Source organism: Pezoporus flaviventris, unplaced genomic scaffold (assembly GCF_033815535.1).
Source record: "Pezoporus flaviventris isolate CSIRO_AGI_PZ_B2104156 unplaced genomic scaffold, CSIRO_AGI_Pfla_v1 ptg000006l, whole genome shotgun sequence".
Taxonomy (NCBI): Eukaryota; Metazoa; Chordata; class Aves; order Psittaciformes; family Psittacidae; genus Pezoporus; species Pezoporus flaviventris.
The window spans coordinates 13,396,333-13,468,421 of NW_026892554.1; the positions used below are offsets into that span (position 1 = coordinate 13,396,333).

The following is a 72,089-nucleotide window of genomic DNA, read 5'->3' on the forward strand; positions in this document are numbered from 1 at the left end:
TTTTATTTGTATGTATACATAGAAATTCTAGAACAGAGGTGCTACAACAGTACATGGGGCAACGCCCTATAGCAGGAACCTCAGTCCAATGGTGCTCTCTGTTCCCAGTGATAAATGTTTTGCAAAACACCAGCCCAGAGAAGAAAGCAAGTTCTCCTGCACTTGCAAAACTCTTTCTACCTACATTGATGGCTCCAAACCAAAGGCTTAAGCATGAAATCATAATGCAGTATATCTTCCCCAAACTGGCCATTTGCTCACACATAAAGAAGAAACCCGTGTAATAGTGACACCTGGTGACACCCATTGTTTTGCTCACACACACATATGCCTCTTTTTCCAGACGTAGTAAGTTTTACTGAGCACTCCCAACCTGTGCTCAGTGATTAGGGGTAGAACTATAAAACTGAACACCCAAGTATAAAGAGTTTGGATTGGTGCCTTACTCTTTGTCTTTCTTTTTGACACTGCTGACCTTCATCAGATGGTTTACATGCTCCACTGTCGTGTTCAAGGAGATGTACCAGAGATCACGTGGTCTCCATGGAAAAGAAATTTGTAGCAAGAAGCTAACAGAAAATGAAAAATTAATTGTGCTGACATCAATTAGTTCCTTTTCCTGTAGCCCACACTGCCTGAGCTAAGGGCTTTATGTTCTTTGGAAGGGATTCTGTAGGCTTAATGGTTAGACGATAGAATGGTTAAAAACCCCAAGCACCTAAGCCTCCAACATTTCTTGTAAAGTTTCTTTGCCAATACATTCTCAAAGTGACCTCATTTTTGTATCAAATAAGATCAAAACCAGCTGGATGTGTCAGGAGGATACTAATAGCCACCAATACTATTAGGCATTGATCCCCACTTTCTCAAAGTGTTTGCTGGGAAGTGTAGGGATTATAATCACATACTCTGATGTTCTGGTTCTGTAAGTTGTCATTTGTGCCCATTATTAAATTAGCTCACCACTGTGGTGGAAATCACTACTTCTATTCTTTGGTAACTACAACATGTGTCATTTAGGCCATGGATTGTGTAAAGTCCTATTGGAAAATCCTGTAAAAATTAGGTCGTGAAGAATACATCTTTCTGACTCAAAGGTGAGTATGGTGGAAGGGGAATTAGTTTATACCTTTCATTTAGGTATGTTCAAAAAAGGGAATGGGAAGGCAAGCAAAATGTCAGTGCAGATACAACAGTATAAACCACATTTCCAAGCTTTGATCACTTAACTGTTTCCCAAGGGATGTTTGTACAGGTATTTTGTTGAACTCTCAGTCATTATGCTTCCTGTTATGAACTGGTTAAAAAGAAGATTATAATGCTGTTATGGGAAAGGAGAAAGTAAAGTAGTGAAGTGCATTGCAGCAGGAAGGAAAAGGAGAGAATCCAGGCGCAAAAAGATCTCTTTCCTTTCTTAATTACACCAACCATTTTTGAGTAATTCCCTTATTTCCTTGCTCCTGCACCAACCTCAGATCATTTCAGGAATTTGAAGAACAACGAATGTGTCATGTTGTCCATGCTTCAGTCTCTAAGCAAAACATTTGTGCCCTCTACTCAGTGAATGACTCTGCATAGCCTACCTCAGCTGGAGAAGTTCCAGCTTGTGAGCAGGGAAGAATGCTCAGGTAACAAAACTTGTCCTCTCAGAGCATGGGGACACCATAAAGATGTTCTGGACATGAGCTTCTTCTTGAAGAATAATGGAGAGGTCACTCTGAATGCCTATTGCCAAGAAGGGCTGAGCCAGGGTCATTAATGATAATTAATCACTAATTAAACCAGGCATGATACACTAGAAATAGTACGTTAACTACTCCATTCTCTGGGAAGTCTCCTCCTTTAAGTCAAACTGGCTCACACAGCGGCTGTGCTTCCCGTGTGAAACACATGTCACTTACATATGATCCTGAGCTGCTCAGTGAAGTTGTGGAAGCAACAATCTTTTTGCTGATTGAATTTTCACTTAATTTAATTTCATTGGAAATCACAGATGGTGTCACCCAGCAGCTAGAGGCTAAAAAGGGGCACTTTACAAACTAAATAAAAAACTTATTAAGTTATAATAAGCACCAAAAGCAAATGGAGGTGGAAACTTTACTGCAAACAACATGTTTACTTTACACTCAGTGGTATTAAAACCTTAATTATGCTTTTGGTAAAACAAATAGCTCTGTAATATGATGCAAAACCCTGGTTTCTTATGAATGAGACAGGAAATGGATAAAAAGAGCACAGTAATGCTAAAATACATATGGGTGAGAATAGTTCAAATGTAAAAAGTTTACTTACCTAATTTTTTTTACAAATGAGAAAAAAATAAAAAGAATAAAATACCCTTGCCCAGTGCAGGCCACTAAAGTTTCTTTCTTAAATGAGCACAAATAGTGTGGTCAGTGTAATAGATTGCTTTCAAGGCAGACAACTGCAGTGTGTGAACTTGCACTTATATTTCTCACCAACCTTGTCCCAGTCTCTTGGGGAAGCGCGTGCAAGAGCTGTACCACACTGCACGGTGTGGCAAGTGTTCCCCAAATCAAACCAGCCCACTCAGAGAGTACTAACTGGTCTGTCAGGTATGTGAATGGTACAGGTCATTTTGTCAGCGTGCAACCCAAGGAATGTGCAACTCTTCAGTGTTTCCAGTATCAAGTTACCACTCCTTGAAATGACATAAAAATTACTCAGGGGCACTACATGCTAATAGCTATTAATATCAGCTGGGATACAGCATGTCTGTGAGGGAAACTTTGAAGGGACAGAAAATGATGCTTACTTTTCCATCTGTGTAAAACGGGAAATGAACATCTGCTGTTATTGAAAATGAAGAATATCCTTCTGTGATTGAATGAAACACTGTTGTCTCTCCTCTGATTTTCTATATGATCGTTTTTTGAGAGAGAAATAATAAATTTTAAGATAATCCCTGCTCACAGATGTGTTATTTATTTGCCCAGTTAACAGCCATTTCCTGTAATCAGTATAAACTGATCAATCTGCCATAATGAGAATGGAGCCAGCAGCTTCCTGGCCAGGGATGAGTCTGTGTCTCTTCTAATCTGCAGACATAACATATTGGAAGAGAAGACCACTGAATTCCCACATGCTAAGCGGTGAGAACATGGTAGCTCTACCCTCTGCAGGTAGATGGCTAAAGTAAGATGTATGAAGACGATAGTTCTCAGGTCACTTGTAACATTACTGACAAAGACTGTTTTCTAACATATGCTCAAATTATTTATTAATTAATTCTGACACTAAAAGAAGTATTTTTTAGTTTCCGCTGTAATATACCTGCTACGACTAATGGATGATGTTCAAAAGCAGATCCACAAATGTATTAAGAGCAATGGTTTTTGACCCTTTGTAGAAAAATGCTTTTATTAGTGCTGTAAAAGCCTCTGCTGAACACATGGATGGGGTTAAACTTCTGAGCAAATGAGATTTAGTGGAAAAAAAGCAGGGATCAAATAGTGCTTTGTTCCTATAAAAGAGTAAACCAGTACATAAAGCAACAAAAAATCCTACTCCTTGATTCCAGGTGGCCCCATGGGCTGCCCTCCTGTAGTGGTACGTTTTTTGGTGGGCAAGGAAAACATGTTCTTTTTATGACTATTATGTGATTCAAAGTAAACCAAGAAGTGGCTGAAATATGTCCCGAGAAGACAATACTGCCATCAAAATATTTTGAAATCTGTCATTTTGACATTTTTAATGTGGATTTTGGTTTACAGGATACAGCAAATAAAAGTCAATAAACACCCAGATTTTTTTTTGGACCACTGCATCAGCATCTCTGGTTTTGTTTATGAAATAAGCCTAGATTTCTGTCTTCTTTTTTGGGTCACTATCTGGGCTCTGAAGAATAGGGCATATTTAGAGGGTTCCTACAGTCAAAATATTATTTTCGTATTTAACATTGATTGCACATCTATAGTAAGTCTTTCTCCCCCCAACAACTTCACAAGGTTTTACATTACCGTTGCTTAGCTGCTAAGATTTTACTCTTTATAAAGTGGTTTCTTGTCTGTTACCAAGAGACATCATTCTACAAAATGAAAAGAATCTCCATCCAAACAGTGTTTCAGTGCCCACATTCAACCAAATAAGTTGTGAATGTTATTTGATTCCTCTTTAATGTTAAGAGTTTGATCCCATGAAATGTCTGCAGGCATTTATACTTAATGTTGTGACTAGTCAGTGGTCTTTGGTGGCTAAGTTACGTGATGTATATTGTATGCATTTGCCAAAGCAAATTTTTGGGAAAGCAGATGGTAGTGCTAAGTGCTTAAAACTCAATACCACCAGTTTCTTTTTCACTCAGACTTTAAAATAAACAAGAGAACTAAATGCCTGTAACACCAGTCCAATGCAGTGTTAATACAATTGCACAATAAACCATCAAATGTGAGAAGTGAAAACCTGTGAGGATCCCAGTTACTGCAGCCATACCAGTGTGTGCAATGCTCCTGTATCTTTGACTAAAGAGCAGTACAACATATGCTGCAGCTTAGTTCTACCTGTGCCCTATGAAAAAGGGAGAATACACTATCTAGCTGAATTACCTTTTGCATTGAAATCTTTACTTTTATTATTAGCTTTTTCTTTTTGTGATATCAGTACATCCCTAACACTGTAACAACACAGTTAACTGCGAGTTTTGCATGTGCCTAATGTAACAATTAAGCTTTTTAAGATCTCCTAATTGCAAGTTTCATCTGGTCTGATTAATGTATACAGATTTATTTACCCCTTAAAGCTACAGCAGCACAATCCAGTGCTGCAAGACAGACCACGATGTATATTAGAATTGTGCCAGAAATTATTTTACTGAAAAATAGAGAGCATACGGTGCCATAAATACTGCGTTGGATGCAGTGCTTACAACATGGAATTGATGTGTGTTGCAGAATCTTTGAATGACCAGGCTATTTATGGGTCTCTGTACACACGCAATTGATACTCCAGATCAGATCGAAACTTCCCTATGTCTACATTCCTATCTACAGTTGTACACCCCCAAATTAAGAGCAAAATCCTGTAACTAAGTGCTAAAAAAAAAAAAACAGATCCTGAATGCAGCGCTTTGGGACCAAAACAGAAGGGGCAATCTCTTATTATATGAACTGCCAGGATTCTCTGTCACCAGAGACTATTTCCTGGTTACTAAGAATCAAGAGTCCTCATTAGACACCTGAAAATTGAGAACTACCAAGAACTGGAGGATTGAAGACAGCCCCACCACTGAGGAGGCACTGAGAGTTGAGAGTGCTTTACCCTTCTATGACGAAGAAGCGTAGCAGGATGCTGCCTCTCACTGGATCATTCCCCTCCAAGGGATGTGAGCTGTGGCTTCACCTTGCTAAATAGTAGCTGCCCTCTGATGAACAAACACTATCTTACATGACTGCCCTGTTAGCTTGCCATCACATACATTTCTATGCATAGCGGTGCACTGAGTTTCTAGGTTGAAAAGTGCAATGAGAATGCAAAGAATTATCAATATTGAAATTGTGAGTCTAATAATTTATATCCTGCTTTCTCATCAGTATCCCACAAAATGTCCCCAGCAGCAAATGTTAGAAGTCATGACATTAAATGTTCTTTAGAGTGCACTACTTTTTTTAAACAAATAAGACTTCCCCTTCCAAAAAGTCACTGTCAAAACCTCCAGCATGCTTGAAAGGGGCAGGATCTGCCTGTTAGCTTTTGAGAATATGCAGTTCATTTCAGCTGTGCTAGCCTTGGTGAAACCTCGTGTGATAAATCATACAACTCAGATGTTTTTCACTTGTTTGCCAATGAATTTGAAAAAGGGCTTATAGCAGTTGGGAGTGTAAATACAATTAGATTTTAAAGTTATTCAAGAATCATTTTAAAGTCCCCCTGAGGTTTCCATGTTAACTCAAATGGATTTTGCTTTCCGCCAGGATTCAGCTGCTTCTAGGAAGGCTTTGGTGAGAAGGCGAGTAATATGACACTAGTCCTGTGTGAGAATTTGTGGACAGGTCTAAATTACAATACCACTGTAAACATTTAGTAATGTGCTTTTAAGATAATGAAAAGTGTATTCATCTTAGTTTTTTACATCTCAAACACAACCACATTTACAAGTTCACTTTAGCTCATTATAAATATTCTTTGCCTTTACACCAACAGCCCTGGTCTAATTCTTCACGCCTGCATCAAATGCCTACTCTGTGGCTCTTCCCCACGCTTTGGATCCCCCGTTGTGTCAAGACTTTCTGGTGTTGCTATGGGAAGAGGTCAAGGACTAATTCTTTTGCTGATTCCATGTAGCTGTTGTGTCCTCAAGACTAGGTTAGACTAAAGTTAGAAGCCTGCAGGAAGGTAAAAAAAAGACTTCCCACCTCTAACCAGTACACCTTCTCATTGTCCTGGGATGAGTGTGTCCAAAATGAAGTCAACATTGCAACATAACTGGCTTCACTCGTGTGTGGGAAAAGATGAACTGGGGATGGGAATGTTTGAAAAGACACACAAACTCCTGCAGAGGCCCAGTCCCTCCTCATCCACTCCCGACTGGGTCTGCCCAAAAGCCTATTGCGAGAAATGGTGTCACCTCCCTATTTCTCCTGCCTCATACTTCATATTCATCAATATAAATGTGTCAGAAAATGTACAAAGAAACTATTTTCCGTAGATTAGCAGGGCACACATATTTCATAAGGATTTCTTTTTTTTTGTTGGCTAATTATGTTTGGAGACATTTCCCCACAGAGAACTACTATTTCCTAGTAATGAATAAGCTCAGCACTTGTGAGTTCAAGCTGGCAAATTGCCACATTATCTCTGGACTGCTGCATGAAGAGTCCAATTATACAGCTAAATCAGGGAAAAGGAAAAACAGAAAATCAAGAAGGAAACATGGGCACCAAGTTTTGATTTTAACTGGGGCTTTTGGCTCTTCCTGGGTTTTAAGATCAAGTTCTCAAGCTACACAGGCTGGTCCCGTTAACTGTCCATTAACAACCATGCTATAGCAGTGCTCCCTCTCACTTTGGTGGTGGACATCCCTGCTGGCTACGCCATCCCTTTTCTGACATGCCCTGCAGAGCCCCAAGGGAGAAAAGCTGGAACCTGGCAGTGCAAAGTGCTGGTCACTCTACTAGCATCAAACACCTTCAGTTTCCCTCAGTTCTGCAGAGGACTCATTCTGCAGTGACCAGAAACATCAGCAAACCCCCTGAGGAATTAGTGATTAAAAAAACCATCACCTTTCCCAAGCAAGAGCAAAAGCTGGTTTTGATGGAGCTCTCCTCACATTTTTGCCCCCTACAAATATGAAATTGCTCATCCCAAATTTTGATCTAAATAAAGATGGAAAGGAGCACCTGCTTTCTGCAATATTATTTTAAATCTGCAATTCAAATGGATTCTAGTTTGGCTCCCATTTCTGAAGAAAAGCACATATAATACAACCCTTTACCATAATCCATGACGAAAAATCTGTGCAATGGTAATTTGTTCACAAACTATTGATGCAGGAGTCATCTTTTGCTCTGTTTTGGGCAGCACCTGTCAGTAGAGAGTCCTGAGGCCTCCAGATAGTATGGATGAGAACTAGCCAGATTCCCACAGCAGCTTTTCAGTACATAAAGAGAATAGGAAAAGGCTTCTGGGAAACTAACTGCTAGAGAATTGTTCTTGAGAAGATAGCAGATATCAACTGACAAATATTTACCACAGAAGTTCCAAGAGTTAAAAGCTCATTCCTCTTAAATAGGTGGACATGATATTTCTTCTGATTTTTTCTCATATGATATCTCTTCACTTCCATATAAGATATCATGGGAATTTTACCAGCCTTAACCTCTTGTCTCCTCACAGCTCTGCCCCAGGTAGGAGTTGACCTTTGCTAAGTGTTCGAGCTGCCTTTAATGAGGGAGGATATGTGTTGTATATAGATCTTCCTGAAAATCCATGAAAAAAGGCTGTTGCCCAGTAACAAAAGGTCCAGTTTGGCTTCATTTTCTCCTGATGAGCAACATCAGCCCTTTTGGATGGTTCTGCTGCTTCCTTTCTCTGAGTAAATAAACATGGCATTATGTGGATAAAGGTATAAGGCAGGGTAAGAGGCTCTGTGGATGGTTCCTTCAAGGGAGACAGACCTCAGAGCTCTCCAGCAGAGCTGGATTACTGAGTAGCTGGTTTTCCTGAGACTTTCCTGCAGTCATCTCTGCTGTACAGTGACATATGAGGTAGACACTTGACCTGTACCTGCTATTTAATTAAATGCACTTCTCCACCTTTTTATTTGCATCTGTGTCATGATCCATGTAAGGAGAGACAAAATACGATGTTGTTAATAGGCAAAACTTACGAAGCTTAAATGGAAGATTTGGCTGGTTGTCTTTAATTAAATGGGCATTAATACCATGCAATGTCCTAACTCTGAATGTGGAGGCATTAAAATAATTAACTGGTCTAATATAGGTTTAGGAGGCTTGAAAAATAGGTTGAAAATAGGTGCCACTGTGACAGTATATCCTTGCGAAGGTGACCTTAATACTAGACATTGAAGAAGCATGTAAGTATCCTGACACATACAGTGGATATATGAGTACGTACTGTCTTTTCACTCTTAGAGCTGCACATGGCATCACACCTCTGCTTGGTTTCTCAGACTTGAGCAAGGCAATAGGAAACAGCCTAGAAACAATTAATGTCACACAGTCAGAATGTATTCTGAAATGTCTTCTGGTCCCTACAAGAATAGTACTATAAAATCACACAACACCAGGTTGGAAGGGACTTCAACGATCATCTGGTCCAGCCTTTCTTGACAAAAGTACGGTCTAGACAAGATGTCCCAGCATCCTGTTCAGCAGAATCTTAAAGGTGTCCAATACTGGGGGTTTTATTCCAGGGGCCAGTTGTTCTCATTGTGAAAAATTTTCCAATCAGAATCTCCCCAGGAGTAAGTTGTGCCCATTATTCCTCCTCTTTTCCACGCAACTCCATAAAAAAAAGTCTTCATCTTCTTTGTAGCTATCCTTTAAATACTGGAACATGGTGACAAGGTCTTCCCTGAGCTTTCTTTTCTCAAGGCTGAACAAACCCAGCTCTCTCAGCCTTTTCTCATAGGGCAGGCTTCCCAGTCCTTTGATCATCTTTGTGACCCTTCTCTGGACTATCTCCAGACTTTCCACATCTTTTTTTTTCTTTTTTTTATTGAAAACCAAAGGCAGCCACAGGACCCAGAGCAGCATTTATAGTCTTGTAAACATCCTAAAGAGAGGGGTGAATATCCAGCTGCCCCCTTGACTGAAGCTTTCTGTCCTCACAGAGAGAAGAGTGAGGCAGAGTGTCTAAGCTTATGAATAGCAAGAAAGAAGGAAGGAATGGACCTTTTTTGTTCTTAAGATGTGTTGAGGCCTGCAGAGCACTGAAACGCTTTACCACTAATGGCAGCAGAAAGCATGTGTGTTTTCTAGCAGGGGAGAGATCTCATGGAGGTGAAATAGAGATTTCCAGTTCAGCAGTGCCATGTGGCAACAGTGGGAAGCAAGTACAGCATCTCATTCATTAGTGTTTAACTTTGCCTCAGAAGTGCACTATAGGACTAAAGCTATTAAGAACACAAGAAAAGGTCTCAGCCTGGCATGGATTCTGGGAGGGTTCCGTTGGGAGTGTTTGAACTTACAGGTCAGAGTGAACCAAGCCCTCTAAAATTATATATATAATATATATGTGTATGGTTTTAAATTGTTCTTACAGAGATGATTCAGGATCAGAAAAGATACTGAAAAATGATTACAGCTCTCCATTTCCTAAGTAACTTTATTCAGGCCATCATGTAAATGGGACAAATGCCTAGCTCTCCCTGCAGGATGATGCATGCCTTTCCCTGCGCAGGGAGGCTTACCACGATCAGATGCCTTGGGGGGTGCATGAAGCCCCATGAATGTCCCTAGCACACAGGCTCAGTAAAGGCTGTGACAGTGGGACAGTGAGCACTGAGACAGAAGAAAGTGGCAGCTGTTTAATCATATACTTGATTAATCTAACGAGCAAATACGGTAAAAATTATTAAGATCACTAGAATACTGTTCATTTATCAGAGGAGCAGCTTAAGGCTGTGATTACAGATTTAGGACCCTCTTTAGGTTATGTTTAGCCATAAACGTAGGAAGACATATTGTCAAAATGATATTTTGTTGTGACCATGTAAATAAGACAAAAATGCTGACAAGCGACTGTCTTTACATGCTGACAATTATGGGATGTGGCTGAGGGCTCCAAGAAGTTCATATCCCTGTCACTTAGGAAACAACCATTGTTTTTAATGTGTGTTGGCTCCTGACACCAAAACCCAATTCCATACAGAAAACAAAGAATCCAGCTGTAAATAGCGACTTGCCAGGGAAGCACCAAGCTCAGGAGAAATGACTTATGCTTGGTTTGGGGAAGTTGTCATCTATTGATACTCCTATTGGAACAAAGGTTTTGCTGAGATTAACACGTATGCTGTGTGTGAAAAGCAGAGCCGCTATAAAACCGTGGTATGGAAAATGGTAATTAAAGGCAAATGAACCCATTATTTTGCCAATTTGTTCAAGAAACCTTAGGATCTACCAACATTAACAAGTACTGCAGTGTAACAGAAATGGATCTGAAGAATGAAACAAAAAAGAAAAGCTCTGGACACCAGTCTCGAGAAATATGTATGATTCCACCAAATTAGCAACTTCTACTAGAGACAGGTAAACTGCTATTGCCAGACTTCAGTATTAGCACCCACTGGGCATATGCATTTTAGACCTTCTGGACAAAACTTTATCAGTCTAAGTAGGGTAACAAGAAGAACAAACATGGCCATTTGATTTTACCTCCCTCCCTGAAGATGACTGTCAGTGTCCTGCACCAGTTCAGGTTGGAAAGTCATGAGTGAACAGTCAGATCTAGTAATGTTTTTTAAACAGGAGCTTAAATTCTGAGTAAATTAAACCGTGCCCATGCAAACCACATTGCTGCTAAACAGCCAATCCTAAATTATAGTACGTAACAACAGTCATTAATGCCTGGAAGCTCTGATCACTGTGTTAACAGTGGGATGGAAAAAATCCAAACCACTATAGCTAAAGTAGAAAGGGGAGGGAAATACACCTCCAAACCATGTTGTGATCTCAACTGGCCAGAGTACAGTGGCAATCTGTGGTATTTTTGTCTTTATTTATCAGACTGCATAATCTAATTATCTCTCATTAGTCCAAAGCTGATTATTTCATTTATCTTTGTATATGTGACAACAAAAGGCTCTCTTTAATTAAGCAGATCAGCAATTAGCTGTTGTTTTATAGGCAGTTTTAAACATCCCTGTACAAATAGCATGCAGCATGATTGTAATCAGATGCTCAGGGAAGAATTGTAGATGAGGACATTTTGATTTACAGCCCCATTTAGTTTAAAGCTGCACTGGCAAGTCTGACTGCAAAAGCAAAAGCTTATGAGATATGGCCAAGTTGCCAAGTACCTTCGATGGAATGAAGCTTGATGGAAGATCTGAGACAAGATCTGCCAGTGAAATTTAGTTAGATCTGCAGAACAGATCTGACTAAATGTGGGCTGACCCTGAAGAATATGGGGAAACTCTGCTTACATCAAACAGGAATGCTCTACTGTTTCTAGTGAAGGAGATTCACATTCAAACTCCTAACCCAAAATCTAACCCAAACTCCATGGTGAAAGAGCAACACACAGGTTTAAATGTACAGAGCTCTGTTCAGCTTGAGCAATCAGGAGTGTCTTCTGTTAATTAAACCAAGAGAATTACTTGCTGTTTGTGGTGGTGCTGTTGACAGCAGTAGATACTGCAAGAAACATAAGAACAACTTAATTTGGCTTGTGAGTTATCCAAAAACCGGAGCAGCAAAAGCACTAGAGCCTGGGTATCCTTCCAAGAATCTTTGGATGAATTCCCATTCCCAGAGATTCCTTCATCTCCTCTTAAAATGACCTCTCCCACTTTGGGAGTAGTTCCTGGAGGAGGAGTTGTCACTACTCCCTCCTTTCCAGTCCTGTACTGCAGATGTCATAACTGAGCCAAAATGTCAAAGCAATTTTTTGTTTAACCTTCCCAGTGTCTGCATTGGTTTCATCAACAAAAAAATTCTTGCATCCAGCCACATGTACGTGGCAGTTTGGCTTGGGGCTTGAGAGAAAAAATATGCAGAAAAGAAAGAAAAGCAGTAAAAAAAGAAAAAGTATAATTCCTTACAGTAATTTATGAACCTCCAGTAAGTTTTAATTTAAGATGTAAGTGCTGAGATAAGCATGAAGAAATGAAGTTGGATGTCTCTGGTAGCATAGAGAGAAAGAGCAATGAACTAGAATGCAAATCTTGCACAAACTCATATTTGTAAGCACTGGTATTGTCCATTACTTGGAAGTGGCTCAATTTAAATAATCAATTTGCAAGAGAAAACTGCTGGTGCATTTAATATACTGAACTTCCCCCACTGGACTGTGCTTGTGGACCTGCTCTGCTTAAAACATGGAGAAATGGGATTAAAGAACCAGAACAAAACATGTGATCCTTTTACTACTTTGATTTGCACATGCAATTCCTTATTTTTCAAATATTACCTGGAAAATTATGTTTGCTTGTGTTGATACAATTTTCAAAACACATTTGTTTTATTTTGTGAAAGACAATTCTTTCAAATACTTTTTGCTTTACTGCTGAATAACATTAGGAGTTTTTTGACAGGAACAACCGGTGATACTCCAGCTAAACATATGAAGAACTTTCAAACCTACAAGGAGATACTGGAAGAAATGGGGAGGTGCTTCAATGCCCTTTAGCTCTCTTTCTGCAGAGATTTCTCTGCACAGGACTCCCTTGCACAGTGTAATAAGCTTGGAGCAATGCACTGTTATGAGGCTGTTTACCTGCTGGTAATTGCCAATTAAGCCTAGTATAAAAGGCTAATGGCAATTCTCTTCTGCTTGGAGAGTAAGAGGTAAAAATGTTGCTTGAACAACCTGAAGACATCTGTGAAAGTCCCTGAAGAGAGTCGCGAAAAGGACATAACCTCTGAAGTATCTGCCATGAATTTTAAGGGCAGAGTCCCTAAAATGACATAGATGAAAACCTTGAAAAACCTAGAGCATCTTCTCATGCTGAGGGAATTAATGTTGATTTGAATGAACTGGATTGTAGCAGTCTTCATCTAATATGCGGAAACAGGTAAGCCGGACAATCAGTTCCCAGAGTCCTAATGCAATCCCAGCACTGGCTGTGAACATCACTGAGAGACTTAGATGACATTTCTGCACAAGGATTTTATTTAGAAGAAACAAAAACCAGCCAGTAGCACTGATCTCAACACTAATAACGGGGACAGAAAAGGCTAACAAAGACTGGCAAAACCAGTGCTAGAAGTAATTACCAAGTGGCTATTAAATAAGTGTGGATAAGACCTTTAGAGGATAATTTTTTTCCTTCATATTCTGACCAAAACACATCAGAGGAGACAGTAGTTGAGCTAAATCTATTATTTGTCTTATCAAATACAGTCTTAAAAGGAGAAAAAGTGTTCTTCCTCTGGGCATATTCTGAGAATATCTAGTAGGTACATTGAGAAGCAGGAAAATAAGATTAGAAAGCGAATATCATAGATGGCTGATGCGATATTCTCCATGAGGTGCTAGTGGAGCATAAGGCAGGCTGGACAGTCTGCAGCTGCAGACTACCAGGAATGGTGATACCATGCAGGACCACTGCTGTGTCACCTCAGAGGCACAGACCCCACAGTTACTGCTTCATTAAAACTCAGGTCAAAACAACAGTCCTGTCTCAGAGAGTTTGTGACCTAACTAACTGCCATTAGACACTTTTCTAGAGAGAGCAAATCAGACATGACCTGAACTCTAGACCCCTGCATCAAAAGGTACAAGAGACCATTGGATGTTAGTGCTGTTACCCCCTTTAAGAGTCTTTTCCCTTTTTTCCACTATAAAATATTGGTCAATATTCACACAAAATGAAAAAAAATCCCTGACTGAAATATGAAGTCAATATAAACTTGAACTCATCAACCACAATTACAGCTTTAAATTATAGCAGAAGGAGAAACAGTAGGTTGAGCCAAGGATTATAACAGCCAAACTCCATGATGTACAGCAAGAACAACAAAGATAGCATCTACTTCCATTGCAAAAAAACAGTGAAAGAGTTTTGAATGGTGTCAGACCTCAGTGGACACCTCGGAATGGAAATCAGGGGCCTATCATTCCTTTGGCATACCCTTTCACTCCACTGGCTTTGGTTTCCAAGTCAAGAAAGTGGAAACAAACCCAGGAGTCAATGTAGCAATTGAGGATTACTGAGCCTCTGCCTTGCCTGAAGTTGCTCCTCAGCTGATCCAGAGGCCAGCACCCGATCCATACTCGGCCACTCCACAGACCTATGACTCCCGCACGTTGCTAGTGAAAAACACTGGAAAGAGTTTTCAGCACAGGGTACTGCCTTAGAATATTCATCTGAATGGAGACGGTCTAGCTATGGATTTCTTGAGGTAAATTATTTTATTTATTGAATGGCATCACCAGTTAACTAAGTTTTCTGAAGCCTGGGTACCCCTCACTTTTAAGTTCTGACCATTTGCTGGCTTTTATCCCTTTGATGCATTTCCCTCTCATAAATTGCAAATGAGGAATCTTTTTGAAGTATGTGAATTTCCCTTAATGTTATTCCAGTCCACTGGGAATGTGAACATGATCCAAAGTTTGTTGGGAGTGAGAGGTTTGCCACAGCTCACTACAGCCACATGTTTTGTCCTGCTTCATTTACATATTCTAATTGGTACAGGGCCTCAGCAATAAGTAAACAAAAGGCTCATATGCCTGAGATAATTTAATGTTCTTTTCTTTCTTTTCCCTGAAAATTCAAAGTTTTAAGTAAATTGGCTTATTTCTGATAAATGCATTTTGCAGCACATACTTTTTAGGCCCTGAAAAATCTCTTTCAACATACAAGAACAGTTTGAGGGCTAAGGCTTACATTTATACTTTCTCTCAATATCACACACAACTCCTCTGCTTCCTACTTTTCAGATGAAGAAACAGAGCAAGTAATTTTATGACTGTCTTTAGGTTGCAGTAAAATATTTATCTTCAGGTTGCAGAATGGGAAAAGAAAGCAGATTTCTTTCTGTGTTCATCTCCTTCCTTCAACCTTCAGGCCCCAATTTTATCATAAATATAAAATACCTTACAGAAACCACACATAGACAGGACTGGCATGTTTTGGCCTTTCCTCTGCCACATGAATCCATTCAGAGCCATCCACCTGGAGCCATGGCTTGGTGTGGGAGCATGGCCAGGTCCAATCCTTCTGCTCTTCTGACAAACCAGGATCAAGCTAACAGAGACTTTTGGGGATTTAATGTTTGATACTAACCAATGGGCCTGGGCAGATGAGGCAGTTGCAGATTGTGGTAACTGGTCAGAAGCTCACTTTTTTCCTCATCATTTTGCCTAAATTTATGTCACCAACTTTTAACAGTTCTGCTTTACTGGAAAATACCTATTTCACCCAACACTACATCCATATTGAACCCTGGATTTCATGTAAGCTTTGTTTGCAATTTAAGGGTATTTGAAAAGAAGATCGTTTCCACAAAGCTATTTTTAGGTAGCATATGGGACTTCAGGTAAGAATTACACTGTCTCCTTTTTTTTCCCTTGTGCTGTTCATGCCCTCCTTACTCCAAAATTACAAACATCCGTGCATGAAAAACTCAAACCTGTTACAAATCTACTTCTTCAGAGAAAAACCTGTCAGTTTAACATGTAGGAAGAGAAAAAATCTCTGTTGTGAAGTGGAAAAAACCTGTGGCTATCAGCCAGTTGTCCTTCAAAAGCATTAGCAGTTTTTGGAACAAGCCCCACAAGCACACAGGGAACAGCTTCTGAACTATTATTCAGGATTTTCTGAGGCTTTCCTAACTTCATTTTTCATTTGGGTTAATCACTATATGTAGTGACAAATTTTTCTCATGGCTATTTTGTGAAACTGTAGAAGGGAAGAAAACAGGAAAGTGCAACATATTGTAGAAATCTACTTCCACAGAAAGCAGAGGTGAATCTTTAAAGTTCTGTATTTCTTTTTTGAAAGCTAAAGATTTTCTTTTCTAGAAGTAAGATGAGCTCAGAGTTGCAACTGACACTCCCTGTCATGATTTCTAGTTCTCATACGTGTAAGCTGAGCAACATGTCTTGCTCTGTGATCGCTCCCGCTGCCAAGAAACACACACCGAACAGGCTGTCTCTCCAGTTAATACTATTCATATCATCAAACAGCAGACCAAGAGTAAAATGCCTGCATAATTATGATGTAGCCCATAAGACCTTAAATATTGTTTTATTTGTTGGTATAAAGACAGTATTATTAAAAGTTAACTGCCAAAAAGAGCTCCGATTTCCATACTTCAAATGTCCTACAGGTGTAGTAGAATATTTTCTTTTTCAACAGGGCAGAGGCTTCTGACAATATCTCAGTGAAGACAGAAAAACATCTGAAGAGAGACCTGGTATATAGCAGAGTAGAAAAATCCCCTGAAATAAAACCTATTAGCTAATTAGCAAACAGATAAAATACTTTATTCCTCTGCAAAACTAATATGTAAACAACATTTAGTTTCATTATTGATGCGTACCCTGTTGAACTGGAGCTTTGAAGAGCACCATAGTTACTGAAAAACCATATCCTGCTTACAAAGGACCTGAGCTTCCGAGTCACACAGGCCTGGGTTTTCCACTGTACTTAAATATCTGGAGAAAGGAGTAACAATAAAAATTCCTGAAGGCACCTGAACAATTTCCCTGTACTTCACCTTAAGCAGATTCTCAAAAGTGCTTTTCACTGAAAATGTTAAGGGAGAGCTAGCACCGATCTCTTTCCTGGATGTTATTTCCCTAACATACAGGCCTACTGAACAAATCAGCAATGCTCTTTTTGTGTTTTTTTCAATGCCCTGCAGTGATCATTGCATGGGAAAGCAAAGATTCAAATGTTTCCTACCACCATTACCTATGCCAAGCTTATTTGTCTGGCTTGAGCAATACAAAAGCCCAGAAGCTGTTTTGTTTTTTTTTTTGTCCAAGGGGAAACGACAGAAGTTAAGTGCTTTTGAAAGGGATGGGACTTGCCAGCATGTTAATATGATGACCCTCAAGTAGCTGAATATGTTGGCCAGATATCATACAGATTAATTCTGATCCTTCCAGCTCCGTTTTGTAAGCTCAGAGCTAGAAAAGACACCCTTCTCTGTGGTGAGAAGGTAATTAAAGCTCCCCTCCTTCAACCTTGCTGTCTCTTGAAAGCTAAGGAAACAAAGAGCAGGGAGTGGCTGCGTGATACCAACTCGCACTAAATCTGAGTTACAGCAAACGCCTACAAATTAACGTAAATAGTATCTTGCAGGTTTCACATATAATTACACAACACAGACAGGTGGGGTGCTCTAAGGAAAGAAAATATGAACTCATTTGCATTTAACATTAGTAAACACAGGAAAATGTCCTTTCCTCCAGACACTAAAACTGTATGTAAAATCTAAACTTAAAAATCGGCTTAGGTCTTAGGAGGCAACATTATAGCATCTTAGGTACACATGTACCTTCTTTTTGTTTCATTAGTAAACTCTAGATTTATTGAATTGAAATAGTTTTAGATTAATTCCCTCTAGACTGCAAACCATGTGCTTTGTCTAACAGCAATCAGAGCCTGGGAGTTCTAAGCCTATAAACCTAAAATTCAGAGATTTCATTATGGGAAGTGCTATATAGCAGTACTGAAAAATTCAACCATCTTAATTGTATGAGCTATTACCTTAACTTACAAAGCATTTCGTATAGTCTGTCTGTTCTTGTATTTTATCTCCCCAAAGACTGCTGTAAGTATACAGGGCTGGATGCATTCACTTGAACGGTGCATTTTTCAGCCATGTATTTCTTCAGAAATGGTATATTTTGTATTATTGTGCGGTGCATCCTGCATAGCAACTCTGTAGTTTATTGATTCAATTGAATTGTGCAAGACTGAAATTCTAAACCGTGCCTTTTGCATTGATCCTTAAATCGTATCATTAAAATAAAACTCAATGATGTTTTGAATACACTGATCCTAATAATTTTGCTGCTTGTGAAGTTCCATTGCAGCACCAATGACTAATGGCTCCTGGAGAATAAAATAAAAATCTTCCTGAAACACAATAGTGTCCAAACCATTTGAAAGCTGCAGAAACCAATTACGGTAAAATTCTGTGTTCTCAATCAGGCTCCGTAAAAAACACTCCAGCGCTAAGAGATGCTGGGTTATTTATTGTGGGAAGTTACTGAATGCTTAACTATGCAGATGAAATTCTCCTCATTCTTTTCTACAAGGCAGCAAAATAAATAACAGCTCGCAGTTCCCAAGGTAGACTTGTTAATCAGACCAATATTGTTCTAATTCTCCTCATAGCTAACTGAATTGGAGCATGTAACTGGATAAAATGTGTCTGTAGATACCATGTACTTATTCCGATTACTATTTGGTTGATTGATGACTTTCTGATTTTTTGAAACAATGCCAGCACAGTGGCCTCTTGGTAGCTGAACACATGACTGCTGTTTGTTGTTCTTTGGGGGGACTGCAATGCGAGGTCTGGCTCAGTCATTTTTAAAATCAATACTTGCTCTCTGAGCACGGGATAATTTAGAGAACATAATTCAGAATTCTACCTTTCAGCATGTATCCTCCATCAAAGGGGGATTTTTGTCCAGAGTCAGCACAAAGGCTGCATGACCCAAGAATGCACAGATAAGGTTAAAAAAGAGAGGGAAAGCACATATTTTTTTCAAACCAAAGCATCACTAGCCACACGTGTAGATAAAGGTGTCTTTTATGTATGTGCACATATAGCACGTGTGCTCCTCCATTATTATCAGCTGGAACTGGATGCTTTGAATAAACTCCAAGTTTTGCTTCCTTTCGTGCCTTGTGGCCATTTGTGTATTATCTCACAGTTTCTGAAGCAAGGTCCTACTTCACTGTGAAGACTGAAATGTCTGAAAATGGAACCTGAAAAGCCTCTGATGGGCTGGTATTCAGCCTTCCTGATGCTGCAATTCTGAAAAAGCGGAAGAATTTCCTACACCTGCATTAGTAATGTTCCACTCTCAGCGGCAGAGATTTGAATCAAATTCCTGCATTAAGTCAGCGCAGTTTTGCATGTGTAAATGGAGAATAGCAGAGATACTAATCAGACCCACTGTTTTTTGGGTACTGACTGAACTCCAGTGTTATGCATTTTAATCTTTTTGGATTAATCTTCTCATTTAAACAGTCTTGCTCTACATTATGCCTCTATTTCATCTTCCATATCCCTTCCATTAAAAACTTTATTTCCCAAGCTTCTTTGGACCTCAGTGACCCTCTGAACCCTCTCCCTACCCTTAAAAAATCAAGTTCTCTTTACACTTTCTCTTCCAACCTTCTTCACCCTGCTTCTAAGCTGCACACCCCCAGAGCTTCCTATTTCCCACATCAGATACATTCCTGCCTGATTTCCCTCTTACCTCCCACATCAGAAACTTTTTGTATGTTTTGACAGGGGTGCTGGGGTCAATAGCGCCTTCTTCATATTTAAAATGTTCTTTATCTGCTTTTAAATGTTGAATGTATTCTAACTTCTCAATATAGAAAAGCTCAGACACAATCCTTCTGCACAGATTCCCCCCAGCTTGGAGGACAGTGAGCCTCTCTGCAAGCTCCCATTTTCATTCAATTTGCTTCTGTTTTCATTCTGTTTGCTTCTACCTCCTTCAAAAGGGGAAACTTCCAGGTGTATCCGAACAAAATTTGCAGCTTCTCTGTTTTGTCACAGCATACCAAGAAAGCAAAGAGGGATCTGGCACAAAAAGCAAAAACCCATCTGACTTTTGGACACTTTCTCATGTCAGTAACATAAAAAGTGGCATTTAAAATTTCTGGAGGTCTGGGGAAAAAAGTGTTTAAAGTCTTATGCCTCACTTAAAGCCTATTAATTATTTTTAAACATCTCATCCCCATCCAGATTTCTTACAAGGAAAATATTTGTTTTGATTCTTTGCAACACTTGTTTGACTTCCACTTGAAAAGCCATAGATGGCAGCAAATTATCTTTAGCAACCTGAGTTTTCAGATCATTCTCCTTTTTTTGTATGCTTCTTTTGATAGAAATAGAATTAAATACGACACAAAGCAATGGATAAGAGTGACAACAACAGAGAAATTATTTCAACTATATAAAGAATAATGAAAAACTGTAATTTCTCTTGTTTACTATTCCCAGTCATTTAATGAGCCCTCAGCCAGTTATTCAGTGCGAACCAAACAAATGAAATCCACTCGGGACAGAAAAGTTTCAATTCCTGCATCCATTCTAAATTATTTATAAGCATTATCAGGGCTGTTTCATCCTATACACTTTACTGGATGCCTATAGCAGCAGCTGCAGCACTGGAGCTGTGCAAAGTGGTTTCCCTTTTAATTTTTTCCACAGCTTCCTGAAAAGGTCACCCTTTTGGGCTGAAATTTCTAGTTCCTGTAAGTAAATTTTAAATAGGAGATTTAAACCTTATACTTTGAGTTAAAATCTATTTGTTCTGGTTTTAAAGAAAATCCTTATTATTCTTGTCTAAGGAAGGGCATAATACAAACATCCAGGTCCTTCCTAAAAATGTGCATTTTCTGAATCATCATATTCAAGTTTTGTATCCTAGCATAGACATCTTCCCATGCTTGCCTGATGTTTTCTGCAACAAGATAGATGAAAATTTCTACCCAGTCAAGGCTCAAAATAAAACATGGTTAAATACAGGAGTAGAAGGAAGGTACCCAACTAAACCCAGAGAAAAGAGTTTAAAGAACCAGTTTCCATGTCACTGAGGCTTCTTTCTCATTCACACTCTGCAGCCTGAATGCCCTTGGTTATCACTTCTCAAGTGGTTTGCTGTTCACTGCAGAAGAAAAGGTGAGTATTGCACACAGCTTGGGGTTTGCAAGGTTTGGGAACTTTCATGAAAGCAGGGGAGGGGGTTGGAATTCCCTGGCTTTTCTACAGATGCCATTGGAACACATACATTTTAAAGTCAAGCTGTCACGTTTTGCTCCACTTCATCTGACTTAGAGAAATGCAACAGCAACAAGGAAGCCTTCCACCTCATTATCACTTGTCTCTGGTACAGTATGATACAAAAACTACATTTAAATTACAACAGCTTGAAAAAATTACTGAATGCTTTCCTCGGTTCATACATACATTGATAAAACAAACAAAGAAACCACAAGAAGGAAAAGTGGAGGATCAGGAAGAAGGCCAAGTTCTCAGCTTTGCACCTGAGGACACCCGAGCTGTTATGGGACAGAATAGAGGCAGATAGATATTCTGTGGCTGTCTCGATTGGAAGGGAAATGGGAGCATGCACTGGAAATCTCTGATTGATAGTGCTTACCAGTATTTAGCAGAAAGAAATAGGGAAAAAATTGCACGTAGACATGCTACAACCTTTACAGTAATTTTTCTCCAAGTGAAAATAAAACATAACCTGGAACAATTACTTAAAAAATTAACAATAAGGATAAAAATCACATGACATGAAAGATTTTATTAGTACTATTTGATTACAGCTTTTATAGCATATTATTTGAAATGGATAAAAGGGATAGTGGCTTTTCTTACTGTATGTGCCTTGGATTTTCTGTTCTTTCTTGTACATTTACAGGTACTAATCTAGACACCTTCACACCCAACTACTCAGCAAAGGAGAAAATATTCAGACGTGCACCTGCAGAGCAATTTTCTGTCTTTAAGCTGGAAGTATAAATTATATGACAGAAAGATGGGGAGGTTGCAGGTTTTTGACAAGATTTTATTTAGAATATATACAATCATGCACATATTCTGAGCTGGAAATTATCTCACTTGTGAGAAATAACACCTCTGGCTTCACTGAATGTAAAGCAAAGGGTTTGTCATGGTGGCTTCACAAAAGGCACCTTTAGGAAACAGTATCTTTAAGAGCAGGGTACTGAAAATTTGGTAATACTTAATACTAAGATATTGTTTAAAACCTTCACAATTATAATATCCATATCATAATTTTATAAGCCTTACACAACTACTTTTGTACTGTTTCTTTTGGCAAAGCTATTATTATGAGAACAAAGACTGTAAAACTGACATTTCTTCATCCTCCTTTACATTATTTATTTTCTCCGTCTTTAACCCATTCCATTTACTTGCTGTGGCATGGGCAGCTGGATGCCTATTCAGCTTATTTGAAGAGCCTGGACCAAATGCTTATTTATGCTTATTCAATGAGCATGGAACCAAACCTCCCTTTGCCAAACTGTTCTTACCTCCTCTCCATTGAAACCTTTCCCTTTGCTGATTCATCCCGCCAAATTTTAGATGCCTGAGTGCCAACTTCGGGACCCCAGATGTCCTAAGATGTGTCTATAATCAGGTCTTAGCTACCCTGAATCCAGCCCCCTGTGATGGCAGCTGAAGAGCTATTGAAATGCCATATGCCTGCGGGTTCAAACAGAGACCACAGCTTGGGCTGGTTGTTTTTTTATCCCTTGTAGCAAGGTCAGAGAAATTGTCATCTTGTGAACTTGTGTTTCTATTTTACACAACTGTTCTAGAACCTAAAGGACAAAACCTCCTTGGACTATCTCCCTTTTCCCTACTTCTTGTTTGTGTGTATGTGTGTGCCACAGAGCTGTTCTCACAATCCTGCTGCTTGTGTCCAGCAGGACGTGGGAGCAGAGTGTGTGCTGTGACTATCTTGACAGTAGGGCTAATATTTTCTGGAACAACCAGTAGTAACAGGTATGTTGGTGTCTTTTCTATCTTGGGATAATGCAGCCCAATTACTAACAGGCACCCTGGAATTAGGGACAGGACACTGAAGTTTTCACCTTCAGAGTACATTTATGAACCTGGTTCTGGCAACACGAAAGAGATCTTGTAGCTGTCCAGTGGCCCGCAGCACATGAAACAAGTAGCAGTGATATAGCCCAGAACTAATGCAGTCAGCTTGGTATTTTCTGCAACATTTCTGGAACAGCAAAGTCCCAGGTCAACATAAAATACTGTGTCAAAATTTAGTTTTGGTCTGGGTCCCAGATTAGAGATATTTTGTCAGAATTAACTCCCCTTGCATGTCCAGGACAGGATTTTGCAGATCTCTCAGCAAGTGCACGTGACATTGAAACTGGGTACGAGTCATTCCTCTCTCTGCTGTGAGAATAAGAGTAGGTAGTGTCTTAAGAAAGAGAAGAGCAGACTGTTAATGTGTAAATGGATATTATTCCAAGAGCATCTTTGGACTTGCTGTGCTCCAGATTTTGGGTCTGGAACAGAGACAGTCCTCAAGAGAGTATTGGTATCTGCACATCCATGAAATTGGAGAATCCAGTCCTAGCTTTTAAAAGAGCGAGTAATAATATGGCCCTGACATCCTTGAATTTATTTTCAAAGTCAGGAAATAGAAGGGGATTCACATTTTGTTTATGTGATCTTTCTTTGGTGCAGTGGGTTAAATTAAACCAGCCTCTGGACCAAAGCACTCAATCTGGTGTCTTTGAACCTGTCTTAAGAGCAGATTCACAATCTAAACATACAAGTTATTTATGAAAGGGATGCATACATTAGAGTGTTTTTTTCAGCTTTTCCTAGTCAGATCAAATACTGTTCAATAACATTTGTTTCCCTACCAGATATTCTGTCAGAATTCCTTCACAAAAATAAAATCTGCAGGAATTATAATACTTTTATAGAAGTCATGTCCCCTTTAACAAATTGATTTCTGTAACCCTCTATATTTCATTAGAATTGTTTTCCTTTAAGTAATTTCATAATTCTCTGTTAATGAGCAAGTGAAGAGTGTTTTGGACTAGATAGCATATGATGTCTAAACCACCAATCACTTCCCTACACCTCCTATCTCTCAAACCACCTGCTAATCATAACAATTGCTAATTTGAGTCCCTTTAGCCATTTCTGGTGTCAGTGACAACGTGGCGTAGCCTGCAATGGCCATTTGGCCACTCTCCCACCCACCTCAGCGCCTGCCGCTGCTGCTGCCCATTTTGGGCTCTATTGTTCTCTGCCTCTGCTGACCACAAGCAATTCCTTCTCGCCTAATCTCGGGGGAATCTCTGCCTTCACAATGGGGGCAGGGCCATTCGCTTTGTGTGCAAGATAATCTTTTATAGAATTGTTCTCAAACAGAGACACACACACACTATCCTGTTCACGCTCTTTCTGCTTCTGAAAGGCTGATGAGCAGCAGTGGGAAGGTCTAAAAAGCAGATAGGAAGTGTTAACTATCTCTGGTTACCGGTCCCCTTGTTGATATGCACTAAAAAATACATATGGATGTGGCTAAATGTGGAAATAACTGGTTTAAGTAATGGTTGTTATTTTCACACTCTCCCTAAGATTAAACCCAGCAGCACTTAGAATATACCTTGTGGCTACAAAATGATAACAGATAAACAAACAGTTCACTGGATTTGGATTTTATAAATACCTATGTGCAAAAACCATACCAAGATGGAGCGAGTGCTTCCCACAGTATTTCAAAAGAGAATGGAAAATCTAAGGTGATCTGTTAAAGGAAGCAGAACTGACAGCCCCTGTGCTCAGCATGGTATCTTCCTGCTTTATGAATGCTCTTCTTCCCCAGCTCACTCTGAACAGAAAACAAAATTTACTCGATTTCCCTGTCTGAACTGCTGAAATATGACTTTGTACTGGGCTTTACCTCTAGTCCTCCACTCTGAAGGATTTAAAGCCAGTCATTATATTACAAAGCAGGTTGCAGGAGAAAAAAAAACAAAAAAAAGGTAGAGTGTGCTGACTGCCTGCTCTAATCAGGGTAGAAAAACATATAAATATTATTGTTCTTTACACTGCAATGAATAAAGACATAGAAAGAATGTATTCCTGCTGCCTATGACAGTGACAATTTTAGATATTTCTTTCAGCTTTTAAAATTGCTTCTGTGATTTATTCCAATCCTCTGCTTGGGCGGAGTACAGAATTATCTGCGATAACAGCATCAAGCAGACGTTTCTTCTTGAAAATATTCACACTTGACTTTACTAAAGGAGCGAAGAAAACGCTCAGAAAAATCTCAGCTCTGTCATTATGCTTCGCCCTGCTGAAAGCTCTCCTCCTCCACCTCCTCGGAGTGCAGCCCGCGTAGATGGCTCCCTCTAGGCTTTGATACCCAACACAGCAGGAGGAAACGCCGGCGGATCAATAATCCAACCCTACATCTGCCCATGTCCAAATCACAAAGCAACAACAAACCCCCGACAAGATCCATCCAGCTCAAGGGAAACGGCTGCTTCTTTGCCCGAATTGCAAAGCCAAGCAAAGACCACAGGCTCACCAGTGCATGAAACAGGGATGTTACAAAGATTTTGGAATATCTTCTGACAAAAGTGCTAAATATAGAGGACGTCAAAAACAAATCTAACAGTCTGTCTGTCCCCTGGGACCGAGTCTGCTTGCCCTGGTAGGCGCTGGATTCATGCTCTGCAGCCAGGGCTGTAGTCACTCCATGCTTTGTTGTACTGCTGCCTTTCATTACTCTCTGCTTTAGCCAGGTGGTGAGGGCCACGCTCTGAAAAGCTCCCTGGGGTCCATGTTGTCTAATAAGTATGGATGTTGCCTGAGGCAGTTGGCTAGGTCCCTGTTTCTAAGGCCCAACAAACTCAGCTTATAATGATTGGCAGATTTGGGGTTGAAGCGTGGCTTCTGACATGACATCGTAATTCATTCCACAGCGCTCTTTAACGTGTAAATTACCTGAGATATTAGGGAGTATTTTACTTTTAACCCTCGTGTGCTTGCATGTAATTTTGTTTTACAGCCGTGCCAGTGGACTATGGCAAGGTTTTACAGATGCAGGGCAAACAGAAAGGCAGCCCTAGGTAGCATGTTTTGTTACACCCTTTCTCTGTAAAACACAGTGCAGTAAAGAACTTCAACAGTTTAAATCAAGCTCAACAAAATGTTACAGATGTCACATGAATGTCAGACCTCAAACCTGGTATTTAATCACTTGGTTCAAAAGGAGCAATTTTGCAGTTGTTTCTATAGAGGAACAAGCTGCAAGCACCTCACAGTCACAAAACCATCCTTTTCAGCACAGCATCAATCTAGTCTGCACCTTTGCATGGCTTCCTCTACTGAGCTCAGTTCTGAGAAGAAGCTGTAGATACTGCTGTGTACATAAACATAACTACACACACAGACCAGGACTCATCATGCTACTCTCTGCTCACCGCTACAGCTTTCATGTGGAACAATCAGTAAAGCAAAATTAAGACTATCCAGTGTTAGCTGATGTAGAGTAAGATATGATTATTTTAAGGCTGGGAAAACAGACAACGTATTTTGTATCAGTACTTGAGTTTTATCAGAGAGTGGTATATTTTACACAAATTGTTGCCCCAAAACCCCTCCAAGTTTTGCCATGACTAGGTTTCAAAGCTTGTCTTTAAAAAAAGCATCTGGTTTTGAAAATTAGCTTTAAAACGGTGTTTGTAATAATGATTTCAAGGATGCTGTCTGTGCTGCTTTGACCAGAGCAGCCTAATTTTAGCAAGTATACACGCATAGGTGGGAAGAGAAGGGGCTGTAGTATATATGTGAGGCAGGCTCCTGACTTTCCTCCCCGGTGCCTCTGCTCACAGCACGGGTCTCTGCTGAATACGTGGAAAAGCCCCTTGCTTTCAATAATTACTGCAAAATAGTTGATATTTATAACTTGTAGCTGCAGAGATTTTTCAAGTTACCCAGCATTAAGCCAGCCTGGCAACCATTTCATTCAGTGCTGAGTGCTTTGAAAAAATATACCCTGAGAGTGCTGGACTGTCCTTGAGTTTCTCCAATGCCAACAGAATCTGGAAGGATTTAGAATCCTGTAGAGGGTGGCTAGTGAACTGAAGGGCTGGCTCACAAGCTGAAATAAGATAACTGGGCCTGTTTTGAGGCATTTCAGAAATCGGCATTGCTACAGACATTTTTTGGACACCCTCATTCACAATGGCATAAGATCACTTCCAATTTACAGAAATTCCTTTATCTTGGACTTCAGCAGGAAGCTTTTGGCCTGGATATTACTGAGTTAGCTTTAATTTTTTCCCTTATCCCCAACACCATCAGTGCTCTCATCCTTTGCTCACGTGTCGCTAATCCCAGATCCACTTTCCTCACTTCTTGGTCCTTGTGAAAGTTTGCCATTTGTAATGGAAGCCAAAATAAATGCAAACTGTATTCAGACTTTGTTACAAAACCTTTACATGGTCCCAGCTGAAAACAACAGTCACAGAGTAAAATACCAACTCCTCCCTCCCTTAAAGCAGTGAACATCTTTGCTCTATAGTGAACAGATGCTTTTGGGATTGCCTTTGTTCATCACAAACCGTCCTTTGCAATAGTTTCAGCACTGGGCAGCTCCAGGAATTCCAAGAATAATAGTGCTCTTGAAGATCCCATTTAATTGGGATACAGTGAATCTTCCACAAGTATCCCATGCATTTCACTGTAATGTGTCAATACAGTATAAAGGAAGTGAAAACTTGCCCTGAAAACCAGGTATTGTTTGTATGTGTCTGGCACCAACAGAGCCTTCAGTCAATATTAAATACCGCACCAAATTAATTTATTTTTGATTCACATTACACCTAAACCTATTTCAGCAGCAATTCTTCTGGCCATGGCTTAAAAATAACACACCCTGTCTCTTCTTACTACACTTTGCTGCAAATCAAGGTAAAGAGCTTCCCATAATCACACTCAGGTAAGTACACAAGATATCCCTTCTGTCCATTTTGAGTGGAAAACCAGCTTTATGGCTGTTTATGAGATGACAAGACAGTTGCTGAGCTCTCTCCTTTGACCGTGCCCGGCCCTGCAGATGTTCAGTGGGGGCAGGAATGGCTCCCAGCATTACCCTGTCAGGAGGCTGAGGGGAGATTTTCCCCTGCCCACATCTGAAATTCCACAACACTTCATTTTTTTCTTTGTCCATGTTTTCTTGCATAGAAAACAAATCATTTTTTAGTCACTCAAAGCAAGGTTTTTCATTTTAACAAGACACATTCTATATTGCTGTGAGGCTGAGGAAGACACTGGAGCTGCAATGGCTCAATACTTGGTGGTAAGAAGCAGAGAGAGTTAATCAGTGCTGAGCCAATATTTCAATATAATGTTAGTGGGCTTGGTGCTATTTTTAGCCCCTCTGCCAGCTGTACTCATTGTAGCTCCTGTGGCTATTTTTGACAGAGGGAGAACATTATCTCTAGCTACCTGGCCAAATTCTTATCCTGGCAATTTTATCCTCCCTGCTGAAAAAGCTTGCATAATGCAAATAAACACGTTCCTCCTGTTCCTTCTTCAGTAGCACACAGCAATATTACGCTTCAGGAGAAGCTGATGTACCTTTCTTCCACAGGTGAGAGCTGCCTGGGTTATGGGTGATGTCACTTGACATTCTGACAGTGGGACCTATGGAGGTGGGGATATTGCTGTGCATCGCAGCATCGCTGTACTCCAGAAACCCTGACAGCCCATAATGTTATTGAGGGCAGATTCCAAGTAGTGTCTTGCCTGGTCCCTTCTGCCTATTCTAATTATGAACGACGTGGGAAAGCAAGCACATCTTCTCATGCACCAGGTCCACCACAGCATGCATTGCCAGCACTTGAGATAGGACAACATTTTTTTCAGCTCTTTGCTTTTGTTGAGCCCACTGCCTAAACACAACACAACAATTCTTTCCTGTGTTTACAAGGCCTTTTGTTTCATCCAACACATACCTCAGCCATTGAAGTTACACATATCCCTGATATTTAACTATTAGATTAGAAAGTGGAAACTTCCCAGGTAATGTGAACATCCTATGGCATTTCAAGATAAAATTTTGAGCTATCTTAGACATTGTTGCTTTAATAAGCTGTACAGCATTACAGTAAAATAGAGTATAGATTTGAGCATCCCCTTGTCACGAATATAGTCTTGCTACCAAATGATTTTAAGCTCAAAGGCCTTCAGATTTTGCTTTCAAGTCAGACTATCCCCCCAAACCAAAGAAAAACCACCTGACTAGAGCACTGCTCTTTCCCTTGCTTTCTCCATTTTCCTTTCATGACACAATACAGGCATACTACAACAAATGCTGTACACCCTCTGCCTCCTTCCCTTTTAGTGGGAGAACCACTTCTTTTCTGAAAGATCAGCCACCTAAGGCTCATTTTCAGCATGAGTATGTGTGGTTCTCTCCTTGCTTTGAAAGATGCCAGGGAATGCTGTATTCACAGGTACACTGAGCACAAAGTTATCTGAGGGAAAAATGATCTGTAAGTCTGTCAGCCATCTAAAAAAAAGGAAAGCATTTAATTATAATCTAACTGCAGAGGCATTCCATGTGTTTTAACTGCAACAATAAAGAGGAAAACTTTCATTACCAGGTTCTGGGATTCAGCTGTGCATCTTTCCTTAACACTAATAGGACACTCTGCTGTTTCTGCCCACCTAACACTGAAAAATTACTCAACAAAAATTACTTGTCTAGTGCAATTACACCCTCATCTTTCAATTAGCATTCTCTCTAGTATTTAGGGAGGGCTTTAGAAGCCCAGCAAAGAGAGATTTCCTGGCTGAACAAAGTCATCTTCTTACCAAGTAGATTGCTTAGCTTCAGCCTTTCAGTGAGCACAGGATCCCGAAAGCATTTCATCCTCATTACTGAATCACAGCACTGCTGGTGAAGTGTGAATGTGGATGCTTTGGTCTTCTGGGAAAGGGGAGCTTAATATTGAATAAACAACTATCCGGGGAGAAGCAAAAGACTAAAAGGAGCTTCTAGGGCAGAAGAAGGCTAAAGCCAAATATTTTTATTGGTATCATTTTTCTTTTAAAAGGGAATGAGCCACTTAAGTGTTTCCTTTGATTTGTATTTGGCTGAATGAATTATTGTCAGAGAGAGGGAAATGCCTGTAATGCAATCCTGAGTGGTGAGGTACACAGCTCATATAAGAAAATACCAGGGACCTAAAAGAGGGTAATGAGCACAGAGCAGCGCTTGCGTACATGAATCCCTCTCTGACACTCCGAGAAAAGTGAAACATCTAACAAAACCATCACCAAGATTCTTTTTACATTGCCTCATTTTCTCCCATTTTGAATGATTTCAGGCTCAGCAAATATTTTCTTTCATTTCTTGGCATTTTGAACAAAGAGTACTTTGAGAAAAAAAAAGCCTGTCCTCAGAAGCGAGGAAGGTGTGGTGGTGGCACGGAGACAGCTCCTAGGGGAGCTGGGTGAAGGCAGCACCACAGGGAGAGAGCCCAGAGACCAGTCCCTGGGGCTGCTCCAGGGCAAGGACAGGGACTTGTCCTCTCACTTCCCAGGAGAGTGGCTCACCCTGTTCTCGCAGAGCCTTTTGAACTGAGGTCACTATGATCTCACCTTTCACAACGTTTTTTGTCTTGTAAAAATAAGTATATTAAGACAGGCAGAGGCATTCCTGTCCCCTAAGCTAACTGAAGATCTTGCTTAGCATTATTCTCTCCCCTTCTCTGGCTGGACAAATGCTTGGGCATTTTCAAAAAGCAGCGATCAGCACTGCCATCAAAGTTTTAAAACACATGGGAGCAATTCCATGCTTTACAACCTGTTTACTATTGAGAAAAACCCCAGCATTTATGGACAGAAGAAAACAGGATAAGAGTCAATGTACAATGCACTTCGGAACACTTACAAAATTTTTCATCTGTTCAAGGTTTGTTGGCTTTTTCTTTTTAACATTGTTAATTAACAGCTAATGAGAGTGGGAGGAAAATGAACTATTCCAGTAAATCCTGATGCAATGAGGAACTTCAAAAGGTCCTTGCTAAATTTTCTAATGTTCCAATTTTAAACAAAAACCATGTCTCTAAAATCAGATTAAACCAGGGCTGGCATTTTACCACCTATTGTGCCCATCAAGCCCTGAAATCTGCCCCACAAAACCCTGCTCTGAATGCGAATTTTCACCAGCAGCTGGTTTGATACAGGAAGAGTAGTGCTGGATCAGCCCAACAGAGGGCAATGGGATCCATGGACCTGAAGCTGCTCCACACCTCACAGAAGATGGTAAAGCTGATCACAGCCCATTCACTTAGAAACCCCTGCCATTGTTTTCAGTGTTGTGCCTCTATTACACATAGTGCTGCCTAACCCAGAGAGAGAAGGAAGGGAACAAAGCATGACTGAGGGAGAAGAGTGCCCTAGAAGTCTTCAAGGAGTACTCACATAGCTGCATTGCTAATGTAGGCTCCTGTGTTTTGGGTGGGGTTTTGTATTTGGTTTTGACTATCTATGTTTGTTTTCAGTTCTGTAAACTGAGAGTCTTGAGAGAGGCCAATCTGCCAGGCACATCTGACATGAGGGGTCAGAAACTGTGGCAATAGCATGAGGGCCCCTTATTTGGTTAATCAGCACGCTACACATTTTGCAATGGGGCCTCTTAGGGTACTCTGCCTTGGGAGCATGTCCAGCTTGCACAGGCAAAGATCAGCTCTGCCGAGGTCACACTGTTTTTAAGAGCTGTATGGGTTATAATAAGCACATCTTTGCTGAATAAACTTATTTTCGTTGCTTTTCATTTTACTTTTGGTCTGTACGGGAGCAGGAGGACCAAATGAAGATTAAAATAGGGTATTCTGCAAACAAGTCACATCAAGATGGAATGAAGAATCTGGGAATTATCAACCAAGGCCTATTCTTAGGAATTCAGCATGCCAGCTCATCTCCCAGTCATGCTCAGACAATGTTTCTATAACCAAATTTACTTCCCAGTATTTATTTAAACACAGCATCCAGATGCTACAAGCAATTCAGACTCTTAGCACTAATAGATTGTGGCCTTGTGTTTGCAAAAGCACATTAACAAACTTTATTATTTTGCAAACTACTCTGCATTTCTACAGTGAAATAGAACAGCAGGAAAGCTCAAAATTCAAAATACATGTATTGAAATGAGTGATGCTTTTTTCAATTGGTAGTAGGTAATTTCACAGATATTTAACTTTCCTTTTGTTGTATGTTTCTCTCAAAATCAGTATCTGGAAAAATGTGAATTAACAAGCATCTGTGTGGTGGGAGGATGACCACACAGCGATTTCAAAATCATGCTCTCATTACTGCTAAAAATATAGTTTGTTATCCCAAGAAGGGATGTAACACCTCTGTAATTAGGGACTGCTCTGGCCTCAGGGGAATCCTAATAAAGCAAATTTCATACATTGATGTGCTTCCCATTGCTTCATTTCTTTGTTCTATCACCCTGTTGTTAATAACACCCTGCAGCAAAAAATGTTCATGAAGCCAAGAGCTGTCCAGATAAGAGAAAAGGTCATGATCCCCCTAGTGCGCGTTCATCAGTGAATGGACACCAATCTGAAAATAAGAGGATGCCTGTCAATATGGAATGGAAGGCAGCAGCATAACATCAAATTAAAGCCAACGAATGCTCATACAGTTGTACTGGGCTCCAACCTTAACCAAAAATCAATAGTCAACAAAGTATTACAATATGAAGTGACTGAATCACTGGGGAAAGAGGTGGCAGAGGGAGGAAGCGCATGAAAGCTTTGCAAACATTATTATACTTATATACACATATGCACACAGATGATGGAGAAAATGATGCTCTGTTGCCTCTAAATTTCAGCAGGAAGCAGAGCCTTAGCTACCAGGGCTTGGAAATATGGTACAAGGCTCCAGTGATCCCGGTATTGTTATTGGAGGATGCAGCAGGTACACCCCTCCTCTTAAACAAGGTTCTGAAACCAATAAAATGTACTACATGTAGCCTTCATGTTTGATCACAGCCCCCAATACTAGGGGTGACTGCTGATCATAAGTCATGTATATTTTATGGCAATTCCTTTGAATAATCACAGTAGTAGCAAAAGTTTCACTGGACAAGCAATGTCAGATGGCATTGTGGGAAGCAGGGACTTTTGCCAAGGAAGAGATACAATGAAAATAGTGGTTTGCCTTTGATCTTTTTTGATAGGGTATGTTTGCAGGGAAAACCATCATGCCATTACTTTTCAGATATCACTCATATTCCAAAGAGTTCACCTTTAAAACCTCTACATTTATCAGTAAATCTATGAACAGCAAAAATGTAAATTTCTATCTCCAAGTCTAACTTTTGGAATTCTGTGCTTTAATATTAGGCTACTGATAGCTTATTCCAAAACCACTCCCAAGCAGTTAGGAAACTCCAAAAAGCATCAGTAGAATTTGGTTCAGGCCCTAGAGACATGGGGGATCACTCCATCCCTAACTACAGGCAATGTTCAAATTAAAAAGTCTTTATTTTTCCCCATAATTTCCAAAATGAAGAATTAAAAACAACAAAATGTCTGGAAAAAAAATATATAAACCCATGTAGCTATCCATAGGCTGGTAATTGGTTTTTAACCTGAGAAGCTGAGAAGTGAAAGAAAACCAGGGGATTTCCTATTTGTACATTGTTTTCTGGTGAAACAAATCATTTAAGCAGTGAGCTGGCCCTCTGGTTTGGTGCTCTTCATTTTGCCCCACTGAACGTACAAGATTAATTTTGCTGCCTGAAGGCCACCCTGCACATAAATAGGCCTGATGTTGGAAAATGACCTTAATTTTATCCATCAGTTTTGTACCCAGAGTAAGTACAGAAGCACTTTATAGCCCTTAGACATCTGATGACCAGATTAAACATGCAAATCAGATAGCCGGACATCTACGCATGATTAATCATCCCTTACTTGAATCTATAAACCTGCACAAATAATTAATTTTAAATTTTACCATAATTTCTAAAGATAAAATACATAAACAAATTCAGAGGCTGCATTTGAGCACTTCTAAAATTCCCAGAATGTACATTTATAGCTTATCAGAGAAGCAGGGAAATTTAAGATCCTTCTGGGGTTTCAGGATGAGTTGCATGAAAAATCTGAAGCAGGTATTAACTAGGATGGGGCCCAGTTGTTCCAGACACTGCATAAACCACGCAGTGAGAACCTTAGATCAGATTATGAACTAAAAAGAAAGACCTAGGTAAAGAAATGACAAGAAAAAAGAAGATTGCAAGGGAGACATCCCAAAAAGGGGAGATTAGGTGCAAAGCATATCAGATCCACTGAACTGTGTTATTACAGTTGTTTCTTTCCTTCCCCTTCAAAAATGCCTTGTATTAAGTATTTTATTGAGGGAAAAATTAAGACTGTGTGTTTACTCTTCTGCTTAATTGCAGGATGGGATGAAGAAAACAGAAGTCAGTCTCATTTTCAGAACCACAAGTGAATGAACCTACACTTATGTACGAACTTTGTTATCTGACCTCCACACTAGCTTGGTGCTTTATGGGAGAACTATGTTGTAGCCTTTTCTTATTACCCAAGCTATAAATTTACAGGACAATTAATGTCTGCATCCTACAATGCACTGTCAGTTCCAGTAATACAGGGACTCTCATCAACCACTTTTTGTTTGGTTTGATTCTTCTGGGAACCTTGGGCTCCTTCTCATTTTCAGGGCAAACTCTACCTGGAGCTCAGGGTGTCTCAACAGCTGCATCGTAAGCAAATCCTCAGGTTTATTACCCTGCTAATTAGGGTCACTGCCCACTAATAATTTAGCCAATAATAGGATATTTTTTAATCAGCCAGTCATTGCATTTATTATTTCGTTCAGCTGAAACTGTAATAAACACCATGAAATACTTTAATTTATGATACTTCTACCCATCATAAAAGCATTTAACCTGGCCCTAAATTTTCTTAATGGTAGCCTTCATTTCTATTATTTTAGATCTTTTAAGACTCTATAATACATGTTTCTAGTAGGTAGACTTCACTATCACTTAGTGCATTAGCCTTGCTTGCCAAATCCGCTCCTGAATAAAAATGTATGTTTCATTCTCTTGCTAACAAGGATTATAGCAGAGAAGTGTGCTCTTACTAGATGTGATTACTACAGTCTGTAGCACTGTATTAGGGCAGCATGTACACTGACTACCGAGGATCTTGTAGACCAAATAGACCTTTCTGAAATCCTGCAGGTTCCTACTCCAGACAACCATGGGAACTATTCAGGGGTCTGGCTCCACTCCTGGTGCAGTTACCGAGAGATGGCAATGGCATTTGTGAGGCTAGCTATAGGGCACATGACCCTTAAGAACCTCCAGGAAAGATCTTGCAGCCTTCTCACCTGAGAGCTTCAGGAACTCTGCACTGAAAAAAACAGGTAAGATCAAAGCTGACATTTTTGCTATTTTCATCCTGCTGTTAGAGGAAAGACTTGTGTAAACCTATTAAAAATGGCTAGTGAAAGGGAAGGAGGAGCTGGTAGTATCGTGCCACATCAATGAAAGGTGTTGCAGCAAATTCTTGGAAGCAAAAAGAGCAAACCTCTAAAAATGGACACATGTTGGAGAAAGAAATACCATGACTGACTAAAGGTTTCCTTGAGTATTACAAGGTGTCCTGGGTTCAGCAGTAGCTGTCATTTTTCTCCTTCTTAGTAGCTGGTGCAGTGCTGTCGTTTTGACTTTCAGCCTGGCAACAGCGCTGGTAACACCAATGCTTTTAGTTGTTGCTAAGTAATGTTTAGTTTGACCAAGGACTTTCTGAGTCTCATGCTCTGCCAGGGAGGAGGGAAAGCCAGGAGAAAGCAGAGACAGGACACATGACCCAAACTAGCCAAAGAGCTATTCCATACTCCAGCACATCATGCCCAGGATGTAGAACTGGGGGCAGTTATCTGGAAGGGCTAGATCACTGCTTGGTCAGGCTGGGTAACGGTTGGTGGGTGGTGAGTGGTTGTATTCTCTTCCCTTGTTATTTCCCTTATCATCATTATTATTGGTGGCAGCAGCAGTGATTTGTGTTATACCTTGGTTACTGGACTGTTCTTATCTCAAACCATGGGAGCTGCATTCTTTCTATTCTCCTCCCCATCCCTGGGGGGCGGGGAGGAAGGGGTGGGGGAGTGAGAGAGTGAGACCGCGTGGCTGACTGGGTTTAAACTACGAGACAAGTAAGCAATGATGTATGCAGTACATAATGCCAACAGCTCATCCTGACAAGCAGAGACAGGTAGAAAACCAGAGTAATAGTCCTTTCATGAGGAAGGAGTATTAACCATGAAAATGTTTTTCCACACCAACAGGGCTGAATGCATTAGGATGAGGAGCAGAGATGAGCAAAGCAAATCCTGAGAGGTAAGGAGCTTGTCAGCATGATATTGATGTCACAAGTCATGCTGATACCCAGGTAGTAATAGCACTATTTTTTGTAGCTATTATTTGTATTAAAGTAGCTGAGATTAGTATCTCTTTGTGTTAAGCCTTTAAGCGAGGAAAAATCTAACCCCCAAAGAGAGTGCAGTCATCAATAATAAGACAAGCAAAAGCCGGGAAAAGGTGTCATTATTATTCTCATTTTATAGCTGGAGAACTGGGATTAAATGATGGCTTGGCTTCACGAGAGAAGATTTGGGAAGGGCTTTAACCACGTTTACTCCAAGCACGATGACCAAGGGCATGTGGGATATGCAAATCTGGTTGGAAAAAAAGGCTGCTTAGGCAATCAGGGAGTGTCCGACCACGATTGTCAACTCCTGAGCTAACTTGAGCTACCCATGCGCTGGTCTGCCCACATGCAACGTTGGATCTGCAGCTTCCCATGCACCCTGTCACCTGCTGTTTCGACCCTCGCCGTCCATACAGACAAGTGAGAGTAAGCCCTTCCAGCCTGCGCAGTGGATTTTTTAGGTGAAGTACAGCTTGCGCAGAACTGGCCCCACCCTTTAAACCTGAGGTTTAACTGCCACGGCCTAGTTAGGTAGGATGGTGACAGCAAAGTCCACAGGTTGTAGGTTTTGTAAGAGTGTCCTTCTCTTTGATGGAAGACCATACAAGGCTAGATGAGCTCCATCAGCCTGGGTTTGAAGATAGGAGTTTTCCTTCTCCTATGAGGAAGGCCTGTCTTTGCTAACGAAGATTCGGGAAGACCTTTACCCATGCATTCTGAACAATGGGTCAATCACAAGTGACTGACGACACAATAGCACAACAAGCGTCTAGGCAGGTTCTTAGAGATGTTCAGTCATAAACCCGCAGATGGTAGCTTTGCGCCAGTGGCTCCTCAGCCAAGTGCATGCACCAGGGGTCTGAACCTGTGGTTCCTCTTGTACTGAGCAGGATTGCTATTGCAACAACACATCATCAGTAGGGTAAAACTAACCTGTCTCACAACGAGCTCAGGAAGGATGGAAACCTCCCGTGGAGCAGAAGGGCAAAAGCATGCTTGATCTTGATTTTCAGTACGAATACAGACCGTGAAAGCAGGGCCTCAGGATCCTTCTGGCTTTTTGTGTTTTAAGCAGGAGGTGTCAGAAAAGTTACCACAGGGATAGCTGGCTTGTGGCAGCCAAGCGTTCATAGTGACGTCGCTTTTTTATCCTTCGATGTCTGCTGTTCCTATCATTGTGAAGCAGAATTCACCAAGTGTTGGGTTGTTCACCCACTAATAGGGAATGTGAGGTGGGATCAAATGACATCACAAATAAAGCCTCAACTCTTTGGTGGAGTTGAGACATGGAGCCACATGTCCTGATTCTACAGCTTCTGCTTCAACCACAAGATCAGCCTCCTCTCTCTGTATAGAGAATATATAATGGGTAATCTCTATATATAATGGGTAATCTCTATATAAATGGTAATAGCAGGTAAATAACATACTCTCACCTAAAAATCTCATACTACTTAACAAATGCTAACTGATCCTAATGATGACTTTGAAAGAACAGTATGTACCCTCGTAAGTGTTCTCTTGATCCAAACAGGCAGGCTCTGCCTTCCTTTGCTCCAATAATGCACATCATAACAAGTTTGCCAAATTGTCATCCTGGCATTGAAAGTATCATCCTAATTCACACTCGGGATGTAGGGAAAAGAAAAGCATGACATATGAATGAATGTCTGTAGAACTGTTAAGTACTCTGTCACTTTTACCGGATTAGGAGGCTGCTTGTGGAGTACAGCCACAATATATATCTTGACACAGATTCCTGCCAGCAACCAAAAAATACTGCAAAAGATTGCCTGAAACAGCAGCCACAGCAGGAAAAGGATGACAAGGCACAGGGACCCTTCAGAACTGTGGCTCTTTTAGCCCTGGATACCTCAAGGCAAAAGGTCCCTGCTGTGCAACGGGGAGTTGCAATGGGGAGTGCTACAAGGCTGGACATTACTAGGGGCTGTAACTCCAACCTCAGCCATCTAAGGAAGATGATGTGATCACATCTCAGGCAGATTTTTCTTCCTTAGGCTAGGGTAGGCTCCTTGTTATAACTAAAATTACACCTTAATTTATGGCTTTATTTGTTGAGCAATGCAGGGTTAATGTCCTGTGTGAGGAAAAGTGATATTTCCTTTATTAGCACAGTCTTTTAATGTAGAGTTACATCTGTGGCAACGACCAACACCACAGGGCAGTATTTTAAGTCTTCCTCCTAATTTAACACATCAGAGCATATATTTTAAAAGATACTTCTCAGCTTGCCACAGGCATTAACATGCTGCAAATTAGAGGAGAAATCTAGGAGCAACCCCCATGGCTTTGCTTCTTCTTCCAAATGCTCAATTCAACCAGACAGAGAAGACAACACTGCATGTGTTCAGCAACTCTATCAGTGGCTTATGTTGCTAAAAAGCACCTGGTAGCAAGAGATAAGTAGTGGCTGCAGGGATTGAGGGAAATTCATCTCATTCTGGATCTGATGACTTGGATGCTTTGTTTCCTCCATCCTTTTCCAGCTGGAGGGGAAGTGCTCTGTCCTGTGAGGCAGGATTCCCCATCAAAGTAGATAAGTTGTGTTTTTTTTTTTTATTTCTGTGTATACTTTACTTTTGTCAAGCAAGGCCCCAGGAAGAGGACAGATTAAGTGGGACGAAATGTCAGTAAATAACAAACTGTTGATCCAGAAGAGTAAAGGAAATTAATGCGGGAAGGGTTTATTTCTCTAAACACTATGGTAACCCCTCCAGACTCCAGGGATATTCAAGGAATATTATAGGAATCTCATGTTTCTCAGAGCACGGTGGGGATAGCAGCAGGCTTTGGAGGAGCAGACTGCAGTAAACCATGGGTGCAGTTTCAACAGGAGCTCAGCTCCAGACCCTCATGTGGTGGCCTGATGATCTGCAGCAGCAAGGCTGATACTGTTAGAGTCTGTGAAATCAGAGCTGCAGAAATAGTGTTATCCAGGAGCTGGCTTGTCAAGTACCACAAGGGTGATACTAATGCAATGTAGCACCTAGGGAATGCTGGACACTGCCATGAGCTAAAGGCCCTTCTGCACACATAAACAAGATAAACATGTATACACGTGGTTCATGTGTAACATGACCTAACAGACCAACAATCCTGATCACAGTAAAGCTGCTAAATAAAATTTTTAAAATGGAATAGAGGGTTCTATAATTATATGAGATATTTCACAACTCTGAGAAAAAATATAGTTGTCATAACATTAAAGAAGCAACTAGGAGTACTCTTCAACAAAACTGATATTTATATTTTTGCCCAGAAGTGAAAAATTGAACATTTGTTTTCTGATTCAAAGCAGACTGTTATTTCTGGAGACGTTAAATGCACAGAAAAAAACCTCAGTGAAATTTGATATTATAACAGATTTATGAGCTTTTAAAATACTAATTCTGTTTGACAAGCACTACAGCAAGATACATGCAGCCAAAATCACCCAAACTATATGCGATACGAAGAGTTATTACATGCTGCCCCCCCGTGTGTGTTACTCAGACCTAGACTGTCACCATCTGTGTGTTGTGAAGACAGTAAGAACTCATTTCATAATTAGTATTGGTGGAAAGAGCTGTACCACATAAGCACAGTGTTCTACATAACAACAATGTAGCTCGATAACAAGCTTAGCATGTTTAAGCATAATTGGTTAGAGAAATCAATCCCCTTCTCCGGTGTAATTGTTGTGCGTGCCAGTGAGCAACAGGACTGAACCTGAAAGAGCTCTGCTAGATGGCTCCTTTTTGCTGCAGGTTCATATTTTGGTGCAAGTACTAAGGAACATACTCAGAAATCGAGTAAGGAGGGTAGGTAAGAATGTTTCTTCACCTGTTTCTGGGCAGACCATAAACAGTAGTTGTAGTGAAAGACAACTTCTCCCATCATGCCTTGTGCTCTATTGAGTTCACTCAAGATGTAATTGGAAAACAAATACAGCAACACCATCACCAGGACAGACACAAGTGCTTGTCTTGGGAATGAGCTGTTGTATAATGTGATAGGTCTTATTTCCACTGGCACTTTTTATTTTTATCTAATAAAATACACCGCCACAGCGTTTATAAGCCTATAGTAATAATTAAACCTCATACATGTATACTGGTACTCTTATACATTCAAAGGGATATTTTAATAAATATTAAACGATAAGAATTCGCCAATGTCTGGAAAATAGAATCTAGCTCATCACCAAATTATTCTGTTAATATAACATTCTCCTCCCCTCATACACTTACACAGCACATAAGGAAGGTGTAAGTAGCAGCTAATTAAAGTGGATATTACTAAACAGAAATGCTTTTGCTAGAAATAGTGCATGGCACTACATAGTTACACTTATTTTTAACCTTTCTATTTATACACATTTCCAGTGCACTCAGTAGTACCCAAGTGACACGCAAGATTAAAGATGCACCCATACATTTACTATGAAGTCCATAATCTGTACGAAGAAAATAAAGAAAAAGCAATTACCGGTGAGAAATGCCACACTTGTTAAAAATACCACCGTAAACTTAAGAAGCTAAATTTGATGAGATTGCACTTTTGATATGACTCATTTGTTCAACGGTTTTAGTCTTAACAGGTACATGGCTGAACCTGAAAGGGTAATTTCAAAATAAATGTATAGCTATTAGCTGCTGGACACCACAAAAGTCGTACCAGAATAGCATAGCACAGTCCAACTAAAAATATTTCGAGAGAGACAGTGACACTGCCAGTGACTGCAGCCAAGAAGCTTTCTATCTGCATTGCATGGAGTATGATTTTAGACCTGAAAGCATTTCTTGGCTCCCACAAATACACTTTCTTTTTTTTTTTTTTTCCCCAAGGCTACAAGCCCATAGGCACAATGTGTAACACACACAGGAATCCACTGCAACCCAGCATTATCCGTAGCCACCTACCTGATGTGACAGTCCTGTTAATTATGTCACACCCACTAGCTAACACAGGACCACAGAGATGCTTTGGGTAGATGTGTTTTAAACTGCACAGTGGCTTTAAATGAATACACCATATTCAATACAGGTACTGCTAATGGTGCACCTCTCTTACAAATGTTCATGTCACAAAGACTCCCCACACCCCATCTCTGCTGATAAACAGAAATCTTAATATTCACTACAGGAAGTACAAACATATAGAACTTGTCAAGTAGTATTTAGCCTCGCTTACACCAAATACCACAGTTATTTGGTTACTTTCTCCTGTCTGCTTCCTGTCTGCTAAGTGTGATGCTTTTTTTCTACCTAATATCCTGTGAAGGTGCCAATTACCCTGCTGCTTATCAGCTAAAAACTATGCTTTGTGCAAAGGGAGCATCAATTATTTGTGAGCAGAGAGCAAAGCCTGTTTGAATCATAATGATAGGATGCTGGGGCTTCCAGCAAATAGAACATATCAAAAGGTAACATAAATCTAATAAAGTGTGGGTCATAAGGGATCATCTCAGAAGTCCATACTTCAATCTTTAATTGTTACACTTATGTTAGTTTTGCAGAAGGCAAGGCTGTGAGTGTACATGAGTTTACTATCATTTAATAACGGAAAAAATCCTACAGCAGAAAATATATTTTCTTCAAGCAACATTGTCTGTAAGACACATTTCTTCCACTCGATTCATTCGAATCATTAGGCTTTCTACTTTGGTGTTGTTGTTTATGCCTTGATTCTACACTGATAACCATTTTGCAGCAAACCCTCCTTGGTCTCAGCCAGACATAAACATGCTGCAAACCTCTAATCCTCTCCAGATTGCAGAGAGAGGCTGTAAAATGATTTTGTGGGGACACCAGTCTCTTTATTTGGTATCAACATCGCCTTTACAAGCTTCCCCCTCCCTCCTTTCAATTTCAGGCAAGCTTTTGTACATGGGGGGATATGGGACAGAAAGATTAGGTTATTCCTTGAACTACCTCTGTAAGGTCAATTCTTTATATGCTTTTGAAACCCAATTTGAAGGGCTTGTCCCTACTTTTTCCTCAAGGATTGTGATTCACAAGGGTTACTACAAGAGACCATTATCTTATCGTAACACCTGCTCCAAGCGGTGGGACTGCAGGGTAGCTCCTGCAAACCAGCTTCTTTTCTATTACAAACCTGCTTACCTGCTGACTGACACAGTCTCATTCAAATGATGTACAAGTGTGTCCCAACCATTTATAGGATTATTGTGCTCCTCTTTCATGAGGCTAGTATCCACCCCAACTTGGATCAGAAATCAGGAGACGGTGCTTCTGTGGAAGATCTGACTACTCAGACTTGCAACATGTATGAAATAAATATCACAGTGGTTTCTATACCTACAGTGGCATGGGAGTCTTATTTCAGATTATTACCCTGTTACTAGGAGGGCAGCAATGCTGCTGCTTAGAAAACTGTTGAAACCTATTAAATTACAATAGTACAGAATATTACTGTAAGACCACTGAGCCTTAGGCAAAAAGGTTCCTAATTCCTAAAACATTCCTACTTCCTAATGAGTGCACAGAATACTGTATCAGTACTGTAAGAGAAAAATAGTGGTGTCACAGTCTCAAAGACTCATTTAAAGCATGACAGGATTAACAAAATGCATATACACACAGTTATAGAGGCAAGCCTCTAGTGACAGCTGTCATCTGGCAATAGCTGTCACACAATAGTCAGAGGTATGGGAGATGCTTGAAAAACCCAGGGCAGCAGACATGACAGTGTGATGGAGAAAGAGGCAGAATGAGGCAGCTGCGGAATGACGCCTTTTTCTGCTTCATCTCTGCACATCTCAGACCAGCCTACAATGTTCTGTGATCAATTATGATACCTGCAGGTCTGCTTAGGGATCTAAAGAAATTCAATATTTTCAGCTGAAGCTTTCTTCCCAGCAATTGCAGGCTTCTAGCTTCCAGAAAATGCACCCCACACACCAGTTTGTAATCCTGTGCCTCTCACAGCAAAGAGCACACAGGCATTCTTTGTGCTAGGAGAAAATATGCTGCTGACACCCATTAATCACTGGTGCTCTTCAGAGGAACTGATGGAACAGTCTCTTTCTTGTATTACTCATTTCAGTGAGTACCCACCATTTTCTTTTTCCACTGGTTATGAGTCATAGGGACACAGGCTTCCCTGTCAAAGCACAGCAATCTCCCATCATTTGCCTGATACAATCAATTATTCCTCTGGCACAGCACCTGGAGTACAGCCATCACCACTATTGCCATGCCTTCACCTCTGCTCCTCTACGCTGCCTTTGGAGGCATTTATCAGGACATGGGATTAGCTCCTGCTGAAGTCCTCAAGTCACAGCTTGTAACTTCAGAAAATAGCCCCTGAAGGCAAGGCACAATTATATGCCCTATAAACCTATGCAGGAGAGTAAAATGTGTTGCTCCACCTTCCTGCCCCTGATCCTCACAGCACATAATCCTCACGTGGCCCCAGAGGCCCACAGTTTGGGAGGGATTTGAGAGACTTGGGCAAAGCCAAGCTGACAAACTCCCAGGATGGGATGATATTTCCTAAGAGTGAGCATCTACACAGGCACAGATTCTTTCTGCTGCCAAGCAGACAAAATATGGGATGAACTGCATTTCTCTGGGCCCCAGGGATAGCTCAGTTCCTTGGTTTGCAGCCTGGCTGGGACAGGGGACTGCAAACCAATAAGCTGTGTCACAAAGCAACCCAGTTATAAGACAAGCTATTGAAACCAAGGCTTCCAAGGCTGCAGTACCTGAAGTGATATTTAAGCCATTTCTGAGTGCTACACAAATAGTCTGTGGGCAGCTGACTGCTTTCTCCTGGCATTTATGCAGCTTGGCCCAGGACCAGGCCTAGCAGTTATTGTTGCCGCAAATAGGGATAGCCAAGAAACCTAGTTAATATAAAGATACAAATTAATATCAGCAGTGAAAAACCACAATCTTATCAGAGAAACAATTCTTCAACTTGCACAGCCTTATTCAATTCACAATTTCTGGGAAAGGACGGAGAATTAGACAGACCTTGTTGTGACCGTGAAAGTAGCAAGTATGAGAAAATGGGGGACTTCTAAGATACACAGGGAGGGCATCAAGGCCATGAAATACAAGCAGTTGTATAAGCACACACTATTGGGCAGCCTGGTAGAGTTCAAAATACCACCTGACCCATGCTAAAACACGCTGTAAACAGGGCATCAAAGTTTGGACAGCCTCTCTGATCATGGAGTGCATGGTCCGCTGCACACACCCAGTTGTGTTTCCTTGTGTCTAGTCTGACATTCTTGCCTAACACTGCGTCTATCTCTGCCTTTAACTAGCAGGCAGGGAAGTAAAACCGCACCACTTAGGGCCAACAAAATAGAAGGTCCAAATACACCAGCACTATTCCCACATGTCACCTAAAATACATGCTGATTATAACCCCTTTAAAGGAATAAAGCTTTGGGAAGTTTGGTTTGATTTGATCACTCCAGTATGACATTTTGGTAATCCCTTTTAGAAGAGGCAAGTGCATTTTGCAGACAGGGATCATGGTGGCATATGGGGCTATGGCATTACTGCATCCTCTGTAACATCAGGGCTCTTGTCGCACTCTGCTCAGGCCCTTCCTGTTGCTGAAGGCTGAAACTGTTGCTTTGGTGACTGGTGAAGCTGTAGCAGATCTGTCAGGAACCAAGGTGCTGTGCCAGCGCAAACATTACGTGACTCTCTGTGGATGCATACAGGAAAATCTTTGTGGGCCTCATCCTCAGCCTTTGTAGGGACAGCATTCAAATGGGTAAGATAGAGGAGAACCTTTGCACAGTGCTCCTCTGTGGAAAGTATGAAACAGAAGGACAGGAATAATCCAAACACGAATCTGCACTGTGGACAGTAGGGGATAGTGGAGCCAAGTTAAGTATTAGAATCTTTTGAGATACCCCAAAAAACTGGCCACAGAAGATCTGGCTTTATCATCTGCTGTTTATAAATCTTCAGGCAATCAAAGTAAAGCTGGAAATGTTGAAGAGCCACAAATGAAATAATGACGTTTTTCCATCACAGTCCTCATTTTTTCCCACATAAATCCAGACACTTTAATTCTAAAAGCTCTATCTTTTCTATCACAGAATTTGAGGATAAATTTGGTTGATGGCTGGTACAATTAGTCCCAGACTGACAGCAAATGTTTATGAGGTTTGAAATATTCTGGTTCTGCAGATGAGGTACATGAATTAAAAGTTTAATACAACTTTACTGTATCTGAAAATTCACCTAAAAAGAAAGAATATAAAAGGAAAGCAGGATGAGCCATTTCCTAGCTACATCCCAGACTATAAACCTTCTTGTCTGCCTACAATGAAGATTATAAATCCTTCTCACCAGGCTTACACCTTCCATTCTGCTGACTGGCAGTCCCTTAGGCAGCTCTTATGGCCCTGGATGTAATCCTTTTTTTCTCTTACAACACCAGTAAGAGTGGATGTACCCTTGCTCATGTCTACTGGATGGGGCAGGAAGGGGAATGCACACTCTTGATTGCATTTCATTCTTCTGTACTGTTCTGCAGAGGATATCATCACTGGTTGGAAACAATGACAAGCATCAGAAAGGAAGGGTTGCTTTTGCTGTTCATATGAGCTACCTTAAGATCTCTGCTTTTACTGGCAATCTCTGATCATACTGAGAGGACAGAAAAGCTCTTCAAGGAATTGAGCCAGGTCATATAAATTAGACACTTGCTCAGACTTGTCCTCTGCAGGAGCCCATCTCTTCATCTGTAAAAATCTTGAGAGACTGGCCTCATAACTTAGGTACTTTAGATAAGTACTTATGAAGTCTTCTATGAAAATCTGAGTGAATTCTCCGAAATACACGGTCCGTGTCAGTCACAACTGAAGTTTAATATTATAGCAGTCAAATGACAAAGAAATACCAGGAAAAATACTTACATTAATGCAGTAGCTGCTAGTTGAAAGGTAACAAACATGAAGAGCAAATGAGAAGTCACTCCTACAAGAAAGCCAGCAGTGTTTACCCCAAACTTGCCACCCTCAGGTGGCAAGTGACCTCCTTGCTGTCTTGCCACGAGATTTGTGCACGCCTTGCCTGCTGAAGACATCAAAGCTGGAAAAACCCACTATTTGTCCTAGTTTCCCTCCACAGTACTTCTATTGGAAGAAACCTGGTGGTTCTGAAGAGGGAAGGGCCCCCATCTGCTCCCCTCTGCCCTGAAGTTTATTTTGCAGGAGAGGCTTGGAGGTACTCCCTGCCTCATCAATAGTGCTTGCTTCCAGCTGGCACTTTTGAATTCACACAGTGGTTTGTGGGGTTTATAGGAGATCTGGGGTTCCAGATGTCCTGTATATGCAAGATTACCAACAAGAAATAAACCCATCTGAAACACAATGGCTCAACTTAACAAAAGAGCAGAGGAAATTGCAACAGATTATTGGTGCTGAAATAAAATCTTGGGCAGAATTCAGCTAAAAAGTTAGATCAAGATGTGTAGGTAGGTTTTTATTCCATCTGCACAGATTTCTGGATCTATCTCAAATATTTTGTATAGTGTTTTAAAAATACAAATGCCAACCACACCATAAAATGAGGCTCTGGCCAACTTACACTGTCCAGCACTACTATTGTGACTGTTTACTCTCTCATGAGTTGACAGATCAGATTTATAAAGAAATATATAACAAGTATGTATGCTTCAAAATACAATGTATAACTGTCTCATTACTGCAGGTGCAAGTCTTTAGTATAATGATTCACAGTGCTAACAGCTACATCTCAAGTATTAAACATTTTAACCAGCCCTAAAGTACTAAGATTTGCTTATGTTTAATAACCCAAAAATAGATCAAGATCATAGGTCTGGGTTGAGAAAAGTTATTTCCCTAAAGGTACTGTTTCCTGAGGTGCTGTTATGTCTCTCTTAAGCACCCTGGTGACCCTAAGCTAAATACTACTTCTAGTGAGAGCAGCATATTTGGCTAACCACTGAAAATAAAACCTTTAAACTTTATAGAGTTTGCAGACAGTCCCTGGAGTGTTACAGGACACTAAGGATGAATGCCAAAGAGGAATTTTTTATCTCTCTTTTTTCCCTTCTTCCACTCTGAAACAATCATCAATTACTCTTATCCACTAGCACCATCTCATCTAGGTTCATTTTCAAGATGAAGTTTCCTCGTTGGATGGTGGCTGTCCAATCCTCTTTCTGTCCATCATGGACTGCTTTAGCGCTGTACCCAGATTGACAGCCTGAGAGCGAATCAATAATAATTATCAGACTGCAACCACAGCGAGCTGTGTAATTCTGTGATGGGATAGCACTGAACAAACAGCCCCACATCTACTGCCACAGCTTTAAATATGTGGCTGTCCATTTAACTACTCTGATCATGTGGTTAGTAGTAAGCTGTTGGCCTTTTCTCCATTCCAAACACAAAACCTTTAAAAATTGCCTGCTACTCTAACACAACCATGCCATCTCCTGCCTTTTGCTACCTTTTGCAGAAGATACTTGCCAGCAGATGTTAAATTAGCCCAGGAAACAGAACAATACATAACTGAAGAGAAGGAATAGGCTAGCTTTCCTGGATGTTAGCATCAATACACACTGCACTACAATAAAAGGCATTTTGCATACTGTACAAACGACAAAGGTCTAAGGGCTTTTCCAGGTGGTGACAATGTCCCTGGCTCAGCTGGGATGCTGCAGTCATCTTAACCTCAATAATGTACATACGCCCACCAGATGTTATCCAGCTGCCCTGGCAATGAAGTAGCTGACTGGGACAGAGGTGGCTGTGAAATAGGTACTGGTCTAAAATGAATAATTTTCACAAGATCCAGAGGTATAACAGAAGTATAAAGTAGCACAAGAAGGAAGAATACTTTCATATAACCATCACGTGGAGCAGAGATTGGCAGGCTTTTAAAATGAAACTCGGAAACTAAAGACAGAAGAATTGAAAGGACACAAAAAATAAATACTATAAGAGACATCATCTTTTAACCAACTGTAAAAAATGTGAAATTAAGATTTCTCAGCAGATAACAAGACCAGTTTCCTGACACAGACAACAGAAAATTCAAAAAATACACAAAACCATAGATGAACACCACACCATGCTGTTACTAAAATGGAATGAGAGATTCTTGATGCAATACACTTACCATGGTGTTTAAAGAAGCATACAGTACAAGAATTGCAAGGTGATCTAATACTGCTGCATCTCTTCAAGCTCACTTCAGTATAATTCCAGATGTTTCTTGCAGTCTCAACAACAATCCAAGCCAAACCATCATAACTTGACAGACCAGTATGAGGACATCTGAAAGGGCCAAGTGCCAAGACCAATCTATATTATTGACCCTACAAATGTTAACAGCTGGATAGAAGTGGAGATCTACTAAAACATTAGACTGAAACAAGACATCTTCTAAAATATATGCACTTATGAAAGATATTGGATGTTAAATGGAGAGACTTCATCACGAAAGAAGAAATACAATATATCTTAGCCAATAACTTGTCTCTCCAGAATTAGGAGCACATGTTGAGTATGTTTAGAATGTGGACATTGGATGCTGGTAGAAAGAGGTAAAACTTATCAAATGCAAACCAAAAATTGTGAGGAAAAGGAATTCCTGAAGAAACTTCAGAAGCAACTGAAACATAGGAATGCAATCCTTAGCAACAGTACAAGACAGACCAAGGTAGATGGTCTCAGTAGATGACAGGTGTTAAAAGACTATACTAGAAAATTATTTGAGACTGTCATCAGCATATTCTTGATACAGTGCTTATCAAAACCTATGTTGAAGCTCCCAGTATCTTAATTCTTACAAGGTCCTGTGTCATAAAACAGAAACAACCTTTTACTAATGATTCGAGAAAAGTTATTTTGAATAAAAAAGAGCCAGTGACAACAAACAAATCTGTACTTTCAGTATTTATGATAATTATTAGGAATTTATCAAATGGATTATGAAGAGCTCCAGCACATAATAATGGTCAATAAATAGTTTAACACAAATGAAACAGAATTCAAACAGTAGTTCAAATCCCCTCTGGTTAGATTTCTGGCTTTATGACTTGCTGAGATTTCCTGTTTCTATGACCAGAAATTCAGCTAACTGAATTATTACTTGGTTAGCAATCAGAAGAAAAACAAAAGCTGAGAAAAAGCTTAGTGCTTCACAAGGACGCAAGGACAGTGAAAAAATGGCCTAGTCAGTCATAGAGCTGAAGGTCAGAATGCAGTCCTGACTGTTATCTACCATTCCTAGATATTGGAAATCCTTATAAAGAGTCAGAAAGGTGTTGCATATTATGTGAGAGGTTTAACAGCAGTAAAGCTATTATTGCAGGAGCAATTTCTGAAAGCCTAACAGAAAATCTACTCTTCAGTTCCAAATACAAAACAAGGTTATCACACTTATCATTGAATTCCCACTGGAAGGTCCTCAAATTCTACCTTCTCTTGGTTTTTTTTCCAGTGATTCTTTTTTTTTTTTTTCCAGAGAAGTGCTTACTGCCTTTAAACATACATAGCTGCTTACTTTCTACTGGCAAGGAAGAAATTAAATGAAACAAGCCAGAGGCAGGATATTAATGCAGACTGCATTAAAAGAAAAAAAATGATGGTATGAACAGGGTAGTGACTGATTTATAAAATCAATCACATAATTTTGGCTTGATGTCATGTTATAAAAAGAACAATAACCCTGTTTACATGAACAGGATGATTAATCACAGTTTTCCTACTATTTAAGATGGGCAATTTTTATTTCCTTCTATCACAGTATTTGTAAGCAGTAATCTAGTTGTTTTGCAGTATAAATCTAATAATTGTATTCTGATTATAGTGAATTTAATGCACTTCTGTAGTTAAAAGGTGTGTCAGCAGCAACTCTGAAACATTTCTAAGGCATAGAAAGCATTTCTAAGGAGATATAAAAATTCAATATTGGATGAAACTTAAATTTTATCAAGTTTTATCAAAGAAACCAGTATTAAAAACTTTGACATTCTGTCTGTAGATGACACCGTTTAGCACTAGATTTCATGGAAGCATTTGGAGCTGGGTTGTTCTGTGGTAGTTTTTTTCCTTTTCACATGTATGGAAACAAATTGGCAATTTTTCAAGTAATTTAAAATGTGACTGCTCCAGGTGCAGCTGTTAATTACACATTTGCAGAAGTTTATTTCTAACACAAAAGAGGATTCTTTTTGTACTTTGCCAGCTCTGATAATTGCAAGATAACACCATTACTGATATTTCAAATCAACACTTCACACAATTTTACATTTTGAAAGTCAATAAATCTGTACAAATTGTCATAACTAACACCTTTACTTCCAAACACATCTATTTCCTGGGCTACATACAGATAGAAATTATAGAAGGAAATACAGAAAGTACTGTGAAAAATATTGGCATTGGTAATTTTATCAAGACCATGGGGTGTCCATGCAAAAAGAGCCCAATATCAGAGTTTTACAGGTCCTGCCACACTGTTACCCCAACTAGTGCCCAATAATAGACATAATCCTCACTCTGATCTGCAAATGTATACCTATCTCAGCAGCACCAGCATAGAGGTGCTCAGAGTAATCTTATAGAGGATTTTGTAGATACGCAGGATGAGGACAACCTCCATGAAACCCACTTTAACAAGTGATAAGAAGTGATGAAGATCCTTCTATGGCTGGTCCAGATAAGAGCAACAGAGGCAGAAAGATTAAGAACAAGACTTCAGACCTGCAGCTGCAGTGAAGACCCAGTTTGTCATCCCAGCAGACCACCTCTGTTTTATAAACCACAAAGTGGTAAGCATTAAGGACTTACATGAAACTCTCCAGCAATCCTTGTACTACTGAGACACGGAGACCAATAGGGTGAGAAGGTCTGAGGTATGAGCAGGATGATAACAGCACATGGACCACAGAACTGTCTGCACTACCTCTTCTGTGGTGCGATGCATGGAGTTCAGCGTTCAAAGATAGCCTGAGGAACAGCTGCATCATGTTGTTTCTATGTACACACTGTGAAAATATACCTAGTGAGAAATACCTACAACTGCTTCTCTTTCCCTGCATTTTATAGCATTTCATCACTTCCTAGGTTGCAAATGTTCATATTTATTTGTACAGAAGTGCTCATTCTAAAGGTAATATTCTAAAGGAATTTTAAAAGTATTCCATACAATGTGGCAGGGGATGCTCTTATAAATGTCAGTAATTATATTTTTTTCATTTCACAGAATATCAAGCGAGAGTTAACAAAATAATCAAGTGGTAGAATATTCTAATGAAGAGAATGATTTCCATAGTGTCATCTTCACAGAAACTTTTAGGAATATATGGACTGTTGTCAATAAATAATCAGTATGTAGATATACTTGAACTTCTCAATAGGCTTTAATTGTCAGATACTCCGAGAGAAATTCTTAGCAGTGTTTCAGACTTGTACACAACAAAGGATCATATTCTAGTCATGAAGAATCTAAAAACTTAATTTAATTCTTGTCAGTGGTGAAAAAGCACTCCTTTCAAATTAGAGATCATTGACTACCAGCCTATACTTGCATAATTGAAATTAGAGTATACTAAAATAATTTATCAAAATAAGCACACAAAACCAAAGTTAACTGATTAAAAGCCCATTGATTAAACACATGCAAAATGCTGTTAATGTTACAAAGAAGAAACATCTCCACTCATAGAAAACTTGTGCATTGCCCTTTAGGACACGTGAGCTTCTGTTGGTAGAGCATTTATACCTTTTATTATCTGTTCTTGACTTTGTAAGCTAGCTTTATGCTATGGCTGTAGAAGAAACATTATGAAGCTTATCACCCAGACTTCTTTTTTATTCATCAGTTTCCTTTAATTTTAAATTTTCAGAGCATACAATTTGCCTTCATAACATTACCTTCCTCCCTGTTGCTGGTAGAGTGACATTATTAAATGAAAATTGTCCTCTTTTTCTATTGGAAATAGTCTTCACTTATACTGTTGCTTAGAGATATATTTGTGTATTGCCAGCATGTTATTAAAAAAGAGAAGGGAGTGATATAAAGGGATACTGATCCTCAATTACTTCCAATTACTCCAGACTTGGAGTCATCAGTCAGATACGAGCTCTGAATTGATCAGTTCATGAACTATGAAGTCACAAAGTCTATACTTGAAGTTGTCTAGTCTTCTAATCTGGGAATCTAAAGCCAGATATTGTTATGGAATTTCACTAAGTAGCTGCATTGCTCTTATGCTATTTTTTTTTCCCATTTCTGAGAATGACCTACTCCTGGAATAACATTTGGGGCCAGAACAGCTCTGTCATTTCATGGGATCAAGCATCATCTTGAAGGGCAAATGCATGGCATGCAGCTTTGGTTGTATTTTTTCAGATTTCATTTACAAAGAAACAGTCTTTATGTGGCCACAACTTTGCCCGAGTTGTATGTGAGCAATTTTGCATGATGGCAGTACAGAATTGTTCATGGTAGGTACTTCACAGTGTTGCTTAGGGCTCAGTGAAATTGCAAATTATCTTTTTTAAATTCAGAGAAACATCCTAGATTTTACCTCGGACCTTCTATCAAGAAGCAAGTTGGAAAATCTTATTCAAAAACTAATAAAAAGCAGACGCTGCTTAGAACTTTCAGGTCGAAAATACCACTGTCTCTTTCAAAACAAGATATTTTATGTATTATTTTATTTGTTGACTTGTCTGAATTGTTTTATATGCTCATACCAACTGTCAAAGAGAAAATGCAGAGGAACAAACTAGATGAAATTGTTTACATAGAGAGAATTCCATTTAAGTGTAGTTCCCCTGATAGCATTAATTTGGTAAAAGCCCCTGGTACATGACCCAACCCTAACCTTATATCGAGCAGCCAAAGACAGCAAAAAAATTCATTGTCAATTCCAAGCTGCAATTGCACTTGGTTGCCACCAACAAAAGCACCTTATGTGATCTGTGCAAAGTAACTAATAAATGCCTGATTGAAGTTTTGACTTCTATTAGTCCAGCCAAGGCCAGAGCAATTTTCTGGGTTTGGATGTCCAGGGTTTAGTTGGATTCCCCTGAGAATGAGCAGGAAATACCACTAGACGAAAGATGCTCTGTCCCTGAACTGCTTCTTCTGTATTCAGTGCCATTGCACTGCTCCAGCTGCTCTAAGCCTGGCTACTAATAATGGTTTTGTATGCTAGCCCTGGCTGCCAATAAACACGAGGACCTTTTTCTGAAACAACATGCGAAAGTGTGATAATCAAGACACTGCATTCAGTCCTGGTGTATTTTTACGATAATCTTGATAGTACCACTTCTCCAGGTTATAGCATAATCTTTTGTCCAGGTGTCACAGTAATACTTGAAGGAGTGTAATTTGCAAACAGGCAGATGAGAACTAACAGCTAACAATTGCATCTGTGATGCTACATTTTAAATGTACTTGGGAATCACTGAAATTGTAACCACACTAACACAGAATGGCTGATGATCGTTAGGAACCTTATGGTGACCTGTGAATGCAGCATAAACCACCCACCTGATTCAAAGTCTGGGTAACAAGCACTGACTTCAATGGGATTTGAATCAGATTTCCACGTTTACTGTTAACTATGAATTGCCTGTACTACACTGGTATTGAAAGTACAGTTGTTTTCAGCCAACCTTCTCTCTCATACCTTGCAGGGTTTATGGTGTATTGCAGGTTATTACTTGTTTTTATTAAATCCATTTTGAAGCCCAGGGGCTAAATCCTAAATTCCTTGCCCAGTCCTCCCCTTCTTCCCCCAGACAAACATCCCCATTGCATGCAATGGGAGCCTGAAATCAGTGGAAGTAGAAATGATTGAATCAGCTGAAATTTAACATCAGCTTTTTGTTAACTGGTTTATCATGCAGTCCCTTTATTCACTGAATAAGCATAATTTATAGCAGTGTTGTCCTGTATGAGCATTAATAAGGAGGGAAAGAAAGGATTATATCCAGAACTTTTTTACTTCCTCTGTAAATCTGATCATGAAGTGTTTCCACCAGAGCAGATTTTATTGAAGCTATTACTTATCTGGTGATACAGTCAGTACAGACCTATAAGATCTGCAAAGTTTATAGGTGCTAGAAAATACCCAACCAACCAGATTAACTGGGATAGATTTCAGAGTAATTATATGCAATAATGCCATCTGCAAAGTATGAGTCCTGAGTGTTCACAATGGAAGACAGTGTTTTATATACAGAGGGTCAGATAAAACAAGATTTTGCCCTCCCTTCCTGGGATCAAAATTGAATGGGGATTGTTTATAAAGGTTTGAAATCCTGGATGAAACAGTAATTCCTCTAAACCTTTTGGAAATCATTATTATTAGGACATTAATATTCCTCCACTAAGAACAGGGCTCCAAGTTGTAGAGAGTTCTGGATAAGAAGCCGTTGTCTCTGTCCCATGCAGACACTGTTGAAACAAAATGGGCTAGGACCAGCACATTTTCCACATCTATCCTTGCCATTCTGCAGTGCTTCAAACCCACCTCCTTCTCATCCACCATAGCCTTTTGTCTGCTTCACCAGTAGCTCCCTGTATCTGAGCGTGTGAAGTGTCTGAGGACTTAAAGAGCAGTATTTTTGCAGACAGCTCTGCATTTTCTCACCACTGAGGATGGTGCAGAGAAATGCTGTAACTTGTCCCAAAGCACACAGAAAGTCCCTGTCAGTGCAAAGGGCTGCATGGGGGTTCCCCAGGCCTTTTTGTCATAAAGAGACCATTCTCCTTACGTGAGACCAAGAAAAGCAAGGGACTTGTGCTATGTTTTTCACATAATCTATTCCGCATTGTGCAGAAGCTGCACTAGTGGTCCCAGAGCTGCGGTATGCTTCCACATGTAATGTAAGGAGACAGGCTACTATTGTCAGTTGATGATTCACCTTGTAAATAGTGGAGCTAATGAGACTGAAGGAGGCTGATTTCCATTGAAGAAGATGTTTTCGCTTATGCTGAACATAGTAACCATTTAACAAGGGATAAAACTAGGATAAGAAGATTGGCACAAGTCTGCTTCGGCTGAAATAACACTCAGCTAGGATATCCACAAGAACTGAAGAAAAAAAAGAATTTTTGAGGTATCCTTGAGCCTAAAAAAAAAAAAAGGTGTTGATATTACCTATTACAAATGTGCTCCTGGGTTTAAAGGAAAGGTAGGACCCTTCATGTTTACAAGCCTTGCTAAATTGAGGGGGAATGGGGAAGGTTATTGCATAAAACTTCTCACCATACCTGCTGCAGCTCCATCCAAGCTGCAGCAAGAGAATGGACATGCATTGACACACAATTACCTACATGTTTTTGATGAATACCAGCACCATCAGGGAAAAGCAGAACATTTTAATAGACAAAATCCTTTCAGTCCAGTAGTTGCTAGAGAAGTTCATCACTTGCATGTCCATCAGAGTGTTGGAAAGCTTTTTAAAGAAGCAATGATAAGTGAAACCATGAATAAAATTGGTTAAAACTGAACCTCGTCAATCAGCTGACAGAATACAAACATGCCAGTTAATTTCCAGAAGCCTTTAGGCACATATTTATTACTTGATTTCTCATCAAAATTATACACAGAACAGGAAAAAGTGCAATTACTGGTCTGTTGGAATAAAAAACAAGTCCAAAAAGCTATGGATAGTTGCAGCTGCACATTTATAAACTAATATACTTACATGCTGCCAAGACTAATACACTTTATTTGATTTCTGGCTGCAAAACCCCAATGATATATGTTAACCTGGATATCTGATTTTCAGCAAGGATACCTAAGTACTATTTAACACTGACAGTTATAGATAGCTTAGCATTTAACTGGAGTCTCCCTTGACCTCAATTACCACATTAAAATATTGTTAACAAATTTAGAGTCAGATTGGCATTTATTATACAAGATTAGGTTCACTCGGAGTAATTTACATATTGTCACGAGGACCGCCAACTGCTTACATCTTCATGCAGTTTGGGGAATGCAGCCAATGTTAGTATCACCAGGACAAATGCAATGACAAATAACAAAGTTTTATGCCCATGGCAAATTCAAATTTGCCCTTTGACAGCAATGGGCAAAGATTTCACCCACAAAAGTTGTTATCCTACACACTGGCCATATCCTTTGTACCACAATTTACAGACTTCATATACACATAGAGGAAAATCTCCTCAATTTCTGGCCCATGTGAACTGTTTTCTCATAGTTTGAAGTGGTTTATGTAACACTGCACACCTGATGCATTTGTGGCAGTGATTGTTTTGTTATATATTTCAGTATTAGTATTTCATCAGCATCAATACTGCAGATAACATAATACTGTCTGTTTTCCATATTTTTGCATGCTTATGTGCTCACAGTGAGACATGAAGGATGGGAATGAAAATATGTGCATGCTTACTCATTTATGAAATAGATGAAAATGAAATACATATACATGTATTTCACTTGTGCCCCTTAGATTAGCAAGTATTCCAATATTCTAGAATTTATGACCATCTCCTGTTTTAACCTATTTTTCTGTCCTTTAAATTTTCATCATAAGGGAATAAGTCACACAGCATTTATAATCTAACTTTGATCAACCTTCAGAGTCCCATGAGGAAAAGTCATGAAGCTTCTGCTCAGTTTACAGTTGATCCCTAACCTGACAAAATGTCTAATGATTTCAGTAATGATTTTATAAGGACTCCAGGATTTGTCCTACTATTCCTAAACAATGCAAAAGAGGGATCATAGAGTACTTCCAGTTTGCCCTCAATCTAAAAGGATATTTAGTATGTTAGGGTAGATCTCCTAAGAAATGCTTTCTTAAAAGCAGAGTCTGCAGTGCAGATTTCCAAGGTATGTAACCCCTTTGCAGAAACATCAATTTATCTTGGCATGCTGTAAAAAACATAATAGCAAACAAAACTACAAATCCAGAGACCAGTTTCTGCCTGGTATTCAATCTGAGACCTGTAGACACTGACATTCTGTGCAATTCTTAGTCTGCTTCTAAAAAATAATTTAGCTTAGTTTCACTGTAAACATTTGGAATTACATGCAACTATACAGCTAGTCTGCTCAAACTGCTTTTTTATAATATTTGCATATGCTTTCATTTTAACTTGCCCAACTCTGTAGACTTACATTGCTTCATCTTGCCTTTGAAAAGAGAAAAACGTTTTAAGTAAACTAAAGGGAGAAACTTTGTATGAAAGTTCGCCGAGGTGCTCAAGGAACTGAATCTGCCTGAAGACATTTTCTACATGAATCAGTCAGAATCTGATGGTCTTTTTGAAGAAGAACTACCACAGAATTCCCTGAAGATCTTTCTACTTGCAAAAAACATGACACTCCTCCTATTCCTGAACTCCTACAGAAGGTAAAATAAGGCACATTATAACACCAAGTAAGGTTCTGACCCTAAGAGAGACTCCGTAAACTTAAGTAGGATCTTTGGGTTTAGAACTGGAGCCCTGTAGGAGAAAACATTTATTGCAGATAGAGATAGGACAAAATAACTGTTGCGTTTTTTTAAATAATGAAAACCTTACGCATTTTGAAATAGTTATTCCTATTTTAGATGCTTAAAATTAGCAAGTTTATACAAAAAACCCATTACATAGTAAAATTAGAAAACTATGCAGAATTTTAAAAGATGAGAAACTGTAATTTTTAACAGCACATTCTGTTTATCTAGAATCAGAACTCTACAACAACCTTCTCTCAAGATGCTGTGTTCAAAGTTATCCTGAGGAAGCACATCAGAAAACTGGTTCTGTGTAAGACATTACTAATTCTTGAGCAGCGTTTGACTTTTTAGAAATGCCTAAGTTCACAAACCAAAAGAATTTGAGTCGGAATTAGTGGGACTCAGAATAAGTCAGATTGGCTTTATGACTATTTATTTGGTCCTCCCTGAGGACCATACTGGAAGTCCCTACAGATTTTTCACTATTGAATTTACAGCCAAGCAGGATGCCCCTGAATTAATGGCTTGCACCAGTCAGGAATGCTTGGTCTTCTGGAGCCTGGGAGACTTTGATAACTTTGGATAATATGTTCTAGATAGCGGCCTCTGTGCAAATACTGGCCATAGGCACATACCAGATAGACTTTCATTTTGATTGCCTACAATGAGGTAAACCGATGGACTATACAGAGTATTGCTTAACTATCTACAAAAATGAACAATAAGAATCAAACAGCACAGTAACTGCAGTCTGGGAAATATTGTACACTGACTAATCACTGGTGATTATATTGACATGGTAAATCTAGCAAAATACATATCCATACACATTAGACTTACTTTCCTATTGAAATTGACTAAATAGACCTTAAAAGTCAGGTTCACCTGGACTACTAGTGCATTGTCAAGCCTATTGCTAGCTTCAGTGGGGAGACAGATGTGACTTGGCAGAAGAATTACTTCCTATAAGCTGGAATAGCAACTATGGCACACTGTGAGGATGTGCTGCACTAAAATACCCTATTAGTTGGATCCCCAACAGAAAGCACAAGACCTCCCTGATCTCAACAGTTACCATCTTCTCTGGTAAACAGAGAACAGAGTTCCAGGTTCACAAGCTGCAGGTTTTTTTCCCTACAGCCTCATGACATGGATACCATACAAGCAAGCTCCCTTCAGTTTGCCATAGCACTCAAGTAAAACCAGTTTACAGCACAGTTCACACATGAATTAGTATTCAGCTGCCTTATTTTAGTCACTCTGTTTCAACTATGCATTTTTAACAGTTTCTTGATCTGTGAAGCAGAGATGTCCTTATATGCATCTCAAGTTTTTCAGTGGAATTTGATGTGCTTGCTGAAAAAAACTTATAATACAGAGCACAAGTGGCAAGTCACTACAACAATGGCTGTTGTAGCATTGCAGTAAGATTTATTGCTTGCCATCTGTAATGTGAATGTGTGCCTCCACACAGTCTCTGAGGAACCAGGTAGTTCTTATACAATTACAGTGCCATCCTATACACCTCAGAGTCAACCCTCCTGTAGATCAGCAACCCTTACTATGAAATACCAGTAACCTAACACCAGTACATTAAGCAGTTTGTGAATCTCCTCTCACTCTTTAAAAACATCTTCCAAAAGGAAAAGGCTCCTAAAACATGCCCTAAAACTTGACCATTTCAAGCCAGTGCTGGATGTCATTCCAGAGCCATCACAGACAAAGCTATTGTAGCCATCTCTGGACTGAAAGGAAGACAACTGATTTTTCTTACCTCTCTAGATAAAAGACCTCTGTGTGCACCACAGAAGCTTTACAATTTTATTATAAAACCTCATTACTTCTTTTTATTGCAGACTTAGTGGAGCATTCTTGTAGAAATTATATGATTAACAATGAGATGGTCTTTCGATACTGTATAGACCATATATTGTTAAATGTCCTTCTTGATCCTTTATTTGCAACTTGGGTATTCTCTTAGGACACAAAATAAGACACAAATCAATGCAATAAGATATTTCACACAGGGCTTCCTGCCCTACCCTAAATTCACATTATTTTAAATCTTATTATTCAAGGAAGGTATGGGATCAAATTCACAGCTGTCAGAAGCCATTAAAGTCAGCGGGGTCCTGCCTGCTTATTCTAGCAGGGAATCTGGCCAACATTATACATTTTCTCTTGATTACCTCAACTCAACACCCTATACAAGGGAAGTTTTGCAATACAATGGGGATACAGAAAAGAATCTCCAAATTAAAGAATCTCCAAATTGAAGACACTATCCAAGACAAGATGCACAACCTTTCAAGACAATGATCCTTCCCAGAAGGCTGCAGATATATGTTATCAAGAGCAGAGATATTCAGAACAGACAAAACAGGGAAAAACCTCAAAACATAAGCTCCATTACCTCAAAGACTTGAGGAGACATTTAATGGAGATCAAACTGCTATATCTGTGTGTGAGTCCACAGCTGCACAAACAGCTCCTTTCATCTGGTTTGCCCTTTAAGTGGTGGAGCTGCAGTTGCCATTTTTGCAGGAAATCCAATCTGCAAATTTAAAATGGAACAACAAATGCTTCCATCTGCTTGAGGTTTTTAGAATGCATCCACCCCATGTTTCTATTTCTTGGAGGAGTTGCACTGAACAAGCAGGTCCCACCCCACATTATAGCCGCTGTCCCAGTGACTCTGTCTCTCTCAGTACTCATCATTATCACAAGAGTTGGAGCATGTGTCAGCCCATTAAGTGAAGCAGATGCCAGTCAAGATGCTACAACACCAGAGAGCTTTTTTCACAGCTTGAAGTCACAGCACATAAACTGTGCTGTAGAGGCTCTGGAGGGTCTTTAGAAAACAGACTGCCGTTATGTATTCACACTGCATCCTGGGTTCTAGGCAGTGATGTTGCAAGTCCGGACACTGTAGCATCTTGGGCTCAAGGTAGGCAGCTCTCACCTGAGCACCTAGGGCATGTGGTAGCTGAAATTCCCTTTAACTTGGAGTAATGTTCTCACCCAAGGTGAAAGCAGCTCCACTAACCACCACAGCCTCTGAGGTTACTTTTTGCCATTTCAGAGGCTGTTCAAGAATCTACTCATTTTAATCTGCAGCTCTGTGTAATGGCCGAAGCAGCCCTCTAAAGGCAAGAAATGAAAGAGTTCTGAGAGCTACTGAATATTTTTCAGACTTTGCCAGTGGGTCAGCACAATGACTTTTAGGTTTTTAGTGCTTTTAGTAGTTTATTTTTTTTTTGTTTTAGACACTTTAAAATATTCACTGAAAGACATAGGTAGGTTGTAATTTTACTTTATGCTGCTATCTTAAGCATTTTAAACAAAGATTTATATGTAGCATATTTAATTGAGGATTTATACTGATGTATTTCAAATATGATTGTTTAACTTATATCAGTCAATGTAATTGTAAACTAGCCACACTAACCAAAGGTATGCAAGTGCCTAAGAGGGCAGACAGGTGTCTGCTTAACCATGTGTCCACCTACCATGGATTTTCCTGACATCATCTAAAAATGCCTATGGTCTTTTGTAAACTTGCCCTGGAGAGCAGAGCTCATCACTGACTGTGCTTGAGAAAAGTCTTATACAAAGTCCTTAATCTTTTGAGTCAGCTATCTTTGTTGCTCATGCAATGTTGTAGTAGAGTCTGTTACGTGCAAAGACATTTAGGAGTTTCAAAGCAGTGTATGGAAAAGTCAGCAACCATAATTCTTTATTTTACAACCAGGTAGAATACAAACTGCTGAATTAAAGTCCTGCCTGCTGATCTGCTCCCACCTGTACATGTTCATAGGGCTGCAGGATTTGGCAGGGCAGAAATGCGGAATTCATAGTGGGTGGAGGACTGCAGAGAGCCGAGACTCCCCCAGAGGGGTTCAGCAGCTGGCAGGAGCAGCAACAATGTTCAGCACGGAGATAATGGGAATTAAAAAAAAATAAATAAAAATCAGTCTCAGGAGCGGGATTCTCTTCTAACCACTAGTATAAATCAGGAATAACGCTTCTGAAATCGAGAGGTCGATCATAGGGAGAGGAAAATCAGACTTTGATGTATCTAAATGTAAACCCAACATGTACTACGTTTACAAAAACCTTGCTACCATTACTCCTTCACTGCTGGAGATTGTATCCAAATCTGCTGCTCACTCTTACATTTATTAAACAGAGATGTGAAAGCTGATGCGAGTGAATATGCAGAGTTTTGACAATCTTCTCTAGATTATTTCAGTGCACTGCAAGACAGTCCAATATTATCCACTTCAGAACAAACTTGTCTTTTCTGCTATTTCTACGGAGAATGAAGTGTGTGACATCTACTGCAGGTCTACTTGAATCCATCTATCACTTTATTGACCTGCTGGGAAAAAGTGTTCCCTGTTTTCTATCTCATAGATTGGGGTTCTTCATGACCACAGAGCAGAGACAGTTCTGAAGATTCTTAAAAAGCTGTAGATGCTTTCCCTTTGTGTAAATGTGTGATGCAAAATACACAAAAAAGCCCTCAACAACAACAAAACCACCAAAAATACAAAAAAGAGACAAACAGGAATTGTGTCTTGCAGAGAACAGTGACTTGGTTAACAAATCTTGAGTTCAACAATGATGAAATGCTTACTGTACAGCAAAAAGATACACAGAAGGAATCCAGCACTGATGGAGAGGCCGGCATAGGAGCTAAGCAGTACAAGATTTGCTAATCCTTTATTCCAGAGCAGCTGAGCCTGGTTTGTCCCTGGCACAAGACACCATGTGAAGAGCTTCCCCACTCTGTATTTGCCTGGTTTGTCCACCATCTCTATTATAAATATAGTATAAGGAATATCAGTTGAATATAGAAGATATAACACCAGTTTAATATAGGCCAGTTCACTGGCAATAGCTGACATGGTGTTGCACTTTGTTAGCCATATAGACCTTCTTTCAACTTGCTTTTTGCGCCCCTGCTAGCTGAAACACATTCAAGATGCTTATTTGCTGTTACAAATTCTGCACTACATACATGTAGTGTACATACGTACATACATTATGAAGACAGCTTCGTAAACTGAAACCATACCTCAGCTGCTGCAGAATTTTTAAGTTATGAATCCCATTTATTCTCTCGGTGTCTTCCAAGTTTGGTGATGTATGTTAAGTTTTTTGCCTATAAGCCAGTTAGTCCTCGCCTGGTTTTTTTTGATAGATGAATAGGAACACATGATAGAAGAAGCAAAATACAATTCTCTCATGTTACCAGCATTAAACCTGTACCTGTGCTTTACCAGTCATGAAATCCCTAGCCCAAAATGATACATCAGCATTTTTCATAAGATGATGGGAAAGAGAGACAGGGTATTAGTCCAAGTAAGCTATACCATCTGTCACAATTTTTTGTGTGATTGTGCTCACACAATTTCATTATTCTATCCACTTTTCCAGCCAGCGAATAAGGAAAATAACACACCAATGCTTCACAGAGCTGGATATTTGTTTGTAGAATATTCAGATAATATTGGAATGGGAACATTTTATTTCCTAAGATTAATGAATATTAAATCAACCTAGACATTCAGATTATCTATATGGATTGTGTTTCTCAGATGAATGCAAATATCCTTTTAAAGTCCTGAAATTCCAGGTGCTCACGTGGCATGAAAATGCTGCTCATCTCTAAAACAGTGATCTTGCTTTAAGCAGCAGACCTTAAGTTTTGATTAAAGACTCTGCACTTCTTTTGTTTGATCTCCCCCTATTTTCATTTCCAGTGCCTATCTTTGTGGTTTTTTCTATCAACACCTCTCATTTCTGACAGAGAGCAGGCAGCGTAAGGATGGGTGAGGAATTGTGCCTCCACTCAGCAGGGGAAACCCGAGCTATCTTCTTACTAGAAACCTCAGTTCTGGACTATGACCCTATTGCTGTCTTTACTATTTTGTAGTTGAAAGAAAGGTACAATTTGGAACTTAGAAATCAATGGTAATTGGTCTTTGTAAAAATTCAGTTTAAGTGAAAGACTCAATTTCATGTGATATCATACTGATTGGAAATCAATTTTTACCAACAAAAAATGTTTTTAGGCATCTCACAAACTCATTCTTCAAGACCTGGATCACAACCATGTTACAGGACAGGAGCATTTGTCTCCATGTACATAAAGATTCAGATCCTAAAACTTCAGAAAAATCAAAAGTGAAATGTTGATGTAAATGTCCAATCGGTTGAAGATCATTTAGCATCTATCCTGTTGTAGATTTGTGAAAACGGAACAAAAAGTACCACAAATGGAATAGTTTTAAAATCTTTTCCACTATAGATAATGTACAGCTGCAACATAAGAAATACACAGTGGACTCTCACTCTGAGAGGAGCAATGGCAACATCACACACATCTTTCAAGATATGAAATGTATAGCTGGGTAGTACACACACCTATCCTCTCCTGCAGCACCAGCCTTTACAATTGCACAAGAAATTAGGGAGCTGAACATACAAACCCATCAGTTCAGACTCTGCTCTCCTTTCTATTTAGCTGGAGTACCAGCAGCAACCAAATGAATTGCTTTGAACTCCTAGATTCTTAGCATTATGCTTCTTCACAGCAACAGTCAAGTAATGCCATACTATCTAACTGTATCTATTTGGGATAGGTAATTCCCAAGATAATTTTCCGTGTTCTCTGACCTCCTCTAATACTCTATTTTTTTTTCTACCTTCTCTGAAGTATATAAGAAAAACCCCACTTCCTTTCTTACTTAAAAGGCACTTCTTATTTTCCCTACATCTGCTGACTTTCAATGTCAGAGGTCAGTTCCTGCCTCTCTTCATCTCATCCCATCACCTTCTTTCTGTCTTTTGTGAAAAGAGCACTTACATCCTCTCCTGCATTGCTCCTCTCCATTGTGCTGGGCTTTCCAGGAACCCCTGAAAAGCTACAGAAGGATTTCATCACCCTCACCTAAATGTCAGTTTGAAAGTCCCATTCCCTATGATGCCAGCCAAGACCCCCCCCCCCCCTCCCCCAACAAATAAATAAAATGAGTTCAGGCATGTGCTGAGCTATTGCCTGGTGTTGTGGCCCCAGGTATGTGGCAGTCCCCCATTCTCCTGCCTGCTCCCTGGTCACAGCACCAAGCACAGGGGCTTGGATGAGCAGTCATCCGCCTTATGGTAATACAGTTAATAGTGGTCTAAATTAGCTTCAGACATGTCATTGATCTGGTGATGCTATACGATCTGCTTGGAACTAGAACATATATCTACCTCCAGATGACTTCAGTATTTTTTTGCCCATACCAGTATTCCTCACTTCTTCAAATCTTACAGAATACAGGTCAGGTCAATCTTTCTTTGTAAGTCATACTTTCAAAACCCTAAATCATGCATTTGTTTGCCTTCCACTGCACTTTTACAAGCTCAGTCAGCAATGTCCTTCCTATAATACATTGCAGAATTGCAGATATTCCAAATGGAGTCTGACTAGTGATTTTCAAAGTGGCAGAGTAACTGTAGTAGTAGTAACACATCTTGCATTTGTGCTTCTGCCAACATTTTCTGTTCAAGAGCATAATTGAATCTCTGTTTTTCCAGTGCAAGACAGGAACTGGTGCATCTCTGAATGCACAAGCAAATGGCCTAAGCCATAATGGTAGGGGTTCCTTCCCAAACACATTTATCCGAAGGTGGCAAAACCCCTTTCAGATTAATTCATATGTCTAATCCCCTACAAGCAAGCTTAACACACGGAATATATCCACAGCAGTGATTTTAGGTGTTGTAAGAAGCATCAATATTAAATCGGTAACATTCATACACAGTTAATCAAATGAAACCAGAGCCAAAACCTCAGAGTGACTCTAAGGGCTTCTACCCTCTTTGATTTCCTGTTCTTTGGATGAGATGCACACTACAGCCTCTTTAGTAAAAATCCCTTGGAGAACTTTGCAACAACCCTTCAGTACAATATTCTGGCTCAAATCCATGTCATACAATTATATTTCACTATCAATATCTTCTCCTTCAGAGTCTTCCCCTACCATCCTGAAATACAGTCTAGTATACAATGCCTAGGCACTCCTGTGTTATACCTTGGGGAGAGCATCATTTTAACACTGTGGATACCGATTCTAGTATAAACTTTGTTTAAATTGATTCTTTAAGACAAAAGATAACACATGGAATCACGGCTAATGGTCACCACCTCTCCCCCAAGATTACATCTGTTGATGTTGATGGGTTACTGTTTGGATTTGTCAGAGATTGCTTATTCTCCTCAAACTAACTCACAAACTTGATACAACTAGGAGTTCTTTCACAGCCTGTGTATGTTTACCTGTTGAGATGGCATGACGCCTGACTACTCACAAGGTGGTCAGACACTTCCCCTAAGACATAAGTTTCCAGGGAATATGAAAGCTCAGACAGGAGGCCTGGGTAACAAATATTTAAGTGCCATCACTTTACAGGAAATCCTTTCCACTGTGACAGCTTTGCCACACTGGTGTCACATCCCTCGTTACACTTCATCACGCCTGTTCACACTTTGGTGCATTGATGAATCAATTCAAGCATTTTCTTGGCATTTCCTCTGTCCCTTTTGCATCAGTATGGGACAGTTGGCTCACAGCATGACAAACTTTCACATCTAGATTTTCAAACTTTTCCTGGAAGCTAATGGGAATACATGTTCCACATGTAAATCAACCAGTACAGCAGGACAATACTGGAGTATTTCTCTGGCTCTATTTTGCTTTCTTGCAGTATTTAGAAAATGGTGGCTCTGATCACCCAGAACTGTAAGACTGAAAAGGAGTACCTGGTTTATTTTTTTTAATCAGTATAGGACTTGCAACACTACTATCAACATTATTTTGTTTGGATTGTGTGCTGAAACTACCATATTCTTGGGGTCTGGTCAAAATTTGGATATCTTAATGAATACACATCACACTCTGAACCTAGAGTTCACCTCCTGATAGGAGTGACTTGAATTTCAGGAGTGATACATGCTCGTGAATCCCATTGCAATTGGAAAGCACTACAGGTGCTTGACAGCCTGGAAACTATAGCTTCTTCTACCTAGAAGTAGGACATTTAGGTACCCGTGTTTAATAATGTTTCTATCATTGATATTACCATGTATATACTAATAGAATCCATGGGCAACCTTTTTAAGATCAAGTCTACAAAAAGCCTGATTTTCGGAAGTACCAGAACATATTGGCATATCTCTTTGAAAATTAGACTAGAAAAAAATAAATCACATTCCAAAGGTTGTCAAAGCTGCTTAAATACAGTAACCCCAGAGAACTCACCTTCTACTTGAAAGTTTGCCCACTTTTCAAATTGTGATATGTAACTTCTCCAAAGGGAATGAAATGAGTTTCAGACCTGCTGTTCCAGCCCTGGCCTCACACACTGTCATTGCAGAAATAACTCCAGAATTGGTATGAAATGGAAGAGGAGTCTGCTCTTACAGATTATACCTACATAAATACACCCACTATATATGTGTCTTTACACACTTGTACACATATACACACACATCAGAAAAATATAGCGTAAAAATAGAGATATTTTGCATGCCTGCTATTGAAGAAAATGAGCTGTCCTTACCATCCACCAGCAATTTTTCTAAATAGTGTTTGCATGATGCTTCCAACCTGCAACATGGATTTTGAGATAGAGATTTTATTCTAAGCATGATTAAAACCGTGTTACCCATTAAAACCTTTCTTAACCTGTTGCAGCTGTAAAGAAACATTCTGAGCCTTTCCCACAACACTTTATCAAGAAGGTAAGGTAAATTAAATTTGTGTTAAAGCTCCTGTAACCTTTAATTCACTGAATTAGGGATTTCCCAATTAGAGCAGAAAGCAGTTCCAGGAAAAGTGACATGTGAGTATTTACTTTCTGTTTAAAGACTTTTTTTGATTAAAAGATATTGGAACAGATAACACAACAAAATTAGTTTTTGCTGTGATGGTGAGGTTAAGGTTTCCGCTGTTGCTAGGATATACTGCCCTATCACAGCCAATCTTGACGGTGAAAATTGGTGCCTTAATTTCCCAATGGTCCATGCTACTTCTGACTTAGGCCTCATTCTGGTTAATCATGCTGTCATTCTCACTACAGATCGCCTTTTGACATCTTCATCTGCAAAAAGATTCTACAGTCAAGCCTGACTATGGCAAGTCAATTCAGAGTTTCACTGGTGGCCAAGACTAAACTCATGGACGAGTTTCTTTGTAAAAAGAAGAGCTTCACTAAAGGATGAGGAATACAGTAAATGAAGAGTTATTTCACTTGGCAGAGGCAGGCGTGGACCATGTCGAGCAAAATGTAATTGGAGCAGTGATCACATTTGGCTCCTGGTACTGCAATGTCAGGAGCCATTTACACCTTTACCAGAAGAGTCAGAACAGAGTCTTCCACTGTCTGTGCTGGTTTAAATAACAAAGCAGAAGAGATCTGCTTCTGATTTACGCTTGACAACTGAAATGTGCATTACACTTGGTATTGTCTTGTCTCAGATGAGACATTTTAGACAGCTTTTTTCCCTAAAAATTAGGCTCTCAGATTTTGCTGGGATTTCTATTACACTGCTCATAATGTGTAATAGATTGTTCATAATGTGTGATGCATTGGGATGATGGATCAGCTGTATGTATTCCCTCACAAAGTTGAAATTCATGCCCTCAGCTACCTACACATTTGGCCCTTGTAAGGCAGTTTCATAGTGTAGCGAGATATAATACATACCCAATAGAGCATACCCTTTGAAGACATGTCTCCTGTCAAATGCTGCTTAAAAAGCCTTTTTGAGTATGAGTGACAGGTGTCTGAACACAGGCTTTGCCTGAAGAGCAACATAAAAAACCTGTGAGATCCATACAGGGTGACTTCTAGCAGGCTGAAAAGGGGGCATCTACCTGTAAAATAAAAATAACCTGTATGCTATATACACCATTGTATACAAACTATGTGCTTTTTTCCCAAACATGTTATTGCTTCCACTGCCATAGAAGTTTAATGTGTCCACAAGCTACATTAGGTCTATATTTCCACCAGAGAATACGTGCAGAGAATGTGTCATCAAAGTTATACCATAGAGAAATGCAACAAAACTGTGCTATAGGTGGAAATGAACAGGAAGCATTTTAGTATTCTGAATAATTTATTGATGCTTTTGAAAAGCAGATGTGCTCTCATTAACACTGCCTCGCTGATAACTTCTGCTCTTACTACACCAAGATCTCTTCTGGTGCCAGGCATCTATTTTTTCCCACAGGCCACTTACTACAGCAAAGTACAAAGAAGCAGTAGAGCCAGCCTTGCAGAAGAGTTCTCAATTACTATTATTTTATTAGAAAAGAGCAGAAAGATCATCTGATACTCTTAGCACCTTCCTTGATACCCAACAGGTATCTCGGCTATGAAGGTATCATTTAAACTAATGGAAAAAAAAATTAATCCTTATTTCTAGCAAATCCTATGAGCTTGACTCTGCTGCTTTTGCTTACAATGGCAAATAGTTTCTCTGAGGACATCTAAATTTAAAATTATATTTCTTTCAGAGTAAGTAATATTCAACATAACCTAGTATAAGAACTTGCAGTTTCTAGAAGACAGGATGGCCCAACATGAAACTGGCTAATGTAGCAGCTAAAGTGGAAGTACATGTAGTTGCAGGGCACTGGGGCAGGGAAACAAGCAAGGAGTCATTAGGAGATGTAGCTAAAGAGTTAATTAAAGTTGTTTGGAATATATAACACAAACCCAGAATGAAACCCAAACCTCAATATAAAGATTCTGCTTTGCAAATACACAAAATAGCAAATAAAATACTCATAGTAAAGCACAGAGATCTGTTTGGTCAAAGATTTCCAGAAACGGTTTCCAGTTTCCAGTTAAAAATCATTACAATTCCTCTGCTATTTCATATCATCTTACTTGTAAAGACACCACTTCCCTGTGCAGCAAGGCTAAAACCAGCATTATCCTGCATATAAAATAATTACACACACCATATATGCCACAGTGACATACATGTACTAAACTCCAAAACCAAGTGATAAATTGCATTCCTCCAGCACCTCTGACTGCCTCACCTGCACTCTGCTCACTAATCCATCTTTGCCAAGACTATTTCTAGCCTTCCAAACCCATCCACTGCCTGCAGACAACCGTCATTTTTTTCAGATAATAACCTGCAAAAAAAAAAAAAAAAAATAGTTTTCTTCCTACCTACAAATGAGGAATTTGCCCCAAAAATGTATTGGTCTGGGGTTCAGGGCAATTTTAGAGCACTGACAACTTCAAAGTCCAGTGTCTCAGAACACTTGAAGGTTAGAAATGAGTATTTTATGTAAGTGGGGAAGAAATAAAAATTCACCCCCCTAATTGTTCAATATAGGCTTTGCCAGACGTATAAGTTTTAATTTAGTCCTGGTAGATCACAAGATGTCAAATTTCCAAACTGCAGTGCTTTGAGGCACAGAAAGGCTCTCAGCTCACACTTCAATGTTTATTATTCAGGTTCTTTGCCCTGAAAGGCCTGTAAAACTAACTTCACAGCACTGAGGAAGGTTGTTACAAAGGAAGTAGAAGGGTGTACACTTACATGGTCCTTAAAAATTGCAAAATATATCTACTCTTTACCAGTCTGAATTTATTCACATTAACTCAGCCCCAATTACAGATGAAGTCCACACAGTCTGTCCCACCTTTGGATTTTATTTTTTAGTTCCTTGGCATAAACAAAATGCTAGGAGACACTGCCAACATTTCCAGCATCTTGGTGCATGCACAGGGAGATACTAGAATCAACGTCTGTACTCTACCTTAGCAGAAGGCAGGATTTTCTCATCGTGAATTTGGGCTAAGCAGCACATCCCTCCACCGTGCAGAGAGATAACATTCAACCAAACTAGCAGTGAAACTACCAACTCCCTTCCACCTCTGTGCAGTAGTGCACTGTGGTGGAAGGATATAACAAACTGTAGAACAACCAGCTGCCTGTATGTATCCCAAACCTCTTTGCTCAGGCTCCCAAGGAAAGCTTGTCTGTCTCATTTCCCTGATCTACAACAGGCAAGTTAGTACGATCCTGCAGATTGTGAGTCCCGGGGAAGAAGCGGACCTGACCGTGCAGTGCATACCAGCAGGCTGCTCGTCCTCCTTCCTTATTGCCCTATTGATTGCCCTCTTTCATTTACAAAGAGCGGAGCACTTGGGAAGGACAAACGGCCACGAGCCTGCCCTGGCCCCTCCCTTCTGCCTAACGAGGCAGGGAGGAGGAGCGGAGCCGGGTTCGGGCCAGAGCGGCCGGGCGTGGGGTTGGGAAGGGGGTGCCCGGGCGGCACCGCTAGATTCGCAGGATCGGGGTACCCGCACTGCCCCTCAACCCCTTTCTCGGGGGCTGTGCAGCTAGCATAGCCTGCCCTAGTCGGCACGGGGAATTCATTGTTACCGTTAGTTTTCATCCCAGTATGTGACCAGAGACACCGTTGTAACCGAACGCACTGAAACAGCAAAATGATCTAGGTATTACTGCGAGCTCGCTAGCGAGCTAAATTATCGCCCCTGAATAGCTGTGTCATACTGAACCGGCAACTGCAAAATGTGGAGATTCTTAGTTGAGAGTTTGCTTAAAGCCCTGAGGTGTGTCTCCCCCTTTATGTTTTGGTATGCAAAAATTGAAGAAAATTATTCTTCCTTCACCTTGGTAATAGTTCATAAAGGCTACGCTAACACTTCAAAATAACTTTTTGTATTTTAACAGAATAACTTATTTGCATTTTAACAACAATCAGAGTGCACTAATGTGACATTAGTGGGATGTTGACAGGTTTCTAAAGAGAATTTTAAAAGACTGAAGATCAAGGAATGAGATTAATAGACTAATGCTGAAGACTGGGGAGAAAAATACTTTTTCTCATTAAAAAAGTTTCACCATGACCCAAGTACTTCAGTTAACTTCTATGAAGATTCATCCTTCAAAATAAATACGATTAGTATCATCTATAATAAATCAGTGTTATGTTATAATAACCTGTGATGTATTGACAGTCAATTTCCTAGTTTACAGTGGATTTCAAGGGCTGCATCCAGCTAACTTCGTATTTCTGACCAGAGCTGTTCAGATGTACACAGTTTTTCTGTGCACTCATACTTTTTTAATCTTTG

General features: G+C 39.8%; 1 long non-coding RNA gene across 1 annotated transcript; it reads right to left on the bottom strand.

The window, feature by feature from the left end:
- Positions 1-3,314: 3,314 nt before the first annotated feature.
- On the bottom strand, positions 3,315-44,936 carry LOC133265691 (uncharacterized). The gene is made up of 3 exons (XR_009742082.1): positions 44,808-44,936; positions 8,593-8,673; positions 3,315-3,858 (listed from the first exon to the last, which is right to left on the bottom strand). It is a non-coding gene; the product is annotated as an uncharacterized LOC133265691 (long non-coding RNA).
- Positions 44,937-72,089: the final 27,153 nt, after the last annotated feature.